Raw genomic sequence first — 72,089 nt, 5'->3', positions numbered from 1 at the left:
TGGGCAATAAAATAGTTCCAAAGAGTTGCATTAAAACTCGCAAGTATTTGCACGATTTATCGTACATTTAAAAGTCATATTTCTTAATTTAATGCATGCGATCTTAAATATCCAATCAAATATACATTGAATGCGTTTGTTCGGTTTTAGCTATTTTTTAGACAAAATGGCGTGCTGAGCCTTTCGCAGAGTTGTATGTGAGAGCAAGGAACGACAACTCTGCGTGGAGATTGTTAATTTCCATTGGTTTGTAAGTTATATCCGTTTGCTAAATACGAGGCTGTTTATTAACGTTGCTATGGAATAATTGTATCGCTGTCAACTAATACTATGACCGATACTGTGATCGGGCACAAATAGAATGAAAAACATCGTGTCATAGAATTTTATTTTTTAATGATTCCACAGATTTGTAGCAAACTGCGCATATGTAAAACTAAGTTTACACACATTACATGTTGCGGTCTTCTTATCCACAGGCCGTGTAAAGTATTCCATACTGCAGAAAGGGCTGGTGGCATTTTCAGATTTGAATTATGATTCCTTGATGATTGTTTAATTTATATCATCTGTTACTTTTGAGTAATTCACATATTTAAATGTCTGTTCAAACTGTGATCACAAAAACTAAATTATTATTCGCCTGTAAATTGAAGCCCTTAATTGGTACCTAATTGACAAACAACAGATCGGGCCCTTTCTTATAGTAAGTATATTGCATTGCGCGATTTGAGTAATTCACACATTTTAATGGCTGGACATACTGTGATCACAAAACTTAATTATTATTCGCCAGTCAATTGAAACCGTTAATCGGCACCCCATTGGCGAACAACAGTCGGGGCCTTTCTTAGAGCGTGTATATTGCATTGCGCAATCAACACTGATACGGGCCGCGTTATCAGTTTGACACGAAGAACGTCACGTCAAACATGTTACTCCCAGGTGATTTCGGTTGCATTTTAGTAAGCGGTTCGCAGGTCATTAAATATTGGTGAAATTACGTTTGGAAAAAAATGCGAATATCATTTTTATTATTCGAATGCTGACCATTCAATCGAATATTCGAATAATTTTGCCATCCCTAATATGAATAGACTGACGAAAAGGAATTACTATAGACATGTATGCGGATTTTCGTACGTGTCGGCAAACAGACGGACAGAGAGAGACGCACACATTGGGCATAATTTTATGTGAAAAATCAGGCAATTCGATTAAATCGACATATCAAATCGCGGAATTTAAAGGTCTCGTCAGCCGGTATATATCGAAAGACGATAGCTCAACTCTCGTGGCGCCGTTGGCTAACCCTGAATGCAAGAATTTGTAAGCACAGACCGCTTAAAAATCAAATCGTTAATTTCACCGAACCGCGTCCTGTTTCGATAAATAATTTTGCGAGCTGCTCGGAATGTTCTCGTGACGTCACCAAGCCTTTGATGATATATATAGTATCCTAGCGCATTAAAGGCTTAGAAAGGTCAAGTGCCTTGCCGTTTTTTTGTTATTACCTTACCATAAAGCTTTTTTACTCTCTTACGACAGTGTGAACGTATTTACAAGAGTGCGCATTAAGGCGGAAAGGAGAATTTCATTGAGGAGCGTCCGTGCAGGATATCACCATCATGATATTCGTGATAACAAGATTCACTTTCATAAATGACTAAGAAACAGGCTGGAGGGTTTGCTGACACATTTTCGTTGTAGTTGGGGTTCAATTCCAGGTCGCAAAGTTTATCATACCACCGCATTGATATCTGATTGATATAGCGTTGCCTGATATATCTTTTTATATCATGGTCAACAGGAAGTTCTTTTATCAGCCAATGTTTGGAGTAACGTGAGATTTGCAATGAAGTCAACAATTTCAATCAACATGAATCAGGTTCAACAAAACAAACAATTTGATACCAAGAACGTACATATTTTATTTTAGTATAAAGTCATAAATCTCAAAAACGTTTATTTTTTTAAATTCACCACAGCCCGCACTACAGAAGTTAAATGACGTCATCAATGAGACAATAAATCTTAAATATCGATATAGTCATTGCACTCGCACGTGTTGCACAGAAAGTCAAGACAAATGATAACTGTATGGTAATCCTCAACTATTTAAACACACCGTTTAACACGCTTATGTCGATATTGACACCATCATCAAAATGTCAATTTCAATTCACATCTCCAAAATGGCGTCTCCAAACTATTCGGTAAAGTGTGTTCTTCGATTAAATTTGTCGCTGCAGTCCATTCCTGATTTTCAATTCAAAACGTTTATAATTAAAGCGGATGTTCTCTTCTCATTCGTAGTGCAAACAACCTTTTTTCTCTGTACGATGGTTACAATAAGCGATTATTCGTGTCGTCTTTTCGAACGCCGTTGCTACATGTATGTCAACTTGTAAAAGCCGGATCAGCAAAATCAGCATACATTTTAAATAATAAAAAATTGATTGTTTTGCAGATTTTTAGGAAAATGTGGTATGATAAACAGAAAAACAGGTTACTGTCCCATCGTTTTGTAATATATCAAGCTCGGCACGAATAAAATAACGGCTCGGCAAGCCTCGCCGTTATATTATTCTAAGCCTCGCTTGATATATTACAAAACGACGAGACAGTAACCTGTTATTCTCTATAAACCATCTCTGTAACAATCGATTAATTAACAGTATTTTAACCAAAACCACACAATCCGCAAACTATAAATAGGTGGATAGTGCTTTTACGTGTATATTCTTCATAGTAAATTCTGCACAGGCTAATCAGGAACGACACTTTTTGCTTTTGTGGTATGTTTTTTTTACTGAAAGTATTCTAAGCAAAAATCCAGTTTATGCGCGCGCCGGTGCCTCTCAACAGGTAGGTAATTTGGAGCCAACGTAGACCCAATGTATCCTGCATACCGGGCGTCCTAATTATCGTTATTATTATTGTTATTATTATTATTATCATTATTATTATTATGTGTGGTAGTAGTAGTAGTATTTTCCACCATAATCATGACCAAACCTGTTACAAGAAAAGTATTCTATGTGCCCTTTTAAATTGAGACGCTCTAAAACGATGTGTTCACAGTTTGGTAAAATAACAATTAAAACAGGTCATTGATTAAAAAACCCGCATGAATGCTATCTATTCGAACAAGCAAAATAACACAACATACGAAACAAATTTGAAAAATGGTATCTTGTTCATAAATACGGTAAAAGAGTTTGTTACTATTATTACCGGACGTTTATAATTTACTAAATAATCGTGCTTTGTCATATAGCCCGTATGCCTAAAAAGCGCATTGAATAGTGCCTGTGAATGCTCCCCCTCCACCACCAGATGAAAATAGCCGGTTAGGCTTACCTTTTCTTGCTATTATAATAGTTTAAAGCAAGATTTTACGATATTGTATATGTGTTAAATTGTTATATTTTGATAAAATATGTTACAATAACACAAAATAGGCAAGACAAATTATACATTGATGACGAATTTCATAAAATACAGCAAAGCCAAATTAGCGCCCCGAGCCGATTGTGTCGGAAGATATTTTGTATATTTTCCGACAATAACCAAAGCATTCGTCTTTTTAGTTAGTGTTCTTGTGTCGTATGAATAGATATCGTTGCAGGAATTTTAATGAACCGTTAAACTAAATTTAGATTCACATTGTACATGCATGAAATACATGCTGGCGAATTCGACTGTACGGCCTTTTTCGATTTCAGAATTAAATATCTGGCTTATTTCGCATTTTTCGACACACGTTCTTCTTAACTTTTATTTTAATTTATATTGAAATATATTTTTAATATGTTATTTACACATTTTATATAAATTAATAAATATTTGACAAAATCGTATAATCTCGCTTAAAATAACTAATGATGCAAAGCATCAAAGGGCGTCGGAAATTTCAGTGTAAACGGCACTCAATGAAGTTACACGGAACGATTTTTTTCTACTGTAAATATTAATATATTGGCCGATTATTTTAAACAAAATAGAAAAAGATACTGGTATAACCATTATCTATGATTTTGTGTTATAACCCCCAAATAACCATCATCTATGATGTTGTGTTATAACCCCCAAATAACCATTATCTATAATTTTGTGTTGTAACCCCCAAATATTTCATAGTTCATTTTATTTACATTTGTTTCCTTTTTTTACTGGCATTCATGTGCAGTTTTCGTTAATGGAACAGAACTGTGCAGATTTTAAAAAATCTGCTTCATCTTGTAAGCGTAATTTCATATTTTTCTCAACTTCAAGGGAAGATGATTCTGAACTTATTCTTACATTGCTCATTTACGATAGGGGTTGAGTACACATTGATATGAACACTGTAAAAGTTTTAATGTGTTTACGAACCCCCCCCCCCCCACCCTCTCACACATATATTTCATGGGCATAATAACAACAAAAAATGGTTACAATAAAACAGCATATTTATTTAAACTAAAATGTCTACATCAAAACAAAAAGTTAGCATAGAACACAAATAAAATAATTTGATTCTACTGGGGCTCGAACCTTGGACCTCTCACATGTGAAGCGAGCGTGAAACCACTACACTACGGAACCGCTTGAAAAATCACCTTCTAACTAAGATATTTATAAGTGACTGTAGTGTAACGGTTATCAATAAAGCAATAAACCGTGTAATCGCTGTCGTCTTGTAAAATTGAAGAAAATACGCGTTAACCAAAACTCGAACATCAAAAGTCTGCGCTATTGTTACAAAAACCACAATATATATATATATTTTGATTATGTTTTGTTTTTATACAAAACCAGAAAGTTTCACTGGTTCGCGTATTTGCCCAGTCCCTGTGATCTTTTATTATTGCCCAGTCCCTGTGATCAGTTATTAATTAAAATAATTAGCTTTGCATTATTGGCAATAAATGTTGAAGTAAATGTAATAGGCACAAATGCAGTACTTATTTACACTAATTTACACAAATAATCACCACTATACAAGATATTCTGACAACAAAAATATATACATTGATCCGTAAAAAATAACTTCTCCTCCCATAAGCGAAAAAAAAACGTGTTACATACGAGTCGCCGCAATTAAGTGCGAAGCCAACAATTAAAGTGATATTTTGGGCATTTTTCACTGTTGAATTGAGCTGAAAAGAATCAACAGGTCAAAATAGTAAGTGAAGACACCTATAAATTGTTAGATGCCCATAATATCACTTTAAGCTGCGTTCTTAGTGCATGTCCTATATTATATTCACGCTTATTGCACAGTTATGGACGAAATATATTAAAACATGCAAATTCGTCGAATTGATATCCCCGGCCAATATGCTTCTGGACACAAAAGTTTATTGGACGGATGGACAACGCCCTTTGACCTCAATGTGTGACCTTGACCTTAGCCCCTATGATTATGGGTGTTAAATGTGAAGCACCCCCAGATGATTGAGAACAACTATGGCAAGTTTCATGGCTTTGGCTCGTGTGTTAATGGAGATAAAGCTCTAAGCTTATATTAAAAAGCATTTTTTCAAGATACAAAGGGTCATAACTCCATTATTAACAGATGGTGTACAATGCCATTTGGCGTGCATCATCCTCTTATCCATATATATACTCATACCAAGTTTTAATGAAATCCACCAAAGCACTTTCAAGATATGGCTCCGGACGGACGGACGAAATGACGGACGGAAAGACGAACGGACGGACGGACAACGCCAAAACAATATTCCTCCGCCTATGGCGGGAGATAATTATCAGTCGTCATACAGCACATCATCTAAGGGCAGTGTTGTTAATACTCAGTCTTATTGTACAATGTAACAAAAATAGTTGTTGATACATGTATTTACAATGAACAACATCTTGAAGAGTGTTAATTACTTACTTTAATTTCACAGCAAAATAACGATAAACACTAAATATGAGTCATGCTCTGGGAAAAAACGGTCAGAATGCAAGTGCGAAAAGTGTCTTCACAGATTTGCCGGTGTAGTCCGCACAGGCTAGTCAGCGATGAAACTTCCGCCTTTATGGAAGTTTTATTTACAGAAAGTCTCTGCTTAACGGAACTCTATTCAATGTGGAAAGTGTCGTCCCAGATTAGCCTTTGTGGACTGAAAGGGCTGTGATGCGACACTTTACGCACCTGTAGTGACGCGCTAGTTTACGCACATGTAGTTACGCGATACTTAACGCACATGTAGTGACGCGAAATTTTACGCACATGTAGTGGAGCGATACTTTACGCACATGTAATGACGCCATACTTAACGCACATGTAGTGACGCGACACTTTACGCACATGTAGTGACGCGATACTTTACGCACATTTAGTGACGCGATACTTAACGGACATGTAGTGACGCGATACTTTAAGCACATGTATTAAGCCCGGTTTTCATATTCATTCTTATTATCTTATTGCTCAGCACAAACGGAAAGAGTTGGTAATTTCCATACGAACTTGTTTAACATATACAGGCATTTAAAAAAAATTGATCTTTAATATTTTACAAAATAGCACGAATTATTATTTAATATCCATTTTTATTGCACAACATGAAAAAAAACTATTTCAATATTTATGTTTATTTCACAAAACGTTATGACAACATATAATGTTTATAGTCATTTTTATGCACAGCATACAACAAAAAAAAACACTTAAATATTACGTCATATTCCATAAAGAAATAATAATCTTGAAAATGCGTTCGGAATACATAATATAACAATGGAATTGTTACTGCACAACAACAAAACATAATTTGATATATCTATATACTAACTGCACAACATACACATAACATTTTGAAATATTCATTTTTCAGTTTTTTATGTTCATTCCTACTTAACGCTAAAGTCGCGTGGAGAATAATACGTTCTCGCTGACCGCAGGCACTCGTACAATGTCGTTGATCTCCGTAGGCACTCGAACAATATTGCCGATCTTCGTTGGGACTCGTACAATGTCGTAGATCTCGTAACGCATGTCTCTGTGCCTCTCGCGAAGTTTCCGATTGAAAGGAGCAATAAAACCAAGGACGACGTACCGACATTCTTTGTACCAGAACACGTAAATGCTTAAATTGACAGCACAGTCAATTGTCATCATCGCAACCACGACCTCAAGTTGGTTCAGAATTTTTAGCCGTTGTGTGAGTATGAAAATGTAAACCAAAACTCCACACAGCACCCATCCACAGCGAAAGATTTGTTGCAGGAACTGTAACCTAACGGCTTGGCTGCGAAGCAATGATGACCTGCTCATTCTGGTCTGATCCCGTGTGACTTTTATGAATTTCATAGTAACGAGCATTGTAATAAACATAGGTATAATGAAGAGAACATCATTCTGTAACGCGAATTCCTCCATTGCAAGCGTCCACGAGTCGCTTGTGTACCAAAACCTTCCCTGGTGAGTCCAGAAAAACAAGTAGGCGAAGACCCAAGTTACAGCAGTGACGGTTACAACCCGAGTACGCGTGTTGTACTTCAAAAAGTGCAAAGGCATTAGTGCGGCGAACAGGCGTTCAGTAGTCATCATCATGACGGCCAAAACGCTCATGAACTTCCAAGAAAATCCGAACTTAATTGCGTATACGTTGCATTCGAAATGTCCGGAGCACGATTGATGCAATTCGAACGCTGTCAGACAAAGGCCGTCAAACGCGCACACGCAAGTAGCGTAAAGCCGGCTGTTGTACGTGGTCCTTTTTGTTCTTTGCATGACCAACACTGCAAAGACGCACATACACACCAGAAATATCCATAGTATATATGTATAAACGTGACCACTAGAATAGAGTTCATTAATGATTATGACGGCGATCTCCAAAGTCCGTTTCTCGCCGCTGTTTGTTTCACTGTTGCTAATGTTTTTGTTCATTTCGTATGTCTATCTAACGGTTTGCGATTTCGCAAAATATCATGTTCTCGTCGATTTCTAGATGTTTAAGTAGTTGTTGCCCAGCTTTTCTTTCTATCATTTCTTACGATCGCACATATATCCGTTTCTCGCCGTCGATCGTACTACCGCTAATCTGTTTCTCGTCGTCGATCGTACTACCGCTAATCTGTTTCTCGCCGTCGATCGTACTACCGCTTATCGTTTTCTCGCCGTTGTTTTGTTATTGTTGTGCATTTACATCGTATTATATTAATTTATTTGAATCTTGACATACAATCTTGTCACCGACGATAATTTTTATAAATAATGAGAACACACACACACATTTCATATAGATAATCCTGTAATCGATAAATTGGCCGCCGCAGTATTGGCTATCAAGGGACCATCTGCCCTTTCAGTACTGAAGGATTTGCCAGATAACTGCAGATAAATGCTGGAATGTTCTTCTACTGTCTAAAATATGTATGTGTAATCGACACTAAATATGTTTAAAAAGGAATGCAAGTCATGCGTGACGTAATATTCACAGTTTTTCGTTTGTGACGTACTATCGGTATTGTGTCTGGTATACAGGAAAGCAATCCTGTTTATCGCACCCTTTACGTAAAGGTCAACACAAAGTCACGTGTATTATATAATTAATTGAAGGTCACAGATACGAATGTTTCATATTCATAATAATGTGTGGGACGTACAAGCATACTGAATAAATTTGCTCCTTAAAACATCGATAATCGATATCGTTAATTGTTATTGAACCAACTATTATCACGAAGTCCGCATTTTGATGTAACAGATTGCGACATACAGCCATATCTGATGCGTGAAAGAACCATCTGCTGTAAGAGTGTTAATTACATTTTCCATTGGTAATGTTTATTACACGTCTGTGTGTCAGTGGAGACCGCCTGTGTTGATTTAATCAGAACATATCATAACATAACGTTTATTTTGCACCCAAGTCAATATGCAATAAGGGCAATACAACAAAGCTAACTAATCAATTTTTAATTTCCGATAATTGTTGTAATTATCGATACAAGGTTATTCCCAATAACAATCTGTTTGAACATTTCAAAACATGGTTTAATAATAAAAATCAAAATCACACTCCCATAACTGACGGTTCGACTTCAACTATAAGCGATCACTTATTAGATTCTTATATTTTTGAAATTGAGATAAAACACTATTACTCAGCAAAATAACAGCAAAAGCCCCGGAATGTTTACAACTTATATTAAAAGAAGTCGAGAATGATTGTAACTTATGGGGCATAAACATAAATGTCTCCAAGACAAAAGCAATGGTATTCGAAAACGGAAGTTCACGTAGTATTGATCTATCTATTTATAACACACAGAGAATTCGTTGATTCTTTTAAATATCTTGGTGCAGTTTTATTAAAGAATGGGAATTTCTTCAGAACTCACAAAATAATAAACTCTTCCAAACATTTGAACAATTTGAATTGCCAGTATCCCAAAACGTTAAACTATTTAATATATAAGTTGGACATATACCACATTACTGTGCTGAAATATGGGGCTCATACCCGGGCACTGACGTTGAATTTATACGTACCAAATTTCTAAGATATATTTTAGGCGTGAAAAAATCGACTACTACAACAGCGTTCTAAGGAGAGTTGGAAAGAGTGCCATTATCAGTCCACCGTAAAAAAATTATAATAAAATATTGGAAAAAATTATAACTTTGCCAGAAATCAGTCCTTTTAAAAAAGAAATATAATCTACTTAAAACACATGATATGAATTACAAAACATACAAAAATAAAAAAAATAACAAAAATTGGGCGACACAAATTAAATCAATATTAAACTAACATGTTTTGAGTTCAATATGGATTTCTGAGGAAATCGATGACAACTGTTTATTTCTTGTAAGACAAAGGACCAGTACTTTTAATGTACTCTGACATAAATAATTAATCAAAACTAACAACTTTTTTAAAATTTAAACATACATTTACCCGTGTAAAATACTTAGACGTAGTAAAAGAAAATTACCTTAAGCGATTACTTGCTCAATTACGAACGTCATCACACCAGCTTGCTACAGAAACTGGGCGCTTTCAAATACTCCGCAAAATGAACGGTAGTAGTAGTAGTAGCAGTAGTAGTAACAGCATCAACAACAACAACAGCAGCAGTAGTAGTAATAGTAGTACTAATAGTAGTATGTTATGTAATATCAGAGCCTTGCCTGCTTTGAACAGCTATATATATGCGTACACAATATTTACACATGTTACGCAAAATTTGATTGGCTGACTCACTCGGGATCTCGAGATAGCGAAAATAAATTCTGTCCTCTTTTGTTTAATGCACTCTGCTTTTATTTACTGCACCGCTCTTTTTTTAATTGCACTCCGCTTTTATTGAGTTTTGCACTCCTCTTTTTTCTATCTTGTGGCCACGACATAGCTAACTCGTGGCCAGGAGATAGAAAAAAGAGGAGAGCAATTTAAAAAAAAAGAAGTGAATGTCACCTCTATGCCACCGTATATTAATTATCGATAAACACAGTTTTGTTTTCAAGATGAGAAAACAAACAAATAGTTAAGGGTCTCGATAAGAGGAAAATTGTTTAATTATCCAACCACAAATGTTTGCCGTACTCGGTCAGCGCGTCTGGAAATCGTTCCAAAACGCCTGGACAGGCTGCCCTTGTTTACAACTTTGCTATTTTGGATTCAATTTTGTATCGAAAAGAATTGTGCTAAAATGTGCCATTTACAAGTCACAGTGAGATTTTTAATGACCCACGTCATGCGAAAATAGGTCTTATTCCATATGCGCCCATCATATGTTTAGCCCACTCAGCCGGCGCGTCTTTCAGTCTGGTCAGGAGATACATAATGATACCTTAACACATTGGGTGATTTTATAGCGAACAGCATCGCCTCTGACCAGACTGCTCAAATGCACAGGTTGGGCTTAAGATACGCATAACACCCATTTTCGCATGACGCGGCTATGAACGTGTGATTTAAAAATGTCGAAAGAAACCTCAGTGTAAATCATATATTCAAGTGATATTATTCGCATTTTCACTGTTGAACTGAGCTGAAAAGAATAAACAGGTCAAAAGATTTAGTTAAAATGTGGTAACTGACCAATTATCTGCGACTCATCTTGCTACCAGTTTTTAAAAATGTATATAATATTCGATATTTTACATGACTGTCACAGTCCTCTAATTAAAATGATCCGTAAAAAGTGTCTTTGTGTCGAATGAACGAATCTGCACTCAAACTAAATTTAGATGCACATCGTACATGCATGATCAGATGTTAAACGGGAGTACGGTTGGTATTCAAATGCACTATTTTTCTCTTTCCGGGATATTGCTTTAGTATGATGATGCTGCATTAACAAATATAAGTGTATATGAAGTGAAAACACCAAAAATAAACAACGGTTGCGATAGACACCTATAAACTGTTAGATGCCCATAATATCACTTTAATGGAAAACATCTTCATAGTGGCCACAACATTTTTTGTTTATTGTTACTTACATTTACAGATGAACCAGAACATTTTAAAGGCTTGCACAATGCCTGAGATGTTTGAAGATTTTCATCTATTGAATGTCAGGAAGAGAAAATACAAATAGTCCAATTTTTGTATAATTACCTAATAATTCAGTAATTTTGTTTTGCAAAATTTTGAAATTCCCTGATTTTTCTTTGCAGGGATTGTAAACCTGATAATTTTCCCTGTTTTCCAAAATGTGTGGCCACCCTGATCATATTGTTTTATTGCTAAAAATATTTGATGTTAGAATTAGCCATTTGAAAGTAACCAAATACCCTCATCAGTGCATCATTGGGGTACATATATTATTAAGTGTTTCTGGAGTTGAACCCATACAGAGATCGGAATATGTTTTTCTCTGATGGGATTACTGCCCATCGATGAAAAAAACAATCGGTACTTACAAAGTTGAATTGACACTTTGCAAAATTGAATTGGCTCTTCTCAAGATTTATTTCACTTCATATAATTAACACGTGCACACACAAATGTTAAAATTCCAGCAATAACAACCAATCAAACATCACATTAAAAAGTATGGCTTTAACGTCACCTTCACCAAAAAGCAATACTTTAATTTCGTCCTCACCAAAGTTGAGATCACACCCTGTCTGAATTGGCCTCATGCATAATACAAAGACTGCATCCAGTAGCTGCTTCTGAAGAATTCTGTACAATTCAAAATGTGTACCAAGATTACATTAAAAAGTTAACAGAACATCACTAAATACGGAATATTACGCTAGTCACTCAATTGTTCCAAGTTTTTTTTATCAGTCGAGTAACTTGCGTCATAGCGCAAGCCACGGGACTGATATAAACACTTGGAACAATTGACTAGTCTATTATTCCTTTTATTATGTACAACATTGAATCTTTTAATCTTAAATATGATTTCAAGCGGTCATAATTAACAAAGTATGTTTTCAATGTTCAATGTGACGTCATTAAAAGTAGTTCGGCTACTATGGTAATACGGGATTGGAAAATTGCGAGTAGCATATACAGGATTTAATGTGTGCCGTTGAATTTAACCGTTTTATACAACTAGTAATTTTAAGAGACATAAAGCAGGTATATAACAAGGGCTGTTTGTAAAACATCCATGCCCCCCATATGGGCTGTCAATTGTAGTGGCAGCCATTGTGTGAATACGTTTTTTGTCACTGTGACCTTTAACCTAGTGACCTGAAAATCAATAGGGGTCATCTGCCAGTCATGATCAATGTACCTATGAAATTTCATGGTCCTAGGCCTAATTATTCTTGAGTTATCATCAGGAAACCATTTTACTGTTTCGATTCACTGTGACCTTGACCTTTGACCTAGTGATCTGAAAATTAATAGGGGTCACCTGCCAGTCATGATCAATGTATCTATGAAGTTTCATGATCCTAGGCGTAAGCATTCTTGAGTTATCATCCGGAAACCATTTTACTGTTTCGAATCACTGTGACCTTGACCTTTGACCTAGTGACCTGAAAACCAATAGGGGTCATCTGCCAGTCATGATCAATGTACTTATGATGTTTCATGATCCTAGGCCTAAGCATTCTTGAGTTATCATCCGAAAATCATTTTACTATTTCGAGTCACTGTGACCTTGACCTTTGACCTGCAGATCAATATGGGTCGTCTATTAGAGTCTTTTTTAAGTGTAATATCGATTAGTAACTTGAACGAAATATACATGGAACTATAATTAAAGTTCTGCATTGTTGGTGCTAAACGTCAAGTAAAAATTTCTTTTTTTTCTTGCTTTGTGAAACGTTAAGTTGTCCTATGACGCATTCTTTGTTTTTAACAAATAGTTACCATTGTTACAAATATACAGTATAACATTAAATACATGTAACAATGTTTTAATTGAAGTAACTTAGAAATGTATGCCTCCTTGTTTGATATGTTGTATATTACTGAATTGTGCCTTGTCATATATTCAATTGTTTTATATAATTTTTCTAAATTGTTACCCATACATAGATTATTGCATTGTTTTTACGCTGCAGTCACAACACACCCATCCGATATTGGTACTTGTTTTGTCTCCTTCGGTTGCGTGACGATATTTTTTTGTGCCTTGTAAGATGTGCAATTGTCTTGTATTTTCTTCCGTTGCGTGATGATTTGGTTGTGACTCGCAAGATGTGTAATTGTCTTATAAACTTTTTTTTCTAATTTATTACACATAATTAGATTATGGCATTGTGTTCATGCTGTAGCCACAACACACCCATCTGATATAGGAAGGTATTTTTAATTGTTTCCTTCCTGTTTCTGTGCTCAGCTCTGTGTTTATTATGAAATAATTGTGTATGGTATGACATATAGATATACTTTATTACTGTTTCATATCCTTGTTCAAATAAGTTAATTTTCAAAGAATATCCCAAATTGTCACACATGTACATTTGTTTAGATTGATGTCTAGTAGTATACCTGAAAATTGCACTGTATCACTCATCGATTGACTGCGATGAACACAATCATTACCCACACAGGAACGTAAATCAATGGCTCCATTACTTAATTGTATAAGTGTTTATTTTAGAATATACCCAACATAACCATTATAAAGTCCTTTGTATGTTTACTTACAAATTATTGTTTCCTATGCTCTGCTCTAGCTTTTCTTTCTTCATTCCTTCCTCGACTTTCTCTCTACATCCGTTCTGCAGCAATGTCTGTGATCAGAGTCTTAAAGAGTTTATTTTGAAGCGCGAACAAGTGTATATAGGCAAAAAACAAATCATGTCAGCGTTTCAATCCCATGTTGTATTTATTGGGAAATTTCATTATGCATAATATTAACTTCAGATCGAAATCCGCTGTCATGATCGTTTATAAAGCTCCATTACATTTTCATGTGCTACTCCACATGCTGTGTGCATATCATATACTGTCTAATCCCTTACACATTGTTTCACTACACATTGGTATAAATAGATGCATTAGTGTTCCTTTAATAATAGAACATCCACGCAAGCGTGTGTTAATAGGAAAAAAAATCATTCTGATATTTCATTCCTTATCACAGTTTTAAAATGGTTCTCGATGGTGTTACTACTGTAATGGTTTTCAATTATACTTCTGGGATCAGGGGACATACAACCAAACCCAGGCCCTTGTCAAGCTGAGCTAAACATAAGCGGTGATTCCGAAAGTTATTTATCAAGTAGCAATACTACAGCGCGAAACCATATATCGTTTGTACATTACAATACTATTCAAAGTCTGGTTAACAAAATAGATGTCCTTTACACAGCCTTACGAGAATTTGACATAATGGCGTTTACTGAGACATGGTTAAATAATTCTATTTTATCGAACGAGCTTCTGTTTAATGGCTTTCATGAACCAATTCGCAAGGATCGTCCGTTTGATTCTCATGGAGGTGTTGCTATATACGCGAATAAAAATATTCCGTTCAAGCGCAGACTTGATCTTGAGCTCAATCAAATTGAATGTATTTGGATTGAATTTAGTCTCAATAAAAACAAATCAATTTTTTTCGGAGTCTTTTATAGACCTCCAAGTGCAAATAGTTCTTATTTCAAAGCCATAGAAGACTCATTTTGACTAGCGTCAGATACAAATATAAAGGACATAATTATAACGGGCGATTTTAACTTAAATATCCTCTGCCCAGTTTCTTGGCGTAAAATACACGATCTCTGTCTGCAATTTAACTTAACACAAATTATCAATGAACCTACACATTTTACGAATCGTCTTCTTCAAACATCGACTTGCTATTTGTAAGTAATCAAAGTAATATACTTATGTCAGAAGTAGGAGAACCGATATTGGATTAAAACATCCGTTACCACTGCCCCATAATTGGAATTTTAAATTACAAAAAGCCTATTTCAAATGCTTACTTTCGACACATATGGCGTAACAACCTTGGGGATTATAATAAATTACGCTGTTTATTATCAATGATTGATTGGGAACTTATAAAAAAATGACGACATAGATACTTATGCTGAGAATATATCAAATGCTATCTTACAAACTGCTAATGAATGCATTCCAAATAAAATTGTAAGTATACGCTCTAATGATCTTCCATAGATGAACTCTAATATCAAGAACAAGATTCGGAAACGAAAAAGATTGTATCGGAAAGCCAAAAAAGTTAATACTGAAACGCACTGGTCAAATTCCGAACCGTTAGAAACGAAGTTGTTTTACTTTTGAGAAATTCTAAACAAAAGGGCCATGATGGCCCTGAATCGCTCACCTGACTAACCAAATACAATCCCAACTCAGATTTCATCAAGATAAACATTTGGACCAAATTTCATAAAGAGTGGATGAAAACTGCGACCTCTATTGTCTACACAAGGTTTTTCTATTATTTGACCTAGTTTTTGACCTAGTGACCTAGTTTTTGACCTCATATGACTCAAATACAATCCCAACCCAGATTTTATTAAGATAAACATTCTGATCAAATTTCATAAAGCTTGGATGAAAACTGCGACCTCTACCGTCTACACAAACAAATTGTTGACGGTTTTTCAATTATTTGACCTAGTGACCTAGTTTTTGGCCTCAGATTACCAAATACAATCCCAACCCAGATTTCATCAAGATAAACATTCTGACCAAATTTCATAAAGATTGGATGAAAACTGCGACCTCTATTGTCTACACAAGGTTTTTCTATTATTTGACCTAGTGACCTAGTTTTTGACCCCAGATGACCCAAATACAATCCCAACCCAGATTTTATCCAGATAAACATTCTGACCAAATTTCATAAAGATTGGATGAAAACTGTCTACACAAACAAAATGTTGACGGACACACGCACGCACACACGCACATACGGACGCCGGACATCACACGGTCACATAAGCTCACCAGGTGAGCTAAAAACTCATCTGATATGAAATTTACGGGTCCACATTTGACTTGTGACTTAATTTTTACACGCATGTGACCCTTTTCAATTCAGCCTAGATATGGCCAACAAAAACATTCTTACCCAGTTTTATCAAGATTCAGAAAGAAAGGTGTCCTATAGAGCGTTATTAAGGTTTTTCTAAGATTTGACCATTTTTTGGATGCAGGTGACCAAGATTCAAACTCAGCAATGAAAATATTAAGACAAACATTCCAAACACATTTCATCAAATGTGAGTTATAAATGTGGCCTCTAGAGCAATAATTGCCCCATCGGTGCAAAAAGGTACCATGTGCCTTCTCATTTCAATGTCACATGGTACCTTTTTGCACCAATGGTGCGTAAGGTTTTTTGAAACTTGACGTGGTATCCTTGATTATAGATGCACATGACATAGGTTCAAACTCAGCCTAAATATTGTAAAGATAACAATTGTGGCCAAGTTTCATCAAGATTGAGTCATAATGCGTCGTCTAGAGGGTCACAAGGTTTTCCAAAGATTTAACCCGGTGACCAAGTTTTTGAACTCACTTGATCCAGTTTGAACCTCTGCCAAGATATTTCCCAGATAAACATTCTGATTAAGTTTGATCAAGATTGGACAATATAGTGGAAACAAGCAAATTTTTCAAAATACAAAGGGCCATAACTCCGTTATTATTCGATGGTGTACAATGCCATTTGGCGTGCATCATCCTCTTATCCATATATATACTCATACAAAGTTTCAATGAAATCCGCGAAAGCACTTCCACGATATGGCTCCGGACACAAAAGTGCCGGACGGACGGACGGATGGACGGACAACGCCAAAACAATATCCCTCCGCCTATGGCGGGGGATAACAAGCTAAAAATTGACGACATACACTACATGATAAAGGAGGCCAGGTGAGCTAATGAGTTTTAAATGCCATCACCAAGCCTGAATGTGCAGTGTTGCTGCACCACGGTGGATGAAAATTGTGGCCTCTTAATTGGTAACGATCTAAAATTCGACCTATCATACAACAAAATGCCTTTTTCGATTTCAGAATTAAATATCTGGTTTATTTAGCATTTTTCGACACATGTTCTTCTTAACTTTTATTTTAGTTTATATTGAAATATATGTATAATAAGTTTTTACACATTTTATATTAATTAATAAATATTTGACAAGATCGTATATACCCGCTTTAAAGTCTTTATATAAATCAGACGTATGTATTATGTAACTATGTACACATGCATCATCAACTTCAACCGCTTTAATTGAAAATTTTGATTAATTTTAAGCGAGATTATACGATTTTGTCAAATATTTATGAATTTGTACAAAATGTGTAAAAAACTTATTATACATGTACATATATTTCAATATAAATTAAAATAAAAGTTAAGAAGAACATGTGTCGAAAAATGCGAAATAAGCCAGATATTTAGTTCTGAAATCGAAAAAGGCTGTACAGTCGAATTCGCCAGCATTTATATCATGCATGTACAAAGTGAATCATAATGTCGTTTAAGTGCAGATTCGCTCATACGGCACACAGACACAATTTTGTTTTACGGATCATTTTAACGAATATCTTTGTCACAATTGGCTCGGGGCGCGAATTTGTCTGCTACATTTTATATAATTCGTCTCAAATGTATAATTTTTCTTGCCTATTTTGTTTTTTTGTAACACATTTTTATCAATATATTACAATTTAACACATATAAAAATCGTATAATCTCGAGATATTATTTGTTGAAATGTAAATAAGTGAACAAGGTTAATAATAGAAGTCTACATAAATATCCTGTAATCATACCAAACGCCTTTAAATAATAATGACTTATTATAATTATTCAAAACAATGTTAAAATTCAGTACTTAAGTATGCTTTCATATTGAATGAAGGTACAACAAAAATTCAATTTGGTGGCAATCTCTCTGGAACACATTGAGCAGAATGATACAGATGTAGTTTCTTCTTTAAAATGATATTATGGGCATCTAGCAGTTTATAGGTGTCTACCGCAACCGTTGTTTATTTTTGTTGTTTTCACTTCATATACACTTATATTTGTTAATGCAGCATGAACATACAAAAACAATATCCCGAAAGAGAAAAAATGCATTTGAATATCAACCGTACTTTCGTTTGACAACGGATCATGCATGTACGATGTGATACTAAATTTAGTTTTAGTGCAGATTTGTTTATACGACACGAAGACAAAATTTTGTTTTACGAATCATTTCTGCCTACAAGACTCACCAGCCACGTAAAATATCGAATATAAAATATATTTTTATAAACAGCTGGTAGCAAGATGAGTTGCAGATAATTGGTCAGTAACCACATTTTAACTAACTCTTTTGACCTGTTTATTCTTTTCAGCTCAATTCAACAGTGAACAAGAGGGCCAAGATGGCCCTAGTTCGCTCACCTGAAAGGAGTCGGTTTATTCAATCTTTACCAAATGTCAAACTTGACCTAGATATTGTCCAGAAAAAAAATACTGGTCAAGTTTCATCATTTTTTCATCTGCGAGTAATGATCAATGTACCTATGAAGTTTCATGATCCTAGGCGTAAGCATTCTTGAGTTATCATCCGGAAACCATTTTTCTAAGTTGAGTCACCGTGACATTGACAGCCATTGTGTGAATACCTTTTTTGGCACTGTGACCTTGACCTTTGACCTAGTGACCTGATAATCAATAGGGGTCATCTGCGAGTCATGATCAATATACCAATGAAGTTTCATGAACCTAGGCATAAGCGTTCTTGAGTTATCATCCAGAAACCATTTTACTATTTCAGGTCACAGTGACCTTGACCTTTGACCTAGTGACCTGAAAATCAATAGGGGTCATCTGCGAGTCATGATCATTGTACCTATGAAGTTTCATGATCCTAGTCAAAAGCGTTATTGAGTTATCAACTGGAAACCATTTTACTATTTCGGGTCACGGTGACCTTGACCTTTGACCTAGTGACCTGCAAATCAATAAGGATCATCTGCGAGTCATGATCAATGAACCTATGAAGTTTCTTGATCCTAGGCCTTAGCGTTCTTGAGTTATCATCCGGAAACCATATTACTATTTCGGGTCATCGTGACCTTGACCTTTGACATTGTGACCTGAAAATCAATAGGGTTTATCTGCGAGTCATGATTAATGTATCTATGAAGTTTCATGATCCTAGGCATTAGCGTTCTTGAGTTATCATCCGGAAACCATTTTACTGCTTTGGGTCACCGTGACCTTGACCTTTTACATAGTGACGTGAAAATCAATAGGGGTCATCTGCGAGTCATGCTCAATATATCTATGAAGTTTCATGATCCTAGGCATAAGCGTTCTTAATTATCATCCGGAAACCATTTTACTATTTCGGGTCATCGTGACCTTGACCTTTGACCTAGTGAACAGAAAATCAATAGGGGTCATCTGCGAGTCATGATCAATGTACCTATGAAGTTTCATGATCCTTGGCATAAGCGCTCTTGAGTTATCATCCGGAAACTATCTGGTGGACGGACGGACCGACTTGAGCAAAACAATATACCCCCTCTTCTTCGAAAAGGGGGGGGGGGGCATAACGAGAAAACTGTCCACCCCCCTCCCAGCAGCCATGTTATTCAACTGACCGGAACCATTTTTTAACTCAACTCTCGTATCAAGGAAACAAATGTTCTGAGCAAATTTCATGAAAATTGGGCCACAAATGTGACTTCTACTTTGTTCACATGTTTTCACTATATACATATTGGACTAAAATGCCCCGCCCACTGGCGGCCATGTTTTTTCACCGATCCCGACCATTTTCAAACTCGTCCGAGATATCAATAAAACCAATGTTTTGACCAACTTTCATGATGATTTGGCAAAAAATGTGACTTCTAGAGTGTTTACAAGGTTTCTCTATAGGCAAATAGGGAAAACTGCCACTATATACATATAGAGAAAAATGCCCCGCCAACTGGCGGCAATGTTTTTTCACCGATTTTGACCATTTTCGAACTCGTCCGAGACATTAAGTGAACCAATGTTTTGACCAACTTTCATGATGATTGGGCAAAAATTGTGACTTCAAGAGTGTTTACAAGGTTTCTCTATAGCCAAATAAGGAAATCTGCCCCGCCAACTGGCGGCCATGTTTTTCAACGGATCGGAACCACTTTTGAACTAAACCAAGATATTATTAAGACAAACATTTTGACAAAGTTACATGAAGATTGGGCATGAAATGTGACTTCTACGGTGTTAACAAGTTGTTTTTTTTTGACCTAGTGACCTAGTTTTTGACCCGACACAACCCAGTTTCGAACTCGATTTCATTGGGACAAAGCTTCTAACCAAGTTTCATGAAGATGGGACAAGAAGTGTGGCCTAAAGAGTGCTTACGAACAAATGTTAACGGACGGACGGGCGGACATACGACGGACAAAGACCGGTCACAAAAGCTCACCTGAGCAATCAGGTGAACTAAAAATGCTCATAATATCACTATAATAAAGGCAACGCTAGTAATTTTCAATCAGCCATATTTTTTTCAGCCAACACTAGTGGTAAAAAGTTTTTTTGTAACAAATTTAATAGTCCAAACGTTGTCAATATTCAACACTTTACAATAACATCACCCATCTATACAACATTTCTTTGTAAAATTGATGATACGTTTTATATGCTATTTCGAAGTACCTATTATAAAGTAATAACTTTAGATTTCAAGAACTAAACTAAAGATGTGCTGCATGTTTTTATTTCATTTCTGGTTGCATAACATTTTTGTGTTATTGCGTTATTTTTCATATTATACATGTAATTGTATGCAATCGTGAAATCAAATGTGTTGAAAAAAGAATAATACAATAAAAATAATGATAATAATAATATATTCTCTCTTTTCGATGGTAGATATTTTCAGAGACAAAAACAAAAACATTAATAATTATTGTTCATAAAACACTTTGAAGAATTCACGCCGTAGACGCTTCAAAAGAAAATTGTACCATTAGTAGGACAATCCCAATACGCATGGTATATACTTTTGGGAGCTTTCTGTTTGGTTAGCTGTTCGTGTTGAGAAAGTTGCTAATCTAATTCGTTGTCATGTAACAGCTTTTAACATATCGTTTATTCTCATGAGTTTATTCTTATGATGGAAATTAATAATGGGATATTTCAATAATATGTATATGCAATGTTAAGATGAAGTTTGAGAATTTAATAATACATCCAGGGAGGTATTTGCAAAACTAAGACCTGATTTAAGATTTATTTAAAGTAAGAACGCAAATACGTTTACACTCAGGCTGGGGTATAATTGGAATCAATAAAATGGAAAGTCAGACCTGATTTAAGATTAAATCCAAATAAGAACACAATGAGTCCAGAGTCAGCATATAGATACGAGATTATAAGTAACACGCATGGTCAACAAACAGCAAAGATGAAAAGGTCACCTGTTGTCTGGGGTACAAAAGTTATAGTACTGACGAACGTAACGGGATTATTCTAAACCAATATAAATTGATTAGATTTTAGTGCATATGGCAAGCAAGTAAATACATGAATAGATTGTTCCTTCTAGAACATTCTAATAAGTCAACCAATCCGTAATAAGCCCAGACCTTGGTGACCAATGGAAATTACAAGTAGATTTTATGTAAATTAACCTGGGGATAAAATGCAGTGTTTTAGTTAGTAGTGGGGATTCTGCGGTTATATTTGAAAAGAATTTGGAGAGTTGTCACGTCTTCTTGACGTGGCAGCCATGTTGGCTGCCACGCTGTAAAATTGTATTTCGTGTACATTAACACGCGTTTTGTTAACAGAAATATTCGACAGAAATAAATCTCGATGAAAACAGAAATGAACTTTGGTTGTTACTGTGTGTTATCAACGAACAATGGGTAATTACGTGACACAGTACATTTTATGGTTGCCTTGACTTCAGGACGTACATTGAAAAACATTGGAAAACGGAGTACACACAACACTATACAGAATCACAGGCCAACGGAATAAAGAAAACCAACGCGACATGGAAAACGGTCAGTGTTTACATAAATTATGACAAACAGGGGTTTATTACAAATGTTTTAAAGTAAGAAATAAAAAGTAAAAGGCGTCATGACAACGAAATTTTTAAGAATTGTTTTAAAGAATTTTACGTAGTTAGGTGTTAAAGAAATAATTAATCATGTACGGCGAAATTATGCAAGTATCAAAATCAATGCAGTTATTCATTGATCAGTATTTTTTCTAAAATATCGGTAAATTGAGAATAAAATAAATGAATAAGAAAGTATTTGAAATTTACATAATTTTATGAGTTATAGAAATACTGAAATTAAATGCGCACAGATAATTGAGGGTATTTAAAGAATTTTCTATATTTTTTGTATTATTAGAATATATAATTATGTACGGAAACATTTTTGCATAATATAAATACATTTGTAATTGATGGTATTTTTTTAAATTGTTGATATTTTAGCAAGTCGTCATGAAATTAGAACGTATGAGGAAATGAGAATATTTGAAGAATGTTTCATTAATTTGACATTATAGGAATACGGATATATGAGGCGTTAACATTTTTATAATTAAGGATTTTTGAAGGCAGTTTAATATTTTGATATTATATTAAAGGAACTTATAAGGTAGGAATAAACATTAGAGAATATCCGATTTTGACATCATTTTATATAAGATATGAAATAGAAAACTGCACATAAATGGTAACTTAGAGAGGTACACAAAAAATCAGTATACTTTACTAATTGTATATGGTTTTATACATTAATAGAATAAAGAAATAACTAGGGTAAGCACAGTAATAAGAAAAATAATGTTGATTGCGAATATGAATAGGGCAGACACACACAAAAAATATTATGTAAATATGTGTATACGTAATTGTGTTTATTGCAAATGTATGTAGAGTATCGGTAATATTGAAGGTCTTGAGTAATTTTAAGTAAGAATTTAATGTGTTCTGTCACGAATACTGTGCAGTTAAAATATACTGATATATGCGCATTAAATTTCTGTTATTGAATAAACTCTATAAGGTACATAGAGGTTTATGAGAGCCTATCATTTGCGAAATGATGGAAGCCTACCATTTACTCATGGTGGAAGAATACTTATTGTATTAGATTTATGGGATTAGTTCATTAGGAGAACAAGACTTGAAATTTGAAGTATACCGATAAATGTTCTGGTATTATGAATGCATATATAAAAAAGTCTGCCCTTTTCATAAAAAATTTCACAATTGTTTAGAGCGACGCGCGTATTTAAGAGCGCCCAGGTACATATGTCGATAGAAAATGTCATTAAGTGCATAATGATACACGGGAGATTAGTGATTTTAAGATACGAACGCGATACGTCTGTTTAAAGTGCAATACCCTAGGTAAATAAAGTAGCGCATACCTGTCACAAATTTACTGATAGCACGTACGTAAAATATCGAGCTGTTATGTAATGTTTAAAGGAGTGTTTCGATAGTAATTGGTGTAATAAAGGTTGTATTTACTAAGGCGTTCTATTAAGTTGTCATGACGGTATTTAAGAGGAACTTTAGGGGATATTTATAAATGTTTGCCATGATTTTGAACAACTGATACTTGTGTCACCACAACGCAGATGAAAGATCGAGATTTGAAGACAACGCCGAAGAAGAGCGACTTCGCGAGACAACGCCTTCCTCAACGAATAGAAGAAACAAACAACATGATTAGGATGGAACATCACGGCGTTTACTCTCAAAGTGAATACCTGGTTCTATCGCTAAAAGAGGACCAACGCCAGAAGATTTCGAAGGACACCAAGTGACGCAACACTGGACACAATACTTGTGACGTTAAACACTATAGAGTAGATGCAGCCGTTTAACTGTTTGACGTGCGTAGATAACGCATTTGGAATGATACTTCCGAGGCCTAAGACATCAAGGAGAACACTGCTATAGTTAATACCTCGTGAGCATTATGGACAAAGATCTTAATGTCCCGAGAGAAATGAAGACGCTGGGGCCATCAACAAAAGTACAAACGACAACGAAAACAACAACAGCGATGAATACAACGGAAACGACAATCGACGACGCAAGTTAAACATCGGAAAGCAGAGCTGAATCAACAAACGCATTCCAATCGCCACGGACGAACCTACAATCGGCTTATCTTCAGGACGGCGGCAATGACATTAAATAAACATCGTATTCGCCACGTGACGACTTCAACACTACATGGACGACACCAGACGTATTGAAGGCCAACGACCAACAGATGATGTACTCCGCTACATACCGATTGACATTTATATTGTGTAACATAACTTATGTTATCTATTTCAGCAGAGACGCTTGTAAAATAATAATAATAATTTTTTTTTTTAAATCATAAATATTTTTTTGAATATCATAAAATATTTAAAAAAATAAAATAAGGGGAAAGTTGTGTCATGTAACAGCTTTTAACATATCGTTTATTCTCATGAGTTTATTCTTATGATGGAAATTAATAATGGGATATTTCAATAATATGTATATGCAATGTTAAGATGAAGTTTGAGAATTTAATAATACATCCAGGGAGGTATTTGCAAAACTAAGACCTGATTTAAGATTTATTTAAAGTAAGAACGCAAATACGTTTACACTCAGGCTGGGGTATAATTGGAATCAATAAAATGGAAAGTCAGACCTGATTTAAGATTAAATCCAAATAAGAACACAATGAGTCCAGAGTCAGCATATAGATACGAGATTATAAGTAACACGCATGGTCAACAAACAGCAAAGATGAAAAGGTCACCTGTTGTCTGGGGTACAAAAGTTATAGTACTGACGAACGTAACGGGATTATTCTAAACCAATATAAATTGATTAGATTTTAGTGCATATGGCAAGCAAGTAAATACATGAATAGATTGTTCCTTCTAGAACATTCTAATAAGTCAACCAATCCGTAATAAGCCCAGACCTTGGTGACCAATGGAAATTACAAGTAGATTTTATGTAAATTAACCTGGGGATAAAATGCAGTGTTTTAGTTAGTAGTGGGGATTATGCGGTTAGATTTGAAAAGAATTTGGAGAGTTGTCACGTCTTCTTGACGTGGCAGCCATGTTGGCTGCCACGCTGTAAAATTGTATTTCGTGTACATTAACACGCGTTTTGTTAACAGAAATATTCGACAGAAATAAATCTCGATGAAAACAGAAATGAACTTTGGTTGTTACTGTGTGTTATCAACGAACAATGGGTAATTACGTGACACAGTACATTTTATGGTTGCCTTGACTTCAGGACGAACATTGAAAAACATTGGAAAACGGAGTACACACAACACTATACAGAATCACAGGCCAACGGAATAAAGAAAACCAACGCGACATGGAAAACGGTCAGTGTTTACATAAATTATGACAAACAGGGGTTTATTACAAATGTTTTAAAGTAAGAAATAAAAAGTAAAAGGCGTCATGACAACGAAATTTTTAAGAATTGTTTTAAAGAATTTTACGTAGTTAGGTGTTAAAGAAATAATTAATCGTGTAGGGCGAAATTATGCAAGTATCAAAATCAATGCAGTTATTCATTGATCAGTATTTTTTCTAAAATATCGGTAAATTGAGAATAAAATAAATGAATAAGAAAGTATTTGAAATTTACATAATTTTATGAGTTATAGAAATACTGAAATTAAATGCGCACAGATAATTGAGGGTATTTAAAGAATTTTCTATATTTTTTGTATTATTAGAATATATAATTATGTACGGAAACATTTTTGCATAATATAAATACATTTGTAATTGATGGTATTTTTTTAAATTGTTGATATTTTAGCAAGTCGTCATGAAATTAGAACGTATGAGGAAATGAGAATATTTGAAGAATGTTTCATTAATTTGACATTATAGGAATACGGATATATGAGGCGTTAACATTTTTATAATTAAGGATTTTTGAAGGCAGTTTAATATTTTGATATTATATTAAAGGAACTTATAAGGTAGGAATAAACATTAGAGAATATCCGATTTTGACATCATTTTATATAAGATATGAAATAGAAAACTGCACATAAATGGTAACTTAGAGAGGTACACAAAAAATCAGTATACTTTACTAATTGTATATGGTTTTATACATTAATAGAATAAAGAAATAACTAGGGTAAGCACAGTAATAAGAAAAATAATGTTGATTGCGAATATGAATAGGGCAGACACACACAAAAAATATTATGTAAATATGTGTATACGTAATTGTGTTTATTGCAAATGTATGTAGAGTATCGGTAATATTGAAGGTCTTGAGTAATTTTAAGTAAGAATTTAATGTGTTCTGTCACGAATACTGTGCAGTTAAAATATACTGATATATGCGCATTAAATTTCTGTTATTGAATAAACTCTATAAGGTACATAGAGGTTTATGAGAGCCTATCATTTGCGAAATGATGGAAGCCTACCATTTACTCATGGTGGAAGAATACTTATTGTATTAGATTTATGGGATTAGTTCATTAGGAGAACAAGACTTGAAATTTGAAGTATACCGATAAATGTTCTGGTATTATGAATGCATATATAAAAAAGTCTGCCCTTTTCATAAAAAATTTCACAATTGTTTAGAGCGACGCGCGTATTTAAGAGCGCCCAGGTACATATGTCGATAGAAAATGTCATTAAGTGCATAATGATACACGGGAGATTAGTGATTTTAAGATACGAACGCGATACGTCTGTTTAAAGTGCAATACCCTAGGTAAATAAAGTAGCGCATACCTGTCACAAATTTACTGATAGCACGTACGTAAAATATCGAGCTGTTATGTAATGTTTAAAGGAGTGTTTCGATAGTAATTGGTGTAATAAAGGTTGTATTTACTAAGGCGTTCTATTAAGTTGTCATGACGGTATTTAAGAGGAACTTTAGGGGATATTTATAAATGTTTGCCATGATTTTGAACAACTGATACTTGTGTCACCACAACGCAGATGAAAGATCGAGATTTGAAGACAACGCCGAAGAAGAGCGACTTCGCGAGACAACGCCTTCCTCAACGAATAGAAGAAACAAACAACATGATTAGGATGGAACATCACGGCGTTTACTCTCAAAGTGAATACCTGGTTCTATCGCTAAAAGAGGACCAACGCCAGAAGATTTCGAAGGACACCAAGTGACGCAACACTGGACACAATACTTGTGACGTTAAACACTATAGAGTAGATGCAGCCGTTTAACTGTTTGACGTGCGTAGATAACGCATTTGGAATGATACTTCCGAGGCCTAAGACATCAAGGAGAACACTGCTATAGTTAATACCTCGTGAGCATTATGGACAAAGATCTTAATGTCCCGAGAGAAATGAAGACGCTGGGGCAATCAACAAAAGTACAAACGACAACGAAAACAACAACAGCGATGAATACAACGGAAACGACAATCGACGACGCAAGTTAAACATCGGAAAGCAGAGCTGAATCAACAAACGCATTCCAATCGCCACGGACGAACCTACAATCGGCTTATCTTCAGGACGGCGGCAATGACATTAAATAAACATCGTATTCGCCACGTGACGACTTCAACACTACATGGACGACACCAGACGTATTGAAGGCCAACGACCAACAGATGATGTACTCCGCTACATACCGATTGACATTTATATTGTGTAACATAACTTATGTTATCTATTTCAGCAGAGACGCTTGTAAAATAATAATAATAATTTTTTTTTTTAAATCATAAATATTTTTTTGAATATCATAAAATATTTAAAAAAATAAAATAAGGGGAAAGTTGTGTCATGTAACAGCTTTTAACATATCGTTTATTCTCATGAGTTTATTCTTATGATGGAAATTAATAATGGGATATTTCAATAATATGTATATGCAATGTTAAGATGAAGTTTGAGAATTTAATAATACATCCAGGGAGGTATTTGCAAAACTAAGACCTGATTTAAGATTTATTTAAAGTAAGAACGCAAATACGTTTACACTCAGGCTGGGGTATAATTGGAATCAATAAAATGGAAAGTCAGACCTGATTTAAGATTAAATCCAAATAAGAACACAATGAGTCCAGAGTCAGCATATAGATACGAGATTATAAGTAACACGCATGGTCAACAAACAGCAAAGATGAAAAGGTCACCTGTTGTCTGGGGTACAAAAGTTATAGTACTGACGAACGTAACGGGATTATTCTAAACCAATATAAATTGATTAGATTTTAGTGCATATGGCAAGCAAGTAAATACATGAATAGATTGTTCCTTCTAGAACATTCTAATAAGTCAACCAATCCGTAATAAGCCCAGACCTTGGTGACCAATGGAAATTACAAGTAGATTTTATGTAAATTAACCTGGGGATAAAATGCAGTGTTTTAGTTAGTAGTGGGGATTATGCGGTTAGATTTGAAAAGAATTTGGAGAGTTGTCACGTCTTCTTGACGTGGCAGCCATGTTGGCTGCCACGCTGTAAAATTGTATTTCGTGTACATTAACACGCGTTTTGTTAACAGAAATATTCGACAGAAATAAATCTCGATGAAAACAGAAATGAACTTTGGTTGTTACTGTGTGTTATCAACGAACAATGGGTAATTACGTGACATCGTGTTCACGGATTAATTAATATAACCTTGACTATTTAAGTTGTTATGATGTAACCGTAACTATCAAATAACAATTGGAGTTCTCGACTGTTGAAACGACATAAATTGACGAGCATTTTTAATGAAAATTATCGTTTATGTTTTAAATGCCAACTGCTATTGTGTCGTATTACATAAAAATAAAGAAGTGCCTTTAAATTTGTTTAGTCAAATTTGCAAGTAAAAATGTTTGTTGGTAGATAGCACATTCGCTTTTGAATTTAACAGAGATGTGTCCATATGTCTGTATAAGTTTCGAAAATTTAGACCATTTGTGCACAGTGTATCGAGTTTTACGTAGGACTATTTACATATCGATCTACTTTGAAGCGAGCCGCCCATAATTGCCCATTAACTATGAGGCTCATTCTACCATTTGATTTAATAAAATATATATGTGAACATTATCTAGGATAGCACAGAATAGTGATTTTGAGTTGATAAACTGTAGGAAGATTTCACTCGATATTTACAGGGGCAGTTTTGTGCGAAATATAATGGGCGCTAAAAGTAAAAGTGGAACTTTTGAAACGTCAATATATAAATCGAAGAATTTTCGTTGCTTCTCGGTGCTTTTGATCATGTGCTTGGTGGTGTTTTGCTACACTTTGCAGTATACAAACTACAACATATTGGTGGTGACAGTTTTCAGACCCAAAGAAAATGGAACAGTTATCCGGGATATGATCTCATACATTGACCATTTTAATTGGTCAACTTTGGCATTGTCCGGCCTGGAATCAACCGGGTCGCCTCCCCCAACATCCAGTGTTCCGTTGGGATTCGGCGCGGTAACAACGATGCGATCTGAATCACCAGGACAGAATACGTCATTAATAGACGTATCCTCAACGTCAACCCAACGGGACAATAATAAGAAAATTCTTTGGTTCAACAAGCCATCTTGGATGACAGGTAATTTTACATATATAATAGCTGTATATTTCTTTGACGGACATTTTTTAATGGTGTAACAAGCCCAAAAATGATGTGATAAGTATTAAGGGCAAAAGTTTTATTTACGTGCTCTATGTTCATATAACAAGTATATATATCATTGTTAAAAGCATCGAACACATATGTTTGAACCCAAAAGTCCGATGCGATAGTCTAAGTTAAAATAGTAAGAATGGGGTTAAAAATATACTAAATGATAAGTTGTTCAATGCATGTTGATTTGTGAAAAACTCCTATGAGCCTAAACTACGAAATGATCGAAATACACATATTGCTCCAAATAATAGTTGAGATCTCTTCGTCAAAAATGCATTTGGTTGTATGTCTACCAGATATCGGATCAAAATCTTCCAAAATCGATGCTTCGAAAAGACATTAAATCCAATCTATCCATGGCTTTACCATTTGTGGCTTTAATAAATATTGCTTGAAATTTTTTCGGACGAAAAGTTCTTTATTGCTCGAGAACGCGGCTTTCAGCCTTTTTTTCTGGGAGGAGTGGGTTGTGTGGGAATAAATTATGCTGGATCAATAAAGGGGAAAACTGTTTTTAGTTATTCGAACAATCATTGTAGTAAATGAAAGCGGCTTTGTATAAAACATACAACTTCAACATAAACAAACAAGCCCGGTTCAGGTGTAGAAACTGTTAACCCCACGTTCCAAAACTTACGCGTTATTTCGATCGATCAACTTTCGTCACACACTAATTACTTCAAATTGTACTTCAAATGTGTACGATGTATCACATTTCAATCTGTTTGCCTAACGCAAGGAATGCGACACTGCCTTACAAAACATGCTTTAAAATAAAGTTAACTGTACTGATTATTAATAATAGCTGCTTTTCAAGCGACATGTCTATTGACCTCTCGAAAATGAATACGCATGTGACATACGATAGGTTTATGATTTATCGCATATTCAAAGAACACTAAAGCCGTGGATAGTATATTAACATTAGGCTTTGAAAGATACGTAAACAAATACGTTCGAAATGTAATGGTTTATTATTACAGCCAAACTTATGCACAAAAGACAACGCGAGAGAACAATACGACAGAGCGAAATAGTTATGCTATTGTTGGCTACATAAATCTCGATCTCACATCTGGTTCCCTTATGTCTTCGATTTTGTTTACAGAGAAGTACAGAACATATTTCTCATCACACAACTGATCTTTTCTACATTTATTCCGTTTTTATACCGATATATATTCTGAAGATAATCAATTGATTTCCTTTCATGCTAAGCTATTTCACTGTCTGGACAATATAATAACTAAACCATAATTTGACCAATATTAAGATAAAAGTAAGTTCATTTTAGTCAAGATAATTAATATGACTTCAAAAATGTAATTAAGTGCGTGTTCTGTAAAACAGTCAACGCTCAATTATGCTGTTTTTATCCAAATGTATAAATATAGAATTTATGTTTGGTGACTTTTGATATCAAGTGATATCAGACGAGGCTGATATGGCGTAGGAAAAGGCGAGGCTTACTGAGCCTTTTCACACGCCATATTGGACGAGTCTGATATCACATGATATGAAGAGTCATCAACCATATATTCTATGTATTGTGTCACAATAAATTAAAAAACAAAATATATCAACAATATGGAAAAAAACAAAACAACCTCTCAATTTTATCAAGGTTTGTAGTATATTATGTAAATGATGAATCTGTTCATATATGCACAGAAAAATATTTCTCAAGTAAACAACAAACAAGAACATAGTAACGTACTTCTCAAAATCAACGAAAATTTCGTACAATATTTCGTAAAATAAAGCTAAATAATTAAAAATCATTGTTCCTTATGACAATTGCCGAAATTTCAACGCCAGATGTGGTCTGGTAAAATAGATGTTTGTGGATACAAAATGCTCGTTTTTATTATGGTTTTAACATGGTACCATTTTAGTGTTCGTGTGTCGTATGAATAAATATATTCGCAGGAAATTAGCATGGATTTATTGTGTTCACACATAAATAAAAACGAGCATTTTGTATCTAAAAAAAAACCCTATGTAATCGTACCTCATCTAGCATTGGAAGTGTGGCTATTGCTATTAGGAACACTGATTGTTTAAGTGTTAACTTTATTTTACGACATACTTTACGACATCTTCGTTGATTTTTAGCGTTATAGAGACTTTAAGTTTTTATAAAGTGAAAGTTCTGATAAATTTTGATAAAAAAAACATCTTAGACTTATTGGAAGACTCTTTGTAATTATAAATGTTGAAGTTGAATTGCATGTAATAAATATATATCTGATGTTATTTAATGGTACGAAGAGCGGATATGCCGGAGATTGTAATTAAAGAATTGTTAAGTGCCAATAATAATTGTTACAATTGTATCGATAATCGAAATGTTTATTAACTGTTTACGATTGAATAAATAAAGAAAGTGTATTAATGGATTTCCAATGATCATTGAGACTTTGTTTTCACTGCTTTCCAATATCGCACACAGTAAGGCCAAACAATTATTATTTTTTCACTAACTTCGTTAAAAAAGATAAGTTAGGTCGTCGATATTTTTTTGTTAATTAATGAAACAAAAAGTTAATTACCACTATGCTAATATCTTCCAAATCTTTGTGTAGCATTCTGTATGTGTATTCAAAACTTAATTGAGTGAATATATATTACAAATCATTGAAATTTCATCTGGGATACAGAACATCGGCACAAACAATATAGATCGGTCGGGCTTGTGTCGCGTATAATTCCCATGCTTCTAAGATAAAGGTCAAGGTTACAATTTAATTTAAGGAGAAAGTAAAATATTGCTTGCTTTCTTAACTTGGTAAGGCCTTACAATTATTAATAATATGCATCCATATAACATACACAATCTGCTAAATAAAAGATCAAGGTCGCTCAAGCTCAAAGGTCAGGAATTATTATTTTCGCTTTAAAATTGTATATGTTTCACATCCAGCTCTTTGTTCAGTGATTGATGTACTGTCGCATTGACAATCATATACTTCGTGGCATATGTCGCATGAAATTCTACAGGGTATCCTTTATTAAATACGGCAATACGCAGCTCGCAACCATATATGAATTAAGCGATCAATTCATACTTGTATTCTCTTATTTTACAGAGCATATTCTAGAGAAGACGTTACAGAATTGCGAATACCGGAACTGTCATACTTCGACAGACATGAAGCTTTTTGATACTGCGGCCGCGGTGATCTTTACCATTTCGAGCGGCTTGGGAAACCAACCACCTGTTACCCCTGACAAACGCAACCCTGATCAAGCCTGGGTATTTTTCACCCTCGAAGCCCCATCCTACTATGGCGGGTTAGGCCAGCCTTATTTTGCTGAAGGATGGGCTTCCACAATGAATTGGTCCATGACCTACATGCACGATGCCGATATATTCTTTCCATACGGAACTCTGGAGAGACGTTCTGATGCATACAGTCGAAATTACAGCGCTATTTATAAGAATAAGACTAAATTGGTAGCATGGTTTGTCAGTAACTGCAGAACACCCGGAAGGAGGGAAGACTATGTTCAGGAATTAAAGAATGCCAGTTTAGAGATCGATATATATGGTGGATGCAGTCAAGAGGGATTGCATCTTCCAAGATTCCAATCCGATGATATAAATCAAACATTAAGTCATTACTTTTTCTACTTTTCGTTTGAAAATTCCATTTGCGAAGATTATGTGACAGAAAAGCTGTTTGCACATTATAACTATGACGTCATACAAGTAGTCCGAGGTGGTGCGGACTATAAAAGGCTACTTCCGGAAAACTCCTACATAGATTCCGCCAATTTCGACAGCCCGGCTAAAATGGTGGAATATTTAAAAACGTTAGCAGGCAATAAAACGAAGTATGTTGAAATGTTAGCGAAGAAGCATAGTGTTCAGTGTAACGGGATACTTGCTGAAGACGACAAAAGTTACAGTAAATCTTTTTGTACATTATGTCAAAAGCTAAACAAGTTAGATGAAAACAAGAAAGTGTATACGTCGATGCATGATCATTATCGACAAGATCGCTGCAAGTCCTGATTCGATTTTTTGCACTGCGGTACCCTGCTTGCCGTTTTTCAGCCTGCTAGCCGGCTTTTCGTAACGCATTCTGGTACCCGTCTTGTCTTTATTAGTCCGGTACCCGGCCTGTCAATATGCATAGCTTAATGCAGTCAGGTACATGTACAAACCTTGTGTTGATGCAATTTGGTACCCGACTAGTCTTAATGCAGGCTGGTACCAGGTTAGTGCTGATGCAATCTGGTTCCCGACTAGTCTGAAGTTATGCCCCTTTATTACTTTCTTTGTTTGTAGAAGATCTCTACTTGTTTTAACAAAATGATTTACAATCCGGATTGCATATTGATGACATTGACTTGATTTTACTTTTATTTGCTGATGATACGGCTATTGTAGGTAAAACGCCCGATGGAATTAAAAATCATTTAGATAATCATCATTATTATTGCAATTTATTGATATTAAAAGTTAATACAGAGAAAACAAAAATACAGTATTTCGGAAAAGATGCGGATTATTGCCGAATGAAAAGTGGACCTATATTGAACATGCCGTTCAAGTTGTGAATGATTTTAACTATCTTTGAGCTGTTTTTAATTATACTGGGAGTTCCACATTGAATCAGGAAACTTAACGGGTACAGCATTAAAAACAATGAATATTTTATTATCTAAATGTCATGACTATGATTTAAATCAAAATATTTTGTCAATCTGTTTACGCATTTGTTGGTTCCATTTTAATCTCTTCTTCTGAAGTTTGGGGCTATATTAAATCTAAGGAATTAGAAAGAATCCATGAGAAATTTTGTAAACGATTATTTAAAGTTAAACTTAACACATGTAATGCAAGTGTCTGGTGAGCTGGGTAGATATCACATGTATATACATACATATATATATATATATATATATAAGCAAAACTTATTAAACGAATACATTTTTGTACCATTTAATTAAACCGTTAAAATACATTGAGGTTGGCAAATGAAAATATCATAAAAATAACGTTTGGTTGTATTTTGTATGCTGTTATTGCAAATCGTCTAATTTTGCTTAAGTGGCCCAAATCGTCTAATGTTGCTAAATTGGCCGAAACGTTTCGTTTTGCATCTACAAAATGAAAGAAAATTGTTGTCCTCTGTATATTTATAGACCAAACAGGTTATCAATCTTATAGTTCGACGATAGCAAGACGGGAAGTTCACCGTTTAAGTCATATGACTATATGAACCTTTAGACTCAATAAGGATATCACATCTTTTTAGTTATTATAGCTTTACTAATTTATTGCAGCAAAACGCCTGTGTGAAGGCATTTATTCAAAGTTTAAAATTCAATCAGAATTTCAAAACAGGTGCATAAACATTAAACCTACAGTGCAGTATAGAAAGAGTTTAAACTTATTCAGAAACGCCAGTGAAAAGACAACAACATGGCTACCCAGTCTACGGCGAGTAAAGGATCAGATGTATTTGTGGATTACTGCTGTTCATCATGTCTAGAAGAAGACATTCAAATCGAGGCCTTGTTTTATTGTAAACTGTGTTCAAAGTTTTATTGTGAGCAATGTTTAAATTTCCATAAACAACTGTTTAAAAAAACACACCACCTACGAGAGAGGGGAATTAAATTTGTGGCCTGTCTCGAAGGTTACGGAGGACTTTCTCGAGAAGTGTAATGAACACGCTGACAAGAAATTAGAACTGTTCTGCGAAGACCATGGCCAGCTGTGCTGCATAACATGCGATCTGCTAAATCATCGGTATGTTAATGGTTGTTGCTGCACTTTCTGTTTTTTCTATCTATGATACAATTACAAAAGCATACACTATACAAAAATGATATAAATCGTAGAATCACCGGTCTTGTTGTAATGTTATCTGTAGTAATGTAGCATGTACTGTTGCATTTAAGGGGCATATCGAGGGTATTTCTCCTTAATATTGACATGTTTTCAAAATAATGACATACAGGCAATATGTTTATCTTGTTATAATAATAATAATAATAATTATAATAATAATAATAATAATAATAATGATAATAATAATAATAAATAATAATATTATTATTATTCTTATTATTATTAAGCAATAGTTGATAGTTTTTCTGATATTGTTAGTCGGCAAATACGCATCCTTGTTTCGTACTTAATCGTTGTCGTTATATTTTGATAAACATCAAAGGCTCTATAATTGAACTTGTGAACGTAATACACGAATTTGAACGTGGAAAATGAACTAGGAAAGATAGCAGTTTTTGGATAATTGAACATTTATTTTACCAATTTACCCTACAGCGATAACGTTGTGATTAATTGTTGTCAACATAAGTGTTAATCAGGCGAAATTCAATACATAAACCGGTGACGGGTTTACATAAGGCCATAACCATACATATTTAGTTTGCCAATCTACCGAAAAGCGATAACGTTGTGATAAAATAGTTTTTAAATAAATTGTAAACCTCGTGAATTTAAATACATATAACATTTACGAGTTTACATAAAATCGTTGCCTCTCCTGCAAACAAGGCAGTGCAGGTGTATTGACGACGCGAAAGTTTTTCGTCTCCACTCCATATTTTGCTGACACATATGTTACCATTGATCTGGCTAGTTTCATGTTCAACAAATGGTTTGCTCCTCCTTTGTTATCGGCTCGATCGTCTACAACGCAGATTGTTGTCAGCTTGGTTTGGGCATAATTGCGCAACTGAGAGTGGTGTCAAAACTGGATAACCGTTGGAACAAATGCTATCTCAAAGTAAATACCTGTCGTCTGAAAACTCCAAATCCTCTGGAATTCTGGTCATTAATCAAAAATGTTGAGCGTCATTTTGATCGCTCTGAAATCCAGACTCAACATGTCGAATTTTAGCTTTATTATCGATTAATCTTGTAATGCACACAGTGCTATTTTTTCGGCCGGAGAAATATTGCTCCTGAGTTTCCGTTGGTATGAAAATATCATGACGTGTGCCGTCTATTGCATCAGGTACTTAATTTTTGGCTAATTGCCTCGAACCATTCCTCTTCCGTTGATCATTCTTCATATTTACATAGATCTATCTAGGTAAACATTTATCAAATACTCTTATTGCAGAATTAATAAGATCTTTCACACAGATCACACATATATTAACAAAGCGGACATAGCCAAAACAATTCGCTTGATCTAGGAAAAAGACCAGTTATCGTTCATATCTTCAGAAACATCGTTACCGAGCTCTATAATGTTTCTGGGCTTAAACAGTTATACAAAAGAAGCTTTTGCGCTGTTTTGATATTGTCCTCAACACATTTCGCCCTGTAAAAATACCATCGTTATACAAAAACAATTTGAAGCGTACATCTATAACGGGATGAGGAAGGAGTCGACACAAGAGAAGTAATGCATTTCTAATGTATCTTTGACGTTCGCTAGTCTGATGGTACTTTATATATAGACTCTATAGATGCCAACATATTGCGCATGTGTCGTTGGTAAATGTATTTGGTAAGGTAAACACGGGTTTATCGTGCATCGATTTCCACGTTTGTTTTTGTGAAAGCCTGTTTATAAACACGTGTATAGGATTATTATGAAAACTATACATTTTTTATTACTCTGCGTTTGTTAAAGATATAGAACGCCTAAGTACCACCGTAACAAACTTGAAAAATACAAACGACGAACTATCGGAATGATTCGGAATCTTTTCTTTGTGAAAACTCGTCAGAGAGCGAATTGACTTTAATATTTCAACCTGACTCGGATATTTTACAGTATTTGTCCAAGCTACCAGGTTTTGGTAGTATTGTTTATGATAATCCGCTATTACCGACGTGTGATAAGCAAGACCAAGATATTGTTCTTACTGGTAAAAAACAGAGCATTGTGTGAAAATGCTAAATATTGACACCCAAATTTGTGTTATTCGAAGCATTCTTTGTCTTCCTGATGGCCACATTCTTATTGCCGATTGTAGTAACAAAAAAATAAAATTATTAGACAGGCAGTTCCAGCTGGTCAGCCATAGCTCCTTGCCTGGTTCTCCATATGCACTATGTTCGGTTGCTCCACTTAGAGTGGGTGTAGTTCATAGCAGTAAGAAGAAAAATACGTTGCAGTTTATCTGTTTGAATAATGGGAAGCTGAGAGTCGACACGAATCATCCACTATCGCACAGTTGTTACGGTATCGCCCACCATAAGGATATCTTGTATGTCACCTCAGGTACTGCACTATACCAGTACACGATGACGGGGACACAGGTGAAAAAACTGTACGAAGATACCACTGATAAATTCACAGGTAAAGGGTTTCCGTATAAAATACAATTCTATGTAATCACTGAAGAACATGAGTTAACATATGCATTCACTAAATACGCAATTATTTTGTTGCATGTGTATTTTTCTCGATTGGCCGATTGTATAAATATCCTTATGATAACTTTATCATATTTATTTATCCTTTTTCAAAATTCAAACCATATTGATATTCAGTGTACAAGTGTGCCGTTGGCTTCGCTGGTGACAAATTATACGTGTCAAGCAACTCCCACCATAAACTCCTCACCCTGGCCAGTGATGGTACAGTTATGTCCGAGTTAAGTGATCCTGCACTTCAACATCCACATACCGTTCACGTTACTACGTACGGACAGGTTATTGTCTGTGGGCACACGTCCAACTCTGTTATACAGGCAGACAGCAAGGGGAAAAAGAAGATTGCCTCTCTGTTAACACAAGAAGGCGGAGTGGTAAAACCATCATCCGTCTGCTACAGGCAAAACACCATAATTGTAGGACTATTGGATAATGATCAAATTTTAGTTTTTACAATCAAAAAGTAAAACAAGAGATGTGTTTGTCAGAAACACAATGCCCCTTAATGCGCCGCTTTTATTTTATTTTTGACATTTGACCTTGAAGAATGACCTTGACCTTTTACCACTCAAAATGTGCGGCTACATGAGATACACATGCATGCCAAATATAAAGTTGCTACGTTCAATATTGCAAAAGTTATGAAAAAGGTTACAGTTTTGGGACACACACACGGACACATACAATGACAGACAGGCCAAAAACAATATACCCCCCGATCTTTCGATCCGGGGGCATAAAAACAGGTTATAATATGTCATATATGGAAAAAAAATTGTTGTGAATTTATGCCCTAGTGAATGTTTCTATATATTTTTTAGAAATGTTATATCTGTTGCATTTGATTTATTTCCACAAAGGTATGGTATCTTTAGGAAGTTCTCACATAGTGCATTATGATCGGGTAATAAGTGTTGAAAATGTTAATTTAAAAATACGTCTTTAAATAATATTTTTGTCGAATAACCCACGGTCATGAGTATGCGTTGGAATCAACTCCAGACTGGTAACAAACAAAACGTAAAGGTTTCTATAGTTTACATTTTGTGTAAATGCTTATATATATTGTTAAATAAAATAAAATGTTTTTGTTAAAATATGTTAAATCAGAACGCTACACTTTAAAGGCTGTTGCGCCAGTTTCGGCGATTTTTGTCCTCAATTATAGATATATTTGCAAATTTGTCTGAAAAAAAAATCAACAAACAAATTCTCTATGAAAAATGAAATTTAAGCATAGGGTCACCTACCTTGTTTTGATTTTATTTCCCATTGCGCAACATGCACTTTTGTTAATTTCAACTTGTGTCGAAACTGAAGATAATCACGAATTCAAGTTGAAACTGGCAAAGTTTCAGTAGTTAGCAAGCTTAAGTACACGGACTTATATTGAAGAAAAGTTATGCAATACACATAAAATGAATTGAATTTCAACAATGTTAAGAAATCGTGATTTCTATACGACCGATATAACCGATAAAAATCTTACTATGGTAGTCACATAACTGAGATTTAAAGAGTTGTAAAAATATAATTGTGCCACTCTTTTATTGTCGTCAATTTATGTTCTCACAATAAAACAAGATTGAAAAAATATAGGTTACCACATTATTTTAGAATAAAATTTAATATTTAGCATTAACTATAAGTCATAGTTTACAAAAAACGAATTTCCACCTGCTAAACTACAAAATTGTGTGAATTAATGGACTTTTTTAAGAATAAATATAAAACTTTTTGACGATATTATAACATTTAACAAAAAAGTAACACCCCTACCCATCCGCAATAGTGTTTTCGAATTAGTGTTCTTGTTGAAGTATTACATCCAAATGTTTTCTATGTTTTTTATTTTACCATATAGAAAGTACAGTTGAAAAGATGCAAATAAATATTAAGAACATCTTTTGCTATGAATTCATTGATTTTAAATAGACATAACATTGATGGAAAATACATGAAAACAAGAGGTTTAACATCACAACCAACCTACGCGCAGAGCATAGCTGGATCAAATCCCTGACTTCATAACCAAACACGTGGTGAAATAATTTTACCGTTGGTATTTTTACTTTTCTTAATTCAGGATTTTTTTTATTATAAAACTAAAATTATACACTATTTTCAAAATGTAAAAGAATACCACCAGCTGAATTTTATGTTCCGCGGGTTTGATTTTGTTTATATGTTTATTATAGTTGTTTGTGTAATTATATTTTCGCAAGAAGTGTAAATTTACTTGTATTCATACTGGATACGAAACTGCGTAATTGTAGTTGTGTTATGTAACATTTCTAATGTACTCACTTATTAAATATATTTGTGCATAATATATGTAAGATAACCAATTGCCATTTACTGTCTGATTGTTAAATTTGGCGCCAAATTTGCTTCATGCAAAGTTCGTGAGCTATTTCTTTCTAATATAATTTAATCATTATTATGCACATAGCATTTGTTGATGTTAGTTTATTTTCCATAAATGCTTAAAACTGTTTGCCACTCTGTTGAAGACACACTTTGAAAAAAATCGATTTTTTCCTGTCTTCACTATTTTATGTTTACCCACCACTGTCATGTATTATGTTAGATAGGATGTACAACTTTTACAACTGTATAATCTTTTTCTTTTCACATGACCTTTTGGTATGTTTATTATAACATGATTTAGACTGACGATGTACTATGTACAAGTCGTAATAAAATTTCTGTTCGGTTCTGTTCTTATCTGAAAATGTATCGACACACCAAGTCTGGATTATCTTACCTATATATGAACGTGACTGTCGTTGGGTAATTGTATTTACTCATGTGTCTTATCAAACATTGGACTCTTCAAACGACAGACTTACCAAATATCTCTGTAAACATTCGATATTTGAAAAAGCTGTCCGGGAGAGCACATTTATCTATTTAAATGTCAAACACGATTATATCGTACAATGTAAAGAGACAAATTAAATTGGAAGTGAACATTAAGTCTGACAAAGTTTGTCAGTTTTAGCATTAAATATTAATGGTGACACATCGTGAACTTAACAGGTTGACATTTCCTTTCTTTTTTCAACCCAACTTTAATTTAAGAAAAATAACTTTTTGTCGAATAATTACAAGAAAAAACTAAGTGTTCCATGTAGAACTACATGCTAGGCTACACTAATGCATTTATACAAATCGAAGGAAATAAAAAAAAATTATCGGGTTTAATATTGATTAAAAGCTCACGAACATGTTTTGTATGTACGCTGTTGATTCATGCAGATAAGCTTTGCAAATAAAAGACGCTAGTCTTATTGATAAACGTTCATTATGATATTTAGAAGTTTAATACATTTAGGAGTGTTTGGTCATATCTAAAAACTATATGTTGAGATATTATTTGCTGTCATTGTGATAAACTGGATCACAGAGTAAACAAGGGCTGTTTGTAAAACATGCATGCCCCCCATATGGGCTGTCCATTGTAGTGGCAGCCATTGTGTGAATACGTTTTTTTTCACTGTGACCTTGACCTTTGACCTAGTGACCTGAAAATCAATAGGGGTCATCTGCGAGTCACGATCAATGTACCTATGAAGTGTCATGATCCTAGGCAAAAGCGTTCTTGAGCTATCATCCGAAAATCATTTTACTATTTCGACCTACGGACTTGGTTAGAGTTGCTAATAAGTACTGCAAAGTTATATGAAAATCATTAATTTGTACAAGAGTATTTTTACCCTTTGATATTGATGTGTGACGTTGACATTTTTTTATTTAAACGGGGAATAACTGTACTGTAATTGAAATATGGTAGTAAAAAAACATAACAAATAAATATTTATTTGTAAATTTATATAAATAAATAAATGCTGAGACTGCCAATACAATTTGTTAGAGCGTATGAGAAAACATTCAAGGATGGAAAAAGTAATGGGACACAGTGTCATAGAGTTATTTCCCTTGATTTCGAATCGGTGACGTTAATAATGTAAGCAATTTATCTTGAGTAAATATCAGTTACATTTGGGACGATAGTCACAAATCATGTGCTAAGACCAGTTGAACTGGTTCTTAATCATGACAAGCTGCTGACCACTTCTTTCTAGTTATTTGAAAATCCATCCATGATGGAAATTGTAATGTTCAAGGCAAAGTGTCACGTACAAATTTCCTAAATTTGAACGTTGACATTGAGATGTCATCTTTGACCTAGCGAAAATCCATCCATGCTGGACAGAGTCATGCTACGGACAGTGTCAAGTACACACTTGCTTACTTGCTGACATTTGACATGACATCGACATAGTTAAAGAAAATACAAAACTTTTATGTTAAGATTACACATTTTATAAAATTGTGAGTTTTTATTTTTAAGTTTATTCAGGATAATTACTGGACATGGAATGAACAGCATTCATGTCCCCACAAGTTTATAATGTTATAAAACAAAACCACAAACAAACGTGAACTTGTGAATAAAGAGTTTTGTTAACTTAATGACAGTTAGGCTATACGCTTAGAATGCATTTCAATATGATGCAGATAGTAAACCTTTGAATGTGCTTATATATATGAACCATTAATGCAATATCAAGTAAATTTTTTTAACACATATTTTTACTGTTATGTCTAGTTTGCATGTCAACTGATAATATGCATTCAGATTAAAGAAATTATCATTTTTCAAATACTGCAAACTCATTATTATAACTGGAAATTAATGTTCGTTTAGTTTGCGGGTAGACCGATTCATACATCCCAACGAATAATTACGCCCAATGTTTATTTTTAAAAGAACGAATTACCGTAGGCAAAAAAAAAATTAATATCTAAAGCAATCCACGTTTGCTCCGCAATCGTGCTCAAGCCAGATACTACACAAAGGTGGCTATATGTCCATGTCATTTAACATTGGTTTAAGATATGTAGATCATAAAATATCATAATTAAAACCATATGTAACTTGGCCGTTTCATATTATCATAAAGGCTGTCAAAATGATTTGTATGTATATGATAACTTTACACATGACTGGAATATAACGTTAAATAACAGTTCAATGTTAGATCTTTATCAAAATTTCAAAATCAATTTTGAATAAAATGCTTTCTTAGACATTCTACCATAATGTTTGAGGTTCATTTTAACTAGATTTGGATTTTAAGATTGTCAGCCCATCCACTACATAGTCAAACCGGTCGTTATGCAACAGAAGTTTATAGAAAACAACGATACCGCATTTGTTTCGACTCGAAGATGAATTAAATTTTGTTTGCATTTGCCAGGCATGTTATAACAGGCATGTTATAACAAAAGGCCATCTGTCCGTCTGTCTGTCCGTCCGTCTGTCTGTCTGTTCTTCCGTCCATCTGTTAGGACGTCGGTTACAAAGTGTATAACTTGCGCATGGTGTCTGCTTGTCAATAGTCAAACCATTTATGCCTAGCGTTTAGAAAAAAGGCCTAGGCAAACAGCGTAGACCCAGATGAGACGCCGCATGAGGCTGAGTCTCATCAATGTTCTAAAAATAGAAATAAATATACTAGACATACCTCATTTTGGAAATAAATTGATCCAATTTAGAAGTATGAGATAGTCCACTAGGCATAAATGGGTTAAAATCAATACGCTTTAAGCTCACAAGAAATACGATTGAAGAAAGAATAACAAATGAAGGGTGGAATGAACTCCCATCTCACATGTTGTTCATTATTGTCGATCCACCGCGATAATAACGCTCTTTTGAGATTGATGTACTACTAGTATGTGGTAATTAATGTTATAATTACATCTTAATTATTTACGAGTCTTAACAAATTTTTCCTTCGGAGGCTAGGATCAAAGTGAAATCTTTGTTTTTCTTATTTTTGTTTTACTTTCTACTGTAACTGTTCTGTTAAAAATGTACGAAGCCAATTACTATGTTTATTACAGGTAGCGCACAAGTAACGAGTCATTATTACTCTATAAGCCCTTTTTCATCTTCGATCTATGTGTGTGTTCTTCTGAAATATTGCCATCAAATTCCATTTTTAAAAGATAGACGATCAACATGTGTTGACGTAATGTGACACAGTGCCACATTATAATAAATATGTAACTTACTAAGTCGGCTTGTGTAGTAATTTTTCAGCAGTTGTTGCTGTTTTGTTAATAAAAATGCGTTGAGCAAGTTGATGTCACCAAAGGATCAGGGATCCCTTTAATAAGCAGGCTACTGTAACTGAACGTTCGTGAGATAGACAAACGATAAAAGATGGTTATAGTTTGTAATCCGAATAGCATGAATCAGCTCAATCAATCGAATCTTGGTTAACAAATGGAGTATTGAGCTTCTTTCTGAAATGAATGTTCGTTTATGAACTCATTTACATCAATGACAATGTACATTCTATCGCCCAATTAGTATCCCGGACGCTGATGTTGCCTGGTTCGGATAGTGAAGGCACATGCCGCTCGTGAAGCTGATGTCATCAAGGGCAATATCGCCTAGGTAACCGTCCCCGACCGTGGCTTCAAACGTTACCTATTGATATTACAGCATGTTAATCACTAGAGCATTACTTTAACAAAATATTACCAGCATTATTTGTTTTCCGATTTTCATGCATACAGTATAAACAGTATTGAATTACTTATGACATAACTACGTTTGCAACTCAAAGCATTATCAATGTACGTGCATATTTCGTATCTTATTTCACGCAGTCCTTTCCGTTTAATGTTAAGGATTTACACTCTTAATCATGTAAACACGTGGCTTATTTCTAGATACGTACTGACGACCGATCTTTGACATATGATAAATGATAATACTCACCAGTTCATTTTCTTATTTTGATTGCCTTTGTTTTCAGTATTAAATATACCCCTGTCCTCTTCATTACACATTTGCATATACAAATTAGCAAAATCAACTTACGACGAATTTCTCCTGCGAAACCAGCTTAACGATCCCCTGTTTCCATTGGGTCCCTTGTTCGCCGGTTAGTGTCCAAACTCGCTCCGCCGTACTACCGTTTCCTTTGTACACGTTCAACTGACCGGACGACTCGCCGTTCATGCTGTACCAGAAGTTGAGGCAGAGACCTTGAGGTCCTGTAGGATTGAACTCGGGACTTTGCAGCCAGGCCTTTTCGTCTTTTACACGAGGGGCACTTGATTCGATGTAGACGTAAGCTCCTGTACAATATTATATTGTGTGTTTAATTATCATTACAAGCTACGTAAAGCACGTCTGAAATTGAATTGTATGGAGTCATTGCGTATGTGATGATTCCTAAGCGATTAAAACTATTATTTACTTGAGTACAATTTGGGTGACTTTATACTCTGAAATAAAATGCATACAAACTTCGTTTTTGTTTCAGTTTTTTTTATGTGTTTAGTATTATTCTATGAAAGCATACTATGGACATATACAGTGTTACACTTTTTGGGGTTTAAGCCCGTTTTGGCTCTCTGCGAATAATAACGCCCTAAAATATGTACCGGTATATGTTATATCCTTACAACCACATTATCCGTAATATGAAGTTCATGCATGCGTACCATTTGCTGTACCGAGTGTATGGTCATTCTCGGGCCCTGTATCGTCAGTTGGCGTGCTTTCATGGTGAACCACCCAATCAAAATTGTCCACTGAGCGCGGGTTTGTCCAATAACACAACGTGTCCATGTCAAACGTACAATCGGCATCTGAGTTCACAAAAAAGCATGGAAGCGGTTAAAGGAGAAATTCAAATACAAGTTTTTAATAAGCACGGATGATTTCACTGTAACTCGGAACATTTTTCCTAAATACACCAAGTGCTGCTTCTATTCCCAGCAAACGGACTCGAATGCGTTTAAATAAGCCTGCGGCTTTCGATGCAATCGAGCTAAAATAAATGGCTCTAAATTAAACTAACGAAAAAGAAGTGTGGCAGATGGTCAGACAGACAGACACACATACTGGTATTCGCCTCAATAATGCATAAGGTTGCATAACAGGAGCATTATAGAAAGAGAAAAATACAAATGTTAATTAATTTTGTTTGCAAAAGTATTAGAAGAAATTAAAGTGTGATCACGTAAACGGCGAACTATAGCATTATTCGATATCCATGATGAAGTCATAACCTAGTGTTTTATCTGCTGAAATGCCGGGATTGTATCAATTAAGTCAGAATCTTAATTATGGTAGCATGGACAAATGCAAGCTATTTCTATATGGTTGCTTAAAAAAGTAAGTTCACGGAGGCTGTTGTTAACATAACAATACTTGAACATTTATTCTTAATCATTTTAAGTTCTTATGTCTGCACTTTTTAAGTAAAAAGATTTTACTTAATTTAATATGTTCTTTCTATAACTTCGAATAAATTACATAAGTTGACAAGAACTCCCTCATAATTAGAACAAATCAACGCAAGGTGTGCTTTGATTAATTTTATCCCACTTTTGCATTGAAATCGGTTGATTAAAGCCCCGTTGATTAAATTTCTGCTATAAACCACGGCAGGTGTTAGGCTACGTTGTAAATAAATGTAGTTCCTTGTATATAACAACTTAATGTTATATTGATGTTATAAAACGCTTAGATTTGCAATTCAATACGACTACAATTGTCACTAATAACGCACGACTCTCTGTCACAGAATGATATCCTGATTTAAAAAAAAGGATTAATTGATCAGCGGTTATTTTTGTAACGCGGAGTAATACACTAACCTTGGTTACACTACAGTCATTATCAAAGTACGACACACACTCTTGAAAACTAACTTTGTTTAAATAAAAAGGTTTACTTAATAAAACGTGGGATAAATAGAATAATAGATTAGTGTTAATTACAGATCAGGTTTATCACTCGGCACGAAAACGAAAAAGCACTCGCCAAGGCTCGTGCTTTTTGTTTTCTTAGCCTCGCATGATTAGCCTGATATATAACCAACACTAACCTAGTATTCTCTTTGAGTCGCGTTCTGAGGAAACTGGGCATAATCCATATGCGTAAAGTGTCGTCTCAAATTAGTCTATGCAGTCCGCACAGGCTAATCAGGGACGACACTTTCCGCCTTAATTGGATTTTTGCTAAGAAGCTACTTCATTTAAACGAAAAATGTCATAAAAACGGAAAGTGTCGTCCCTGATAAGCCTGTGCGGGTTGCACAGGCTAATCTGGGACGACACTGTATGCACATGCACCATGATCAGTTTTCTCAGAACACGACTCAATAAAGGCAAAACTACGTCATGCAATCTTCGTCGTCTTTAACTTAATAATATTTTAATATAGTATAATGATATAATTTATTTAATTACTTACCTTTACTCTATTGAAATGTACAAACATGAACATAATTTTTTATCAAAATACTATGCTTTACATGTATGTCATTAAACCAACACGTCTTTTTGAACCATCGGCGTAATTTCCTGTTACATCAAAGATCGAAACAATTCTTAATATACTTTAAAGATGTCTCTTTAAATTTGACAAAAAAGGTCCTTTCAAATTCACATGTTGCCGTTAAATCTTACCAATGTTACTGTACCTTCATATTATGTTAATTTTGCTAAATCACATACCGGTAATCTATCGTTAAGTTAGAAAAAATAACTTAAATGAGACAGAATGCCTTTAGTCTTCAGCAGTTCCTTAAAAACTCTCCAAATGGGTAGAGCAACTTAAAAGTATCGCCTTGAACCAGTGTCCTTTTAAATACGTTAATCACCTTATGACAAAACCCGTTGAATTCTTACCAATTTGGCAGAATTCTCCGGCAAAACGACTTGCACATAGACACGTTGTGCCCAATGAAGTGCCGCCATTCAAACACGTGACTCCTAATATTGGGGGTCCTGAGAAAAAGAATAATGAAAATGTGACACGAGAGCACAAGCTCTCATCAGGGATTCAGATTAATAACCGCAATTGAAACAATACAATCCAATGCGTTGTGAATTTACTATAGTCCTTAAGATTGTTCTGACGCTTATTTTACTGAAAACTCATTGATGGTTAGAAATGCATACATTATCTCCCGTTACGCATCGCCGACATGTAGTCTCATGTGTGCCCCATAAAAATAAGCGAAAACGAGAATATTGTTCACTGAGTTTCGATAAGATCTCCATGAGAAATACATTATGTAAGTTTGATATTTTAACATATAAGTTATGAATCGCTTCCTAATAATAATAATATTGCAAGTATACTTGTAAATACAAAAATAATCATTTATAAACTTGATTTCGGGATAATTAATGCCAGTTTTAAGCGCCGAGTCTTCTTTATAAATATGCAATTAAAACATATACCCATTTTCATCTGCAATGGAGTTAACAGTCATTGCTTGGAGTTTAGAGTAACTATTGGTTTATGGTACGACGATTCTAAAGCAGCGCAAAACCTCGACAGGACTACTTGCGTATTCCGTATTGTCGAGTATTCTGCGCCACGAGAATGCATGTCAATAGTTTTCAAATTTTAATAGTTAACTGTAATCTCTTTTGAAATAAACCGATATGTTTGGAGAGTCTTGTGTTCCATCCCGCACATACCTTCGTGAAATCCGGCGGGGAATCCATACGCTGCAAACCCAATATCATCTACCACATGGTTATGAAAATTGCCATAGCCATAGCAGAACGCGCCAAATCTCACGTTTCCGTCACGGTGTGTGATAGTGTGGTAACCGGTTGAAAACATCTGTAAATTGAAACATGTTTATTGGTTTAGTTTACCGTGACTAAACATATTTATATGTCAACATAAATGTAATCTTCTTTAAACTAAAAAACAACATGAATTTGACGATAAGAAATAATTTATTATATGTGGTTTGTTTGTTTAGCCTTCATTACGTTCACATAAGTATTTGCCATAATTATCTACTAGGCATGATGTGTCTATATTCATTTCTATGTATGGCTGAACTTAACACGATCTTGGATTTTTTTCTGCGATCGTGTTTCTATGAAATAGTATATGTTGTATTATATTATATTTCATTTGCTCGCTTAACGTGTTAAAGTGAAGTGCTTGCATGCACAGCGGGAAAAGTTAAAATTGCAATACTAATCCAGTTGTGCCTTGCAATAGTATGTTTAAGAAGAATTGTAACACCTTCTTATAAGCCAGTGATTTCAAATTAATTCACATTAACGTGCATGTATTTGTCTAGACGCTACACCAAGTCATTCCGCCTTATAATTGTGTACATATGTTACACAGTTTTGCCGTTGTACTATGGAATGAATGTCAATTTACAATTCGTCAATCAGGAGGAACTGACATTTTACGTTGTAACGCTATTGATGATAAATATAACATACCTAATATTTGTTTAATTTTTCTTTACACTCATGCACACAATCATTGTTAATAGACCCCCCCCCCACAAAAAACCCTGTGCAAAATGGCATTTCCTTGACGCTGTAAATTGTTTATATTGTGCTTATTAAAATTTAAAACTGTATTTGTCCCTTAATGCTAGATTCGAGATAGTTTTCACATTGTCGTAGTTTATCATTCAATAAATAACAATGGGTTTACCTTTTCTGTACACAATACTTACTAATTACCGTACAAAGTAAGTTCAATACTTTACATACTATTTAATAAAAATGAGTACCGTATGTCATATACTTTATAAACGTTACCTGATAAGTAATAATTATGTAGTCTGTAAAGGGATACGGTACAGGAATGACAGCCATCGGTTTGGGAGGCAATTGTCCGTCTAAAAGTATACCGGACGCCGACACATTTTGGACTGTAATGGTGAGAAAATGTGCCTGTGTCGTGTATATGTCCGGAAACACGACGTAATATTCCGTGGAAAACTGTTCTATCGCCGGGATCAGCGCCATGAAAGCCTCTTGTTGCTTATACAGGATTGCGACGAATCTATCGTTTGTGGCCGATTGTACAGATACCGCCGTACTGCTGAATGTGTGGTAGAGAGTCCCGCCCTTCGACTCTGAGAAGCAGAATTGACCGATCGATTGTCCGGCTATACAGTAGGAGGCCGTGTCATTCAAGCCATAGAAAAGCAATTCCATAGGCCTGTTAAGTGCTATCGGTGGGACGATCGCGGTTGTTCCCCATTCGTCCGTAGGCAGAAGCTGAGCAAATTTCATGTTACAACGCTGGGTCGTATTTCCAATAAAGTCGCAACTTGCCGCCGAGAACACGGCTATAGGTTTGTTCGATGTAACAATAGCTCCTGTAAGGTCCTCAGTCGTTGTCAACATCTGATAAAGGTCGAGATGGTTGAGGGTCACAACGGTGGATTGGTTTCCTATCGTCATGTTCACAATCGTCCCGTTAAATGGAGCAACGAAGACCACCTCGGAAGGAAAACCGGGTTTCCAATTCGCAGTATACGCGATGACGTCATATTCCGTGCCAAGAACGTCAAGAGGAAATGCCAGAAACGTGTCCCCGCTTGCTAGAGTGTAACTCGTAACAAAGACCGAAATATGGACACTGGATGAGATGTAAATGCCCCTCCTTTCTTTGCCGGTGGTGAAAAGTTCCAGTTTGCTATTGAAGGTAAATTTCAGGCTTTTGTTGATCGTTTGCGTCTTGTTGAATGAGAGATATGGAATGAATATACGGACCTCTCCGGGTATCTTTGAAGCGATGTCTAATTGGATATGATTGCTTCTATCTTGCACCAAATTCGCTGGGATTCCGATGTAAAACTCCTTTCCAAACGATGCTGAAATCGAATATTTCATATATTGATAGAGCAAACTGTGCAAAAACTGACTTATGTCATTTTTACGACCGACGTTGTTCTCTTATTACGATAAAACATAGTTTATCGTTATTTAAGTACACAATCGACCTTATAAACATCAACTCAATAAATTATGGACAATTTAAATTAAAAAACCCATACCATTACATTTTTCCTAATCTTTTTCTGGCAATAAATAATATGTTGGCATTGTTTGTAGCATTGGACTTTAACCCTTAAAGAGAGTGACCATTTGTATATTTTTGAGATAACAATCATTGTAATTGTTATACTTTGCTGTAATTATCTAAACAAAAAGTTAAAGCGGGTATGTACGATCTTGTCAAATATTTATTTATTAATATAAAATGTGTAAAAAACTTATTATACATATATTTCAATATAAACTAACATAAAAGTTAAAAAGAGCATGTGTCGAAAAATGCTAAATAAGCCAGATATTTAAAGCGGGTATATACGATCTTGTCAAATATTTATTAATTAATATAAAATGTGTAAAAAACTTATTATACATATATTTCAATATAAACTAAAATAAAAGTTAAGAAGAACATGTGTCGAAAAATGCTGAATAAGCCAGATATTTAATTCTGAAATCGAAAAAGGCTGTACAGCCGAATTCGCCAGCATGTATATCATGCATGTACGATGTGAATCTAAATTTAGTTTTACGGTTCATTTGAAATTCCTGCAGCGATATCGATTCATACGACACACGAACACTTACTAAAAAGACGAATGCATCGGTTATTGTAAAAAAATAATTACGAATTATCTTCGTCACAATCGGCTCGGGGCGCTAATTTGTATTTGCTGTATTTTATGAAATTCGTCTTAAATGTATCATTTTTCTTGCATATTGTGTGTTATTATAACATATTTGTATCAATTTTTTACAATTCAGCACATATAAAAATCGTATATACCCGCTTTAATTCTGAAATCGAAAAAGGCTGTACAGCCGAATTCGCCAGCATATATATCATGCATGTACGATGTGAATCTAAATTTAGTTTAACGGTTCATTTGAAATTCTTGCAGCGATATCGATTCATACGACACACGAACACTTACTAAAAAGACGAATGAATCGGTTATTGAAGGAAAATATTACGAATTATCTTCGTCACAATCGGCTTGGGGCGCTAATTTGTATTTGCTGCATTTTATGAAATTCGTCTTAAATGTATCATTTTTCTTGCATATTGTGTGTTATTATAACATATTTGTATCAATATATTACAACTAAACACATATAAAAATTGTAAAAACTCGCTTTATTGGTTCCTTTGTTATCCCCACGCTTTTAAAAGCGTGGTGATATTGTGGTTATCTCCGCCGTCAGTCCGTCCGTCCTAGACACTATCTCCTCCTACACTATTAGCACTAGAACCTTGAAACTTACACACATGGTAGCTAGGAGCATATGTGCGACGGTGCACTATTTGGAATTTTGATCTTACCCATGGGTTAAAAGATTTTGGTAAATAAATGGCTAAAAAATCATTTTACTAACAACATGCGACGCACATGATAATAACTTTTGACCCAGGGGTCAAATCAAAATTCCAAATAGTGCACCGTCGCACATATGCTCATAGCTACCATGTGTGTAAGTTTCAAGATTCTAGTGCTAATAGTGTAGGAGGAGATAGTGGCCGATGGGGGTTGTGGGGGCCCAAAATTTTGTTTTAACATATGACAACACGGTCTATCTCGACCATCCATGTCAACATTGCCCAAACCAGGGCCAATAATAAAGGTAAAGGCAACTTGGTTCCCGTCCTCTTTCAAATTTATCGAGAAGCCCACGGGTACTACTTCCCCGTGCCCCTAAATTTTTGTTCGTACCCAAAATTGTTCGTACCCAATGTTTTTCCGTACCCAATTTTCGTACCCACCCAAATTTTGTTACGTACCCACCCACATTTTTTTCGTACCCAATTTATTTTTCGTACCCATATTGTTTTCGTACCCAATTTTTTTCCGTACCCACAATTTTTTTCGTACCCAAATTTTTGTTCGTACCCAATTTTGTTTGCATAATTTTTTCGTATCCAAAATTTTCGTATCCAATTTTTTTCGTACCCAGAATTTTCGTACCCACATACACAATTGTGGTGATGAAGATAACCTTAAATTGATGCTTTTATATCCATCCTCTTCAAAAGCATCGTCACTCCAGCACTGTCAGTTCTTTGATTCCTATTTGTCATTGATTATCCCCATGCTCCAAATTGGAGCGGAGCTGGGAGATTTTGTGGTTACTTCCGTCGTCTGTCCGTCCGTCCGTCCGTCTCCCTATACACTATAAGCACTAGAACCTTGAAACTTAAACACATACTATCTATGAGCATATGTGCGACAGTGCACTATTTTGAATTTTGATCTGACCCCTGGGTCAAAAGTTATGGGGGTTGGGATGGGGCCGCGTCAGATATTTTCACTCATTTTTTTAGGTTATTTTACATTAACTTATTTATTTCTACACCGATTCCCTTTTAATTGATACTAAACTTCTCTTATGACAATAGGGTCAATCTCAACTATGCATGGCCCCATTACCAACCCTGGGACGCCCGCCCACATAGACAACGCCCACGCAAAATTTTGTTTTAACTTCATTTATTCACCAATTGAATTCAAATTAATACTTAACATCTCGTATGACAACACTCTCTATCTCGAACATCCATGTCCTCATTACCCACCCCGGGGCCCCACCAACATAGGCCTTGCAAACCCAAAATTGCCTTTCAAAATAACATCTATGCGGCGTGGGGATACGCGTCGGCGTCTGCCGCGCCATTTCTTGTTTTATAATGTTTTACGCATTATTGCATTTGTAAATTTTAAAATTTTGAAAAAGAAAATCAGACCTGTCGCAGATATAGTTCTCTTGATTTAATTTGACCGCATTTTGCTTGTAGAACTGTACAACGTTTAAGTCATGCTGTACATGTTTTCGCAGGCTGACATTGATGTAATTACGTAAAAAACAAAACCACGTTCACAATAGGTATTTGTTATTGATTATCCCCATGCTCCAAATTGGAGCGGAGCGGGGAGATTTTGTGGTTACTTCCGTCGTCTGTCCGTCCGTCCGTCCGTCTCCCTATACACTATAAGCACTAGAACCTTGAAACTTAAACACATACTATCTATGAGCATATGTGCGACAGTGCACTATTTTGAATTTTGATCTGACCCCTGGGTCAAAAGTTATGGGGGTTGGGATGGGGCCGCGTCAGATATTTTCACTCATTTTTTTAGGTTATTTTACATTAACTTATTTATTTCTACACCGATTCCCTTTTAATTGATACTAAACTTCTCTTATGACAATAGGGTCAATCTCAACTATGCATGGCCCCATTACCAACCCTGGGACGCCCGCCCACATAGACAACGCCCACGCAAAATTTTGTTTTAACTTCATTTATTCACCAATTGAATTCAAATTAATACTTAACATCTCGTATGACAACACTCTCTATCTCGAACATCCATGTCCTCATTACCCACCCCGGGGCTCCACCAACATAGGCCTTGCAAACCCAAAATTGCCTTTCAAAATAACATCTATGCGGCGTGGGGATACGCGTCGGCGTCTGCAGCGCCATTTCTTGTTTTATAATGTTTTACGCATTATTGCATTTGTAAATTTTAAAATTTTGAAAAAGAAAATCAGACCTGTCGCAGATATAGTTCTCTTGATTTAATTCGACCGCATTTTGCTTGTAAAACTGTACAACGTTTAAGTCATGCTGTACATGTTTTCGCAGGCTGACATTGATGTAATTACGTAAAAAACAAAACCACGTTCACAATAGGTATTTGCTCCCCTTCTGTAAATGTAAATAAGAACTTAACGTTTGTTGCGTTATGCTAAATGGATTGTATCACACAATAGCTTTTGCTATTTGACATTCATACGCACACACCAAGCACATTAATATGCACATAAGTAAGTATGGAACGCCATTACTGACTTCATATGACTGTTGTCGTTGTTTGCAGTACATTAATCATTATTTTCAGTGGAATATACATGCTTTGTGCAATTTTCTTTACGTTCGGTTCATTCGTCATTGTATGCAGTAGTTAAAGCATTACGCGAAGTAGTAACAACATTGTTCTGTGCAAACTTCTTTCCATTCGGTACATTCGTCATTATGTGTAGTAGTTTTATCAGTATGCGCTGTGCAAACGTCTTTACGTTCGGTACATTCGTGACGAATGTACCGAACGGAAAGAAGTTTTCACAGCACGTCATGTTGTTACTACTGCACTTAATGATGTAACTGCTGCACGTAATGACGAATGTACCGAACGTAAAGACGTTTGCACAGCGCATAATGATAAAACTACTACACATAATGAGTCATGAAGAATGTACCGAACGGAAAGAAGTTTGCACAGCACGTAATGTTGTTACTACTGCACATAACGATGTAACTGCTGCACGTAATGACGAATGTACCGAACGTAAAGACGTTTGCACAGCGCATAATGATAAAAGTACTACACATAATGTTGAATGTACAGAACGTCAAGAAGTTTGGACAGAACATAAGTTCTCTTTGTTAAATCTGCAAGAAAACATCTCTTGTCGCCATTATGATTCGACTATTGGTAAGCCAATGACCGCACATGATAGAAGACATTATTTAAAAGACCAAATCAACTCAAACGCTAATTTCAAATAAAGTTCATGTAAACATTTCACTTTTTATGTACGTTTGCTTGGTTATACATTAAGTATTTAAATCTTGGGATTGCACACCCAGAGAGGGTAATCACGTGATAGTCAAGATGGCGACGTTCATTCCGAGGCAGGTTTTTTTCGCCATTTTCTACCTTTTATAACTTGTATTAATTGTTTAAATGCCTCTCACTTTCCAGCCATATCAGTAAGAAAGTTACTAGCGTTTATTTCGTGTTTACATTCGCTCTTTATCTCGACTTTACTCGCTGCGAAATTTCTTAGCGGGATGACCTAATTAAAACTGAACCAAGCAAATTGGCTGGGAGTAAAGTCGATATATAAAGCGAATTTAATACGAAATAAACGCTTATCACATGTTTACTGATATGGCTGGAAAGTGAGCGTCATTTAAACCTAGAACAAAAGTAATAAAGGGTATACAACTGCGAAAATTAACTCGGCATGGACATCGTCATCTTTACTATCACATGATTCCATCCACCCCCCCCCCCCCCCTGACACCACCTACTCATTTACACTACTGTTGCGGTCATTCGCTAACAATTTTTACCGTTTAAAAGAATGATAAAACCCCACTTATTGCTTGAAAACTGAATTCTTTGGGGTCTAAAATTCCATTCACTTTAACTTAAATTTCTGTATCGGCTGTTGTTTTGATGGTATGTCAGAACTTTGATAATTCGTGTTTGATTTAATATTAGTGTCCTCTTACCTATTTAGCGTAAAGACACCCGATGCTATGATTAATAAGAAGAGAGTAGTGTTGTTTTGTTGTGACTACAGTTTTAAAGCGGGTATATACGATCTTGTCAAATATTTATTAATTAATATAAAATGTGTAAAAAACTTATTATACATATATTTCAATATAAACTAAAATAAAAGTTAAGAAGAACATGTGTCGAAAAATGCTAAATAAGCCAAATATTTAATTCTGAAATCGAAAAAGGCTGTACAGCCGAATTCGCCAGCATGTATATCATGCATGTACGATGTGAATCTAAATTTAGTTTAACGGTTCATTTGAAATTCCTGCAGCGATATCGATTCATACGACACACGAACACTTACTAAAAAAACGAATGCATCGGTTATTGTAGGAAAATAATTACGAATTATCTTCGTCACAATCGGCTCGGGGCGCTAATTTGTATTTGCTGTATTTTATGAAATTCGTCTTAAATGTATCATTTTTCTTGCATATTGTGTGTTATTATAACATATTTGTATCAATATTTTACAATTCAGCACATATAAAAAATCGTATATACCCGCTTTAATGTACGGTTTTGCGTTTTAAACAAAGAAATTCAGAAATAAATTAAAGTCACATATGATTGTCTATTGAAAAATTTGTCTCTTATAAATGCCTATGGTATTTAGTCACGAATTATTATTCCTTACATACTAAACATGAATACTGGGTTCCAGACTATAATATGAGAGGGGCAATGAACAAAAGATGAATGCTGTTTTTTTATTTATGATTCACTGATTTATTTTAAACTTAAATAATCATAATTAATGTGCGTTCAGCAGTTATACATGTACTATGAATTAGCGATTTTTGGAGAAGAGATAACTGAAAATTATTCTATATTAACGTATATTTAAATAAAATCACTTACAAATTCCGCTTGCCATTCGAACAAAACAGCAAAATGAAATGGTAACAAAAATGATAATGTCAAATCCACCCATCATTGTTTTTGAATACATAAATAACACGAAAACATCACTCTTTGAAAATTGGTGTTTGTTAAGTAACGTACGGAGACGAATAGCCCCACAAGGGAGTTAGGGATTGAAGTGGCATCGGGCTTGATAAGAGATGGTAGTGATAATACATGTAGATAAGATCAGTGTAACAGATGTGTTCTAATTTAAAATAAGCAATGATAACAAACCTCACGGCATGACTTGGGTCACGAAATGGAGAGATGGTGTGGTCACACGTTCAGCACACGATGAGATGTCGTATTGATATTGTCCCAGGACACGAAGTCCAGACTTGCCGCACACGTGGCAAACCATGTGACACTTCATGACATATGAGCTACGAACTGGGAAGACGAGGTTAAGTGCATGCCCGTAAAATGTCGTCTCAGATTAGCCTCGGCAATCTTCACGGGCTAATCAGGGATATCACATTTCGCTTTTATCGTAGGTTTGGTTAAAGGGAAGTCCCTAGAATCTCTCATCCAGTTATGGTTGAAGGTGTCGCCTCTGATTAGCCTCTACAAACTGCACAGGCTAATATGGGACGACATTTAACGCACATGCATTTAGCCCCCTTTTTTCTGGCAGCTCATGTATATACCTGGTGTTATGTAGATAAGGTGCGAACACCCCTGATCTTCGAAAATCGATAGAGCGCAGAAAGATTGATTTCATGAAAATGTATAGAGGATATTTGTTTGATTCGGTGGATTATCGATTTTAATTCACGAGTGATCATAGAAAATAATATTTTCACGAGTGGCGCAGCCACGAGTGAGAATATATGTTTTTTATGATCACGAGAGAATTAAAATCGATATTCCACCGAATCCAACAAATTTTCTCTTTATTTTATGCCTTTTTTAACAGTTTATATACATTGTTAAAGGGCTTAACTAAAAAATTTCGCTGGGATAATGACGTCATTTCGTCAAAGAAATGACGTCATTTCACAGTAATCGATAATTTTCACTGATAATTTTCATTGTTTGAACAGTGAAATTATCAGTTTTAATTCACCGATATTTCCCTATAAACCGCCGGAAAGCATAAAGCATAAAAGTCACTCAGTCAGCGAGCGGGCCGGCCTGTCGGTCGTGCGCTCGTTTGTTATTTTGTTCGTTCGTTCATGCGTCCGTCAATTTGTTTGTTCGTTCGTTCGTTTGTGCGTTCGAGCTTTTCTGCGTTCGTCATCATCATCATCATCATCATCATCATCATCATCATTATCATCATCATCACCATTATCATCATTTTTATTTATTTTTTATTTCATTTCTGTATATATTTTGTATTATTTGTACTGTATTATATTAAATGCATATTATGTTAATGCTGCCACGTTAAAACAAAATAAATGTGGAATGAAGTTACAAATTCGATTGGTGATATCGTCACATAGCAGGAGGAAGGGTGCCTTGGGTACTTTATGACATCTCATGCCGAAAGGGTGATTGATGTCGGTGTGTCATGCTACATTGTCCTGTTTATTTGACCCTTAATGCGATAAAGCCGCCTTTATGTTAATGCTGCCAGTTGTCTTTACACACATTCAAATCACACATGTATGACTACTTGAGTTTCTTAATTGGACAATCTAACCACAATACTTTACGACAGAAAATTCAAGTCAGACTAATATATAAGGGAGCCGGCCGATGTCTGATCTATATGAGATAACTTGACGCTCAAATGGATAAGAAAGGGACCACCACAGCAGTGTGCTAATACACAGTGTAGACTTCCGCTGTTTTATTGTTGTAACATGTTTGTTTAGAAAGCATAGGCAAAATAATATGGAACCCAATTTTGAAATAAAAAATCGTCTGAAAATATCGCCGTTGACTTTTTAATTGAAGAGTATAGATGACATCAAAGAAGGGATTTTCTAGACACCTGGAGACAACTGAGGACGACACATACAATTAAGTAAATAATAAAACAACTCATAAGCATCCAATGGATAATATCTTACTTAAAGGTCAACAGATAAGTTCAGGCTAAAAATCGTATTTTATAAAGGAATATAATTGCATCTCTGTCCAATTAGATGTCTTGCAAGCGAATGTTTATTTCAAATGTGGTATGTGCTGTGATAGAAACCAACTTTGCGCATAAATTATTAAGTTATTTAATAACGTGCCTTGAACTCGTCTGTGAGAGTTTAAACTTGTATTAAACTGTGAAAAGCACCCATGGTACTTCACCGATGTTATTTCCCTTTTACATACGAACAAGTTTTGAATGAACACACATTCACATAGACATACATTATGGCAAATAATCGTATCAATTTAATATTTATCAAGCATCTTACTGAATGACCAGGATGGTTTAATCGCCTTTCTATTAAATATATATTTTAGTATTTTACACTATTTCAATTTATAACGTTTTTTATAATTTTATTTTATTTTGTATGCTTGTCACACCAATATATTTAAAAAGAAAATAAATACATTTAATGCACTAAAAAAGCTAAAACGTTGAACACAAAATAAGTAAATAAATTATTAAATACATCAAAAAATGAATGAATGAATGAATAAATGGCTGGCTGGCTGTGAGGGAGGGAGTTAGGAAGGAATTAAGGAAGAAAGGAAGGAAGGAAGGGAGGGAGGAAGGGAGGGAGGGAGGGAGGGAGGGAGGGAGGGAAGGAGGGAAGGAGGAAAGGAAAGGAAGGTTCGATCGATGGATGGATGGATGGATGGATGGATGGAAGAACAAATGAACGAACTCATGAACAAACGAACGAACCAATGAACAAACGCACGAACGCAAAAAGTAACGAAAAAAACGGACGGACGAAGGGATGGAAAGATTAATGAATGAATGAACGAATACATAATAAGTTAAAAACAAAAAACAAAACAAAAAAGCATAAAACATAAATGAATGAATACATGAATGAACGAACGAATGAATGATCGAACGAACAAACGAACGAAAAAAAGATTTAACCAAAGAACAAACAAAAAAGAACGAAAAAACAAAGGAACAAAAAAACGAACAAACAAACGAACGAACCGAGGAACGAACCAAAGAACGAACGAACCAACAAACAATAAACAAAGGCACGAACGCACAAACGAACAAACAAAACAAACGGATGGACGGACTGACGGACGGATGGAAGGATAAATGAATGAATTAATTAATAATTAGATAAAAAGATGGGTAAATAATTAAAAAAATAATGAAATAAAATTACGTTCATACTTCTTGTTTGTTATTATTTTTGCTATTGCATACTTAAATATAATTTAACTACATGTATCAACAAATGCATAGTGTTTTTCAATATTATGAATCTAATAACTCTATTGTACACTTCACAGGTATTACAAATAAACCACGCGGTAACAAGATTCACTTTAGCATTTATTATATTCAATCTTAAAATGTTCTTCATTCCTTGAATAAAATAAATATTTGCATTCCATATTTCACATCTTTATTAAATTAAAGACCTAAAAGTGCGTTTTTCTTCATTATTTTCAATAAATAATCGAGAGATCGAGATACCGTGACCTAATCCCTTTTCCTTCGTTATCTATAAATAAACTATTTATTTATAGATCTTTGATCCAGGTTATCTACAGGCTAACCCCATACCAAATGGTATGATGGTAACACCATTGCCTGTCCGTACAGGCTAACTCCGTTAACATAAGGCCTGTTGAACAGACTAACTCGAGTCGTATCGGGTGTTTTCTAAACATCCATTTGATATTTTGTAAATAAACGCTAAGTATAAAATGTACAGACAAAAAGTATTATACTCCAAAACACATGTGTTTAGTATGTTCCAATAACTGCCTGAACTTAATTGTACAATAACACACGAAGACTTGGGCCGGACGTCTATACTCGATCCTCTACCGACATAACGGCCCGACGGCAACTAATCGGCTAGGGCCGATTATAGACGTTCAGCCCAGCTCTGCCGTGTGCTATCATTTATATTACATACACAGGTACTTGAAAAGAAGTTTTTGGATCCTTCTCTCTCTCCCTCTCTCTCTTTCTCTAGACTAGTTCCACGGCCAATCAAAATGCAATTATGCGTTGAAGATTATGTTTAATGCTTATAAGTGCATGCCTTCATGCCTGTCTGCGTTTGGTAGTCAGTTAGGATTCATTTATTACGGATGCCCGTTTATGACAATCTGCCCGTTTATCAGTAGGTCTCTTGCTTTTATTTTATTTAATAAGACATGAGCAGCCATGGAGATATTGCGATGGTTAAGGTTTGAAAAAGTCATCTTTATTCAACATGAACACTTGTTTTAAATTCGTGTTCAAATCATGTTAAATGCAATACTTTCTAAGAAAACAATGTCATCGTATAAAAGCGCGTTCTTAACATTTCATCATAGAAGCCAGTACGAATGTGCCTTGTCTGTTAATTATTCAGTATTTTTATTGGTCAGTAAGTATTATTTCGCACGCGTGTGTGCATCATGACCACCCAATCGAGTGGGTTACAATACAATTTCTCATCAACCAGGACTACAAAGTTTCTGCAGCTCGCACATATGTACAGACACTGAACTTTCGCCATAACTGCTTTTTCAATTTAAGTCGATCACTTTACATTGTAATAACAATTAAATGCCATATGTGACCTCGAGCGTGATTCGCTCCAACAATCACCTGCATAGGAGGCATGTGCCTTATCAATCAGGTCAGTGGCGTTCAAACAATTAGGTCTATGAGAATGTTAGCTACGTTGTTGGTCACGAGATCCAAAATTTTGAAAAATTTGTCAGGTTCGATGACACAGAACAAAAGCAAAAGTAAGTCAATTAAAAACAGCAAAATCGTACGTAAGTACATTCCTTTTTGGTATACATCTATATTCTGAATTGCATGTTAATGTGGCATAACACAACAACATTTCATCTCCAGAGAGAGTTAATGGGGTTTAATTTGTTCCTTCCATGCAACCACACAAAGACTTGAAGAAGCGGCAACGGTCATACGCAGCTCGACATAAGCCCATTAATGCCTAGTGGACTCTCTCATCCTTCTAAATTGCATCAATTTATTTCCAAAATTAGGGATTTCAAGTATATTTATTTCTATATTTAGAATATTTCTTACAGAAATTCCTTCAGCAAACAGCGCAGACCCTGATGAGACGCCGCATCATGCGGCGTCTCATCTGGGTCTACGCTGTTTACCAAGGCATTTTTCCTAGACACTAAGCATAAATGGGTTAAAGAAATTAAAGGCCTGAAATCCACACCTACAAACGTCTTTGAATTACATGTATGCGCTGTCTAACAGACGTATTACGATTTGTTATTTTAACGTTTTCACAAAAAAATGTTTCTCATTTTGACAAGCTACCTTGAATTTATGTTTTAATGCATGTCGTACAAAGATTTACCAGTGATCGATTAATCACTATTCTACGGATTCCGGATAGGGCCATCTATAATCTCGCCCTTCTTTCATCAAGGCAGACACTAGACACACGAAGCGGTACACGATATTTTTCGCAACATTCGCGGCGACGCACGATCTTTTTCGCGACAGTCGCGGCGACGCACGATATATTTAACACGATATATCGCCTTTTGCGCTACCTTCACGTGCGTCGCCGCGACTGTCGCGCAAAATATCGTGTATCGCTTCGTGTGTCTAGTGTCCCACTTGATGAAAGAAGGGCGAGATTATAGATGGCACTATCCGGATTCCGTACTATTCGAATTTGACAACAACGTCTATCGTAGTAACGTAGCTTGAGTGTTAAAGGGGCCTTTTCACAGATTTTGACATTTTTTTTAACTTATTCATTAAATGCTTTATATTGATAAATGTAAACATTGGATCGTAAAAGCTCCAGTAAAAAATCAAGAAAAAAAATAAAAAAAAGGAAAAGAACATTGCCCGGAGCAGGTTTCGAACCAGTGACCCCTGGAGTCCTGAAGTAAAAACGCTTTAGCCTACTGAGCTATTCCGCCGAGTACACATTATGGACGTATTTTATACCTTATATAAGCAATCTTCGTAGTTTAACAAAATTTAACGACAAAAACAGAACTCTCCAAATTATTTAATCGTTTCGCGTTGCAACGCTTTATAATTTTTAGGTTTTAAAATCGTCAAAAGATGCATATAATGGCTATATTAGAGCATGGTTAATGTTCAGTATTACTGTTTCCTCACAAGTATCATAACTAAAACGAAAACTTACGAATCTGAAACAACTTTTTTCAATTTTGTCAATTTACCAAAGCGTGAAAAGATCCCTTTAAAACTGCTTTTACATGTACACTGCATACTTCTTAGAACGAAAATCGTGTTATGTCATCAATCATATCAATCAAAACGTGTGAAATGATCAATCAATGTCGTAATGCCTCCGTGGCCTAATGGATAAGGCACCGGCCTCCTAAGCCGGGGATTGCGGGTTCGAGTCCCACCGGAGGTTACGAAGGACATTGTAATACCAATAGGAATACATTTTATGTCGATACATGTTCTTTAAAACAATGCGAAAATACGAGAGACTTTGCCGAAAGTCCTCAAATTTTGGTAATCATTAGAGGGTAACAACAAGAACGTCTCTCCAGATAGATTCATAGTTTGATTGTTTTCATATTGAAACACGGTCATAACGAAACTGTATCAGTTATACGACGTATGAAACAAAAACCATGCAAGGCCAGAAATATTCACCTACAAACCAAATAGCATAAGATGTATGTGCTGTGTTATAAACATATTATACGGGTGATTATAAATTTCTCATAAAAAGTATTTCTACGTTTGAAATGCTACCTTAAAAACATGTTTATTGCATACCGCACACAGCTAAACGAGGGGGTTCCTTCTATTTTATCACCATTCAAATGTAATGGATACGTCAACGGTAGTAACGTAGCGTAAAAGTCAAACTAGTATTCATATCGCTACAGTGAATATTGCACCATCCTAAGAGAATGAGAAACGCGTACTTTCTTAGATTTACTATCGTTCTATGTCATACAATCATATCAATCAAAACAAGTTAAGCCACAAAGTTATATTTTAAGCGTAAAGGCTCCGTGGCCCAATAAATAAGGCACCGGCCTCCTAATTCGGGTTCGAGTCACGCAAGAGGTTACACATGACGCGGGATTTTAGATAAGGCGAATGACAATTGAAATAACGACACCAACTTAGTTTTGAAATTGATTTAAATAATGGTTGTCTTAAAAATATTTCCGGACATATTTAAAGTAATTTTAAGCGTTATTTCTTTAAAGTTGACCCAGCATTTGTAAAAACATTGCAAGATATTTACATTTCCAGAAAGGAAATTCAGTTCTGCGTTAATAAGACGAGTTCGTTGAAATCGCTGCACAACTCAAGAGGTAATAGCTGTTTAAAGCGATGCACACTGTTTTCGGGTCATTTTCAGTTGAATACCTTGTTAAATATATTTTGTGTTCATTACATATGAAGTTTTTACTATAATCTTAAAGGGACCGTCAACGAAAAAAGAAAAGTTTTAAAATACCGTATTTTTTTTACAATTATTAGTTTATATTGATGAAAATATCATGACTGGTGTATTACATTACTTGAAAAAAGTTGTTAAGTTTTCATATTTTCTGTATATTCGGTAATACATTTGACTGGGTACAGGTACCAGGTAACTACCATTTAACTATAAATAACGCAAGTAGATTGATCATCATCGTTACGTGGTAAACCCAGGAATGCAAATTGCGCATGCGTAGTGAATTGTATATATTTGCGTTATTTATAGTGTGTTTATCGTTATATCACCTATTTTCGCGATGTACTTACGATTTCACATCGCGAAATTGTATTACCGAATATACTAAAAATATGAACTTTTTTCAAGTAATGTAATATACCAGTCGTGATATTTAAATCAATTTAAACTTATAATTGTAAAAAAAAAACACGGTATTTTAGAACTTTTCTTTTTTCGTCAATCGCGGTTGACGGTCCCTTTAAACAATGACACAGATTTCTTTGAAAGTTTTGCCTTAAGAATAAAGATGACTGTTGCATCAAACAATATAAAAACTTCAAGCACAAATATGACTGGATGAATTACACAACGGAACGGGCGAAGGAATTACAGATGAACGAGCGGGTGGACTGATGGGCATACCTAAATGATGAGACTTAAGTGGCTACCATAAGCAGGCAGGCGCAGAGACAGGTGCCTTTCAGCATTAAAAATGATGTTAAAAATACAAGATATTGATATACTGTGGAACTCACCTAAATGGCTGATTGTACCATGGTTTCTCGGAAATTTGAATTTTGTGACGTCAAATATCATTCCGCAAATGTTACAGGTCTCGGCAATCAGTAAATATAGTGTTTTATATAATGGAAACACCTTAACATTTAACATCTGAATGGACAGTGTTAAAGTCTGGACGCCCCTCCCCATGGATGAGCTACACAGAGCAGCCCTCAACAGACCTGAGGCCACTTGAAAGGAACACTGTAGTAAGGAAGCGTAACAGTCAAACAAGAGGGCCATGATGGCCCTGAATCGCTCACCTGACTAACCTTGCTTCATGAACTTAAATTTTATTAGACCCATGTACAATCCCACGCCAAATTTCATAAATTTATACATTCATACAACATTTCATTAAGACGTGATGAAAACTGTGACCTCTTTCACCTACACAAGGTTTTACTAGAATTGGCCCTGTGACCTAATTTTTGACCCCAGATGACCCATATACGATCCAAAATCAGATATTATCAAGATATACATTCTGACTATATTTCATTAAGATCATATGAAAACTATGACCTCTATTGTATTCACAAAGTATTTCTATGATTTGAAAACTGTGACCTCTACTGTCTACAAGTTTTTTTATAATTTGACCTAGTTTTTGACCCTAGATGACCCAAATTAAATCCAAACCCAGATGTTAACAAGACAAACATTCTGACCCTATTTCATTACGGTCTGATGAAAACTGTGACCTCTATAGTCTGACTGACTAATGGGGTTATTTACCCTCTATAGTCTGACTGACTAATGGGGTTATTTACCCTCGGGACTTCGGTTAGAAACCATTGCCCGAGCACACTGCTTAACATAAGACTCTGCGTAAAAAATAAAAAAGCCGAAAACGGCCATAATATGATCAGTCCGATTTTACTGGGCTGTACCATTTATAATATAAAATACTTTGCAGTGTGGATGCGATGCTTTGATAAAAATGTAGTAATTTAAAAATAGTTTTACTTATTATTAAATTAGATGCGATATAAACGCAATGCTCAATATAAACTGCATATTGACTAAGCCTAACGCTGTTAAAAAGCTGCGTTTCTATTGGTTGAAAGGCTTATATAACGATGGCGCTGATGAGCCGAAATTTCTTATTAAGAATTGCAAGTAGGTCAATCCGTTTTAAAATAGAAAAATTTCCCAGCAAATGACCTTGACATTGAGTGCACTTTACAGTTTGAAAACAATAAAATTTATGTGCAAGAAATATATGGATTGAAAGAAAAAGGATAATTACATCCAAAAGAACTTGAATTGAAATGAAATATATGAGTTGTTAAATAGTAATAAATAACTTTGTTAATTAATTATTAATATGATATTGTTATTGGATGTTTTTAAAAGGAAAGAGAAAGAGAGAGAATAGACCAATTTTTATAAGTAAAGATGGTGAAAACACATACTTTTGCAAAATAAGCAAAAATTATTAATATTTTAGGATTTTGCAGATCACAAAGTGGTTAAACATTGCCACTATATGTCTACATACATAATAAACCTATAGATATGTGTAATTTGATGTTTGAGTTATATGTTATACAAGGAACTCTAAGCAATGGGCAGATATAAAGATTTATAAACCTTAATTAATAGGGAAGGAAGAGCATGATTTAATAGCTCTCATAAGAAAAAAGAAGTGGATTTGCATGTTAACATGCAATTATATAGAATTATAACAAACAATTGAAATTGCTAATGTAATATAGTTCTAATTTATATTTAGTATTAAAATTAGCATGAATTTGTAAGTTTGACACAATGTTGAACACTTGCAGACAGGGAATATAGCCGTAATGCTCCAACCTAAGACCCTGTCTGTATGGAACTTATAGAGGATTGGGCTATGAAGGAAGGACGTCCCCCCAGAGTGGCGTTAAGACAATATTTAAAAGAAATTTAATAATAATATTTATATATTGAAAGGTAATGACTTACGTGTCGCCAAACGGTTACCTTTTTAGGGCCACATAAAAATCAGAGGTAAAACAATGTACTTTACAGTTAAAAATTAGACAAAACAAACAATGTTTATACATAAAAGCAGATTATGTACAGAATGTAAATATTATATGCACTTATTAATAGGTAAAAAACAAGTTGCCACCCTGGGGTGTTAAAAGAAGAAGTTTGGCAGTGTAGGCAAGTGTGGTGGGGTGGGGGGTTTCCAGCAGGGGCAAATCAACTTGGGTTTGTGTAGGGGAGATAATTTTGTATGGAGAAGTACTAAGGATATGTGAAATTAGTAACGGTACTGCCACTGACAGAAAGAAAAGGAGTAACGCTTAAAATCAATTAGTACCTGTACTACCATATCCAAAAATACAGGTAGTACTGTAATACCCGTGTTCTTGGATATTGAAGGGTGTATAACTGACTTTACAAAAACATTTGCAGCAATTATAATAAATATATGTAGCTTCTTAAACAGTTACTGTATTAGGTTTTCCATTCTGAATTATGATGCAAATACAACTACACATTAAAACTCATGACTAATACTATTTCTTCATTTTTCTTGACAAGAAAACACAAGCCAACTAGTAAGCTAAGTAAATGAACACTTATTTCACTGTCTCATCCGTTTCCCATCGTGTTTTCTAACGTTTTAAGCCACCGATGCAATCAAATCGTTTAATATCGGGGCGACAATGTATTTGTCTGGGTTTACAGATTTAATGTCAGGATGGTTAGACGACACCGTATGTAGTCATTATATGACAACAAAGTGTTGTTTTGAACCGCTTTCGGTTAAGTCGGCATTCCATTGCGCGCAGACATATTGTTTTTGACGGATTTACAAGTTACAGGAATCACGCGACAGAATAGACATTAATATATGAACCCAGTCTACAACTTTTCGGTAATTTAAGTTAACGAAAAACGCCGTTAGGTGAGAGACCAACAAATCACGCCTCGCTGACGCAGACGTATCGGTACGGCCACATTTTTTTCGTAAATGCGTAAAATGGATATTAATGTCGTAATTGTACGTCCAGTTTATTAAAATAAATGCGTAAATCTTCATGAAAAAGGCGTATTTACGGCTGTACGGCCCTTATCTGGAGCTCTGTTTACATGTTAATAAATACAAAGAAAGAAATAATACAATGTAATATTTAATATACTGAAATATTCCAGTAATATATGGGATTGGTAAGGACCGATTCATACAACAATGCAGGAAATAACCCACAAAAAGCTAGCTGCATACTATGGAAATTAATATATAGGGGATGATGCAAGTTAAAAAGAAAAGGTACAAGAGCACCTTATTTACTTAATATACAAAATTAGCAAGTTTATCAAAATTAAGATAAAAATTGTACAACAGTACTTTATTTGCTATGGTTGTTAATAAACCGCTTATAGGGAGAGTTACAATAATCTCTAAAGTTGGAAATACCCTTAAAAGCTAAAATGGGTTTGCAAGGTGTTTATGGCCCTGCACCGTGCACTCCTGTCCGACATGGTTCTTCGAGTTTGAAGAAGAAGGGGGTGTCAGAGGGGAAGGGAGGAGGTGCAATGCAGCCAACATATCCGGGTTACTGGACCGCCTCGTCCTTTCTTTTTAATAAAAACTGCTATAAAATATGAATATATTATATATTACCTCTATAGTCTACACAAGGTTTTTCTATTATTTGACCTAGTCACCTAGTTGTTGACCCTAGATGACCCAAGCAGGGGTCCCCTGGCCCAAAAAGTTATGTAGCCAACATTTTAGCCAATTGGATTTTTGTGTAGCCAAATTTTAGAAGCTTTAGCCAAAGTTTTAGCAAAGCATTCGGAACCACCTGTTGCAAGTCTAGGCTAAGGGGTGTTAAAGAAGAAACTACAAAACGAAGCTTTAATATGTTTATTACTATAATTATCATGTGTGCATAACACAAATAAACAGTTTACAACAAACCATTTATAGAAGTACATAATGTGGAACATTTCTTTGAACTTCTTTGTTCCCCCATTTTTCATGTTTTTTTGTGTGGAGAATTTGAAAGAATTTATAAACAAAATTCAGAATCTCTTGGTATTTCACCAAATATGGAATGGTATCGGCTGCCCCGGCACAACTCAATGCCAACCGATGTGCTATGCAGTGCGTTGCCAACACACCTGGTACTGCACGCTTCAGACGGGTGACTACCCCAGAATTTCGCCAAACCATTACAGAAGCCCCGTCAGTGCTCACCCCACATACATTTTGAATGTCAATTCCCTTTCTACCAATCAAATTAACTACATTCTCATGTATGCACTCTGCATTTGCTCAGCCACACCTAAAAAGTAAGTATGTGGTAAAGCCATTCCAAACTCATCAGTTTCCAAAAGTCTAACATAGGTCACTAAATTTTGCTTCACTGAGATGTCTGTGCTCTCATCGATCGTGATACTGTACTTGCATAATGTCTGTATCTTCTGGAGAACATCACTCCTCAGAACGTGTCAATACAGTTTCGAAATTCCGACACACTGGAGCTGTGTTCATAAGACGTGTGGCTGTCAACTCGAAGGTCATTGAGCTGGGTTGCACCCTGAAAATATATAAATACAAATTTGCAACCTGAAAATATAATTTGTGATTTCAAATATATTTTGTTCAATATTTTTAGCAAACTTAAAAAAAAAATTTATCAATCAATTTAAAATAAATCAAATTTGTTTTAAAGATGTTTTATTTATTTTTTACCTGCAAGACACACAATCTGTTCAGGTCTGGAACCAGCGATGATGCGAGAGTATGTTGTGCAGCAAAGTCATAGCCGACACTACAGCTGCTTCACTTTTGGATATTGCTGCAGCCTGCGCATTTGTCATTGATGTTTTCAGACTTCAAGCTTGTGAGGCCTCTTAATGATCTGAAATAAACAAAATTAAATATGCTTAATTTCAAAACAAAAAGCTCATTTTGGAAAGTGTCAATATACATGTATATTTATTATGAATATAACAAAATATTATAGTTATTTTTAATATATTATTCATATATTAATGTATATACATTTTAATATTGATTGTCATTCTTTTTTATTACCTTTTGAATTTTCGTGTTTTGAAATGTTGTCTTTTTTCAACATACTAAACCCAGATGTGAATGAATTTGATTTTTGAAACTGTATGCATATTTTGCAATACATCGTTTTTGATTTTGCATTATAATCTAACCACTTGAATTCCGAAAGCCAAACATCTTTGAATGATCTATTATTAGTTCTGGCTACCATAACTTTTAATGTCGCTTTTATGATTTTTTACAGGCGCGACTTTAAAGTTATGGACCAACCCCATTAGGAAAGTCAACCAGAAATTCCCGAAAAGTTGACAGTTAACAAAGACCGGTCCAAAACAGCTTTTAAATGCAGTTATTGGCCCAAATCAACCACTTGATCGGAAAGATTGACATTTTTCACATTAAACTGATATATTCTTTCACAAAATACTATCTTAGACATTTGAAATTTATATATTCTGCTCTTTCATATCGAGAAAAACAGCGATGCGACAGACTTTCTTGAAATGCTAATCTCCCGAGATTTCACGGTCATATGACGTTATTTCTATTTTTAGTAACATACCATGTGCTCAAGTGTTTTTAAATACAGAATGACATTTCCTGGTATTTGAGATTATTATGGCTTGTTTTGTAAACAAATTGTAGTGTAAATACAAACACAAGAAAATATTATTTCTGGCGTTCTAGACGATCAAGAGCGGCAGTCATCAAGCACCGTAACACAGAAAATAGTATCGCTCGTAAACGAGCACCTAGGTATACCGATAACACCGAGTGACATAGACATCGCCCACCGATTAGGAAAATTTAAACCAACCGAAAACAGGCCTATTATTATAAAATTTGTGAGACGACAAACGAAAGTCGACATCTTACGAAAAGCTAAGCAATTCAGAGGCACCGGCATCTTCGTCAACGAAGACCTTACAAAACTTAACGCTGAAATCCTGGCATCAGTGCGACTTAAAGATAGTGTCAACGTCGAAAAATGCTGGTCCTTTGAGGGGAAAATCTACGCGCTTTTCAAAGGAAATCAACACGCCACACAAATAGCTTTCGCGGATTACAAAAACTGGTTATCAAAACCTTGGCCACGAAAGTCTTACTCCGAATCACTCAATACCTCCTCCCAGGCGAACTCTAGACGGTTAACAAGAAG

The 72,089-nt window shown here is 35.0% G+C and overlaps 2 protein-coding genes and 1 non-coding gene across 9 annotated transcripts; 2 read left to right on the top strand and 1 right to left on the bottom strand.

Annotated features, from left to right (window-relative positions):
• The first annotated feature begins 21,488 nt into the window (after window positions 1-21,488).
• On the top strand, window positions 21,489-42,050 carry LOC127871679 (alpha-(1,3)-fucosyltransferase C-like). 6 transcript variants are annotated; one of them, XM_052414809.1, is made up of 6 exons: window positions 25,802-29,020; window positions 29,550-29,989; window positions 33,157-33,978; window positions 35,478-35,831; window positions 38,287-38,364; window positions 38,559-42,050. In XM_052414809.1, exons 1-4 carry the CDS (start codon window positions 28,968-28,970, stop codon window positions 35,525-35,527), a joined length of 1,365 nt encoding a protein of 454 aa, XP_052270769.1. In that variant the 5' UTR covers window positions 25,802-28,967; the 3' UTR covers window positions 35,528-35,831; window positions 38,287-38,364; window positions 38,559-42,050. The 6 variants fall into 6 exon arrangements, with proteins under 6 accessions (XP_052270771.1, XP_052270770.1, XP_052270769.1 ...); XM_052414811.1 differs by lacking the exon at window positions 25,802-29,020 and adding an exon at window positions 21,489-22,429 and having other exon boundaries at window positions 29,720-29,989; window positions 33,157-35,831; XM_052414810.1 differs by lacking the exon at window positions 25,802-29,020 and adding an exon at window positions 23,159-25,795 and having other exon boundaries at window positions 29,720-29,989; window positions 33,157-35,831.
• Window positions 42,051-44,678: 2,628 nt separating this feature from the next.
• LOC127871678 (uncharacterized) lies at window positions 44,679-57,732 on the bottom strand. 2 transcript variants are annotated; one of them, XM_052414805.1, is made up of 7 exons: window positions 57,536-57,732; window positions 50,073-51,136; window positions 48,972-49,119; window positions 48,171-48,269; window positions 45,975-46,121; window positions 45,346-45,605; window positions 44,679-44,762 (listed from the first exon to the last, which is right to left on the bottom strand). In XM_052414805.1, exons 1-7 carry the CDS (start codon window positions 57,624-57,626, stop codon window positions 44,736-44,738), a joined length of 1,836 nt encoding a protein of 611 aa, XP_052270765.1. In that variant the 5' UTR covers window positions 57,627-57,732; the 3' UTR covers window positions 44,679-44,735. The 2 variants fall into 2 exon arrangements, with proteins under 2 accessions (XP_052270765.1, XP_052270764.1); XM_052414804.1 differs by having other exon boundaries at window positions 44,679-44,949; window positions 57,536-57,731.
• A 6,263-nt stretch (window positions 57,733-63,995) lies between these two features.
• On the top strand, window positions 63,996-64,068 carry Trnar-ccu (transfer RNA arginine (anticodon CCU)). Its single transcript has one exon. It is a non-coding gene; the product is annotated as a tRNA-Arg (tRNA).
• Window positions 64,069-72,089: the final 8,021 nt, after the last annotated feature.

The sequence above is a fragment of the Dreissena polymorpha genome, chromosome 3 (genome assembly GCF_020536995.1).
Source record: "Dreissena polymorpha isolate Duluth1 chromosome 3, UMN_Dpol_1.0, whole genome shotgun sequence".
In the NCBI taxonomy this organism is placed as follows: domain Eukaryota; kingdom Metazoa; phylum Mollusca; class Bivalvia; order Myida; family Dreissenidae; genus Dreissena; species Dreissena polymorpha.
Note: the sequence above shows the minus strand (reverse complement) of the source record. Positions and strands in the feature narration are given on the sequence as shown.

Excerpts from the sequence above, each read along its gene's own strand:
- LOC127871678 (XM_052414804.1), bottom strand. The coding sequence starts at position 57,626 with ATGTATTCAAAAACAATGATGGGTGGATTTGACATTATCATTTTTGTT. Across the intron at positions 48,270-48,971 it reads CCCCGCCGGATTTCACGAAG|GACCCCCAATATTAGGAGTC; the intron begins GTATGTGCGGGA and ends TCTTTTTCTCAG. Across the intron at positions 44,950-45,345 it reads TTTCGCAGGAGAAATTCGTC|GTAACGTTTGAAGCCACGGT; the intron begins GTAAGTTGATTT and ends TAATATCAATAG.
- LOC127871679 (XM_052414806.1), top strand. The coding sequence starts at position 28,968 with ATGAAAACAGAAATGAACTTTGGTTGTTACTGTGTGTTATCAACGAAC. Across the intron at positions 29,021-29,549 it reads GTGTTATCAACGAACAATGG|GGGCAGTTTTGTGCGAAATA; the intron begins GTAATTACGTGA and ends CGATATTTACAG. Across the intron at positions 29,990-33,156 it reads CAAGCCATCTTGGATGACAG|AGCATATTCTAGAGAAGACG; the intron begins GTAATTTTACAT and ends CTTATTTTACAG.